Source organism: Drosophila obscura, unplaced genomic scaffold (assembly GCF_018151105.1).
Source record: "Drosophila obscura isolate BZ-5 IFL unplaced genomic scaffold, ASM1815110v1 contig_189, whole genome shotgun sequence".
Lineage (NCBI taxonomy): Eukaryota > Metazoa > Arthropoda > Insecta > Diptera > Drosophilidae > Drosophila > Drosophila obscura.
In genome coordinates, this window is record NW_024542777.1 from 681,515 (window position 1) to 752,801 (window position 71,287).

Sequence of the window (71,287 nt, forward strand, 5' to 3'; positions counted from 1 at the left end):
TAACCGCGTGCGTGGCGCATCATAAATCGTTTTAACCATGCACAAGGCCATTAAAATTCATATCAAACCAGATACCCAGCGAGGGTATGTTCTGGTAGTAGTTTTTCCGCTGAAACTGAAATCTCCAGAAGCATACTTTTGGGAGTTGGCCTAATAAGAGCAAATTTATCAAGAAAGAGGAATATAACATTGAAATGTACATTGTTTTATTTGGCGAATTTTTATTAAATATTTATGAAACTTTTGACGGATTGAAATTATAGTTTACATTTTTTGTAATATTCACTTTATATAAGCCGAAAATGTCTCCTGGAACTCCTTTGTTATACAAGTTTCTCTAAATTTTATGGTCATATTTAAATATCATATAACTTACACTTGGTCATAAACAACCTTGGACGTATATTAATTATTGAACTCAATAGAAAACGAGAAGCAACGTGTGAGTCGCTTCTGGGGACGCGACTCTACTTATACCCGTACTCAGTCAGTATATAAATTTTTGAGCTTATGATTTTTTAGAATTTTAGAATTAAAAAAAAAAAAAAATTTTACATCTTAAATTTGTTTGCTACATCTGTTACCGACATATACTATGTATATTCTACATCTAACATGTAGATTATACATGTACTATTTAGATTTTACATCTCCTTCGATAGAGTGCGCGCGGGAAGCAACTGAAAATATTATTTCTTCATTCTGGCTATCATTATGATCCGGTCTGATTCAGATTCAGCAATCTGGTAAATATGCGCATTCTCTACGACACTGCGTTTTTAGTTTTATCGTATCTTTAAAATTGTGCCTGCCACAGATTTTCGTCTTTTGTGGTGGCGGAAGTGGGGTGGGCCGAAATTTTGAAATACACTTGTAGGAGTGTGATAGCAAATGAGTCTGGAAACCAAATTTGGTTTCTCTAGCTCTTATAGTCTCTGAGATCCAGCCGACAAACAAGACGGATAGACGGACGGACAAACATGGCTCTATCAACTCAGCTATTGATGCTGATTAAGAATATATATACTTTATGGGGTCGGAAACGTTTCCTTCTCTGCGTTACACACTTCCACTTTTACCAAACATAAAATATACCCCTTAACTCTTTTTTGAGTACGGGTATAACTATTCACTTCTTGTTTCATTTTTTCCAGAGATGTGGAAACTTTAATCATATACATACGTATTGTAGACTATAACCGACAAATAAAACTAGATCCAACTCGACTTGATTCGGGACTTAACCACATGTGAGCACTTGTAATTATAATTTCCACTTATGGTTTCTGCATTTATTTTTATGTTTTTGTTCTGCTAATGTAAATCGCTCTAGCTGTTTTCGACATTTTTTGCGACAATTAAATTACTTTCTCTACCAGACACATTGCGTATATGTGGGACTGGCTTTGGGTGCGTATGTGTGTACATGTATCGTGAAAAGTTGACTATGCTGGGCATGTTTATAATTTCATAATTTACCAGAAGTTTTGTGCGATGCTGTTGCTGCCACAGCCACCACATGTCCTGCTGTGAGTGCGTGTGGGTGGAGTTCTGTTGGATTCTGTAGGAATGGCTTATGCACTACAAATTTGTGAGAGGTTTAGTTTAAAAACGAAAATCAGAAATGTAATGTGGTAATGTGTCAGAATTCTCTCGGAAGGAATTTAATGCAAAATATGTAAATATGTATACAACTTTTATCTATTATACTGTTATATTATAACAGTATTTACATATATATGTATATATAAGCTATATACGTCCATCTTCAGCACCTCTCATAAACTTATCTTCGACGCTATCATAGTGCATCCAGAAGCTTGGTCTACTCTAAACTTCCACGCCACGTCATTGTGCATCAACATAATTAGAAGCTGTCGCTAGTAGCTGAAAGTAATTTTTCTACTGTTTTTGCCACCCCAGTACCTCTCTCTATCCCACCTATATCTACATACTTGTTTACGGACCGCCCATAGTTTGTAGATCGCCCGCTGTGCGGCCCGAGAACTCTTGAAATATGTTGATCGGATTGAACGCCCAGAAATTGGGAAATAGGGTGTTTAAATATAATTTTTGGCAAGAACCCACACCATTGTTAATATTCCATTAAGGAGGCCTCAACAGAGCGACAACTCCCCGCACTCTCTTCGATTTTGGATGCCACGGCTATTCCGTTCTTTGTTTCCGTACCCTCTTTTGCTGAAAACTAAATGGCAGACTGTCAATTACAGTCGCCGCCTCAAAGTGGGACAAGAACTTAATTGCTCAGCTACGCACTCGACTCCCAACGAAAAATCCAGCGAAAGAGAAAGAAATTATTAATCAATGCTAAGATGTGCGAGAAGGAATGGAGCGGGCTCTGAGATAATCCTAAGGCTGATGCCTAATGCACAAATCTCTTTAATTTGGCGGAAGCTATGACAAGTCAAGTCATTATCATCCAGTGGGTGCGGGTGAGGATTTTGGTACCGCCTCTCCATTTGTCTGAGTTTTTATCTATGCATGTACATACATATATATATGGAGAGTACTGTATGTACTGTATGTATATATGTGTGCTCGTGGCGTGTTGACGCAGTAATTACCAGATGATGGATTGTTGCGCTGCGTTTAAATTTAATTTGCCTGACATTTGGCGCCTTGCTACGTTTTCCTTTGCGCAGTTTCTCTACCCAAAATGGATGGATGCGAGAAGTGCGTGTTCTTGGCCCTGTCCAAAGAACTGTGAAATTATCTACAGTATCTCCCTTTCTTTCTGTTCTTGTGTATGGGAACGTCTGGAAGCGGAAGTTAAGTAATGTGTCAGTCAAGTCATCCAGTTGGCATTGATCAAATAGGCGGGAGCATACATTGTATATGTATGTATGTATACAGGGCCTAATACTGGGACAGATAATTTTGGTTACGTTCGGAGTATTCTAACGATGGCTTGTCTAGTTAATGATAATGTGCCCGGTGGATCTGGGGTTGGCTAAGATTATGTTAATGACGACCGTTTTATGGTTTACCTTTTATGATTATGTATATTTACACACATAGAGACACGTAATTTTCAATCATTACCAAAAAATAAACCTCACATTTTTCCTTACCCAGTCAAGGATTCTTTGAAATCCATTGTATGTATATGAGAGACTGCAATACCAAAAAAATTTCCATAAACCCAATGTCTTAATTACCATGACATTCTTTCTACTGCGACATCAGCTTTGGCACAAACTGATAAGACGTAAGGAGGAGGGGTTTATAAGCCATAGGGCGGTGATTGAGGGGCGCCGGACTGATATGCGTGTGCCAAGTTTCTGGGCGCCTTATTACACACTTTAATTTAATAAAATCTTGTAAATGCTTGCACACATACGCCCCCTCCTTAGAGCGGACCGAAACTGAAAATGCTACGCGTTTACATTACATAATGAGGAGTAGACTTGGCTACACTTGCCACCCATCCACACTTCTCATTAGATATTCGACTAGCGCAGCTTTGCTTCCTGGCTTGAGTGCGGGGAAAGTGCGCGAGTTCGGCTTGGGATTGCTTGTGTACACCTACACCTGCCCTCAGCTGGCTTGAGTCTCACTCTCCCTGCCTCAGACTCAGGCGGCTTTGACGTGTCAGAAATTACAAATTATGCCCAGGTGCCCCTTCTGCGGTAAGAGTACGGCAGTTGAAGGGGACAGCGAGTGTAGAAAGGACCACCATCAATGTCCAGCGGAGTCGGTCAGAGACAATGACGAGCGTCGACGTCCCTGACGTTTGAGGAGGGTCTGTTCTTCATTTCATTTCATTTCATGTTCCCTTCTGCTCAGTTCAGTCAATCGAAAGCAAAACCACAACATTTAACGTATGTATGTATGTTTGTATCTCCAAGGGATATTTATTCCTTCTGTGTATCTACACGAAGGTTATTTAATTTGTTCCGCTTTAGAAGTTATAGATCCGCTGAAAGATCCTTGCGTGCACAATATTTTATGTTCAGTTTTAATGTTTCCCCTCTATGGTTAACTTCAGTGGCGTCCCTTAGTTATAGATGAGATGGCTTCAAAAAGGTGTTAGATCGATTCCCTTGTTGTGTGAAATTTTAAATTGCATTCTTGGGTTAATTGAATTTATTGTTGCGTGAGCTATTTTCCTAATAAGTTATCGGGAGTCTTTGCTTAACAACATTTATAGAGGAATGCGGGCGGTCCCGACTATTAAATGTGCGTACAGAGAATTTAGACGGTTCGGAAAAGCCTTAAGTAGGGTATAGCTGTTAATATTTAAAGAATATTTATATATATTTATACATATTTATTCTTGTTGGGAAATTTTGAAGTATAATTGGCTGCTCCCTCAATGTTATTGCTGATGAACCTTTATAAATTTGATTTCCACCAAAAGTTCATCCAGATTCAGTCCCCTTAAACATTTTAAACGTACATACATACATACACACATATCTCTTAGCCCACTGTTATCGGATAGCATTTCGACGAGTTTAGCTTTCCGCCAGATTGAGTATTGAGTCGTTCAAAAATTAAACGAAAATCTCCTACACCCCCAAAATATTGTATTGTTAACAGCTTAAAAGAACATTTCTTAACCACTTGCCCTTTATTGTGAATAGGGGGGGACAAAAGGAACAGACATAATAAGGATTATACAAGGGCAATAATTACTAGAACATTTTTGGACAGAAATCCTCTGGCATAACAGATGTCGCTTGTTCTATGTTGTTACGGCAGGAGCGCGTATGAAGTTCAATTCAAATGGGGCTTAGGGGAAGCTTAAATTATATTAAGCTTTAAAAAGCCTTAAATTTTGTCTACGATCTTAGGAGCTACTTCCTTGTCTGGACTTACTTCTCCTGCAAACCATCTAGCTGGCCCTTTATTCTCCTTACTTACTTACTTACTTTATCTCCCTTAGCTGGGGGTTTTGTGGTTCGTTTGCTTCCTCTACTTCAACGTAGTGTGCAACTAATCCTTTTTACAAAATCATAATCGCATAGTACGTAATCAGAGCACAGCCCCAGCCACAGCTAAGGCCACTATTGTTCGCGAAGGTCTGCCAACCGGAGTCACAGGAACATTCATTCAGCCTTAATGCCAGTTTCATAACTCGTGCGTTCACCGGGCCATGAGCGAACCGCACACCCAGAAGCCCTGCAATTAACGCGACGTCTTCGACTTACTGCCACAGTTTGCCGCAGCCTCGTTATCCTTTTGGTCTTTCGCCGTCGAGACTAAGCTACGGATACACACACAGATTTACATATATCGGTCCCCTGAGCTGAAGACAACAATTAATCGCAAACATCTCAAATTTTATCTCGTTTGGTTCGGTATAGGGGAATTCCTAAGCCCAACCTCCTCCTAATCAAGAACACAATGAAGAAGGAAAAAAATTATAAATTGATATAAATTTAAAAAAAATTAATTGAAGGCACTCTGTGAGCCTTCAAAACCACATAGTCCTCCCCTCCAGTGTTTGTGACGTTTGACACTTTTTCCGCCTTGTTTAAATTATAAACTTGAATAATGGAAACAGAAAGGGGGAGGGCTTTACAATGATGATGGATGATCCAGAGTTCAGTTTTTCAATTCACAAAGCAACAAAAATATAAGGGCTGAAAAACGTTTTGATTTTCATGGGCTTTGCATACGTGTTGGAAAACTAAATTAAAAAGCAAAATTAAATAAATTCGAGCCAAAAATTAATTAAATGAAATTGCTGCGGCACCCCTACTTTGCTTGCTCGTCTGTGGGGGATGGGATGGGGTCTGAATGAATCATAAAATATGACAGATTATTCAATATTTTTCTGCCCGTATTAATGAGGGTGATGGTTCAGATTGCTAATGACTTAAATTTTTTGGAAATGGGAGCGGAGGGCATTGTATTAGAAAGAGTTTGCCTTGAATGATTTAGAAGTAATTGGTTGACATCAGCGGTGATTGATCTAGGGATGATATATGGGCAAATTTATAAAGGCTTTCCTGGGTCTGAGGAAGATGTATGATATGGGGACCAGTATTTGGTGATGGGGAGGCGTCTTAAAAACTTAAAGAATGGATATATTGAAATTACAAAGACGATACAGTATGCATATCAATGGAAAACTATTAATGTATGGTTGTCTAATCATTAAAGACACAAATTGGTTGATTCTTTGCAACCTTGTTTTAACTCATTTCTGGCTCATATAACCAATCTAGGCGATGTATGCATGCATGTACATGTAAATTATAGGATCGCAATATGATTTTAAAGATAATTTCTCATGACTGATCAATTCCCTTTCCTAAGTCTGACTATAACATGTGTCTCCATTATGGCTTACAGCAAGTTCTCAAGCTTTTCAAATACGTCAAATGCGCTGCTTTTCCTTCAGTCCTAATCAGATTAGTTTCTTTGACCTACCCTAATCAAATTTCATACAAATAACCTTTTTTAATCTATTTGCCAACCAACACAGATGCACAAACACATACAGAAAGAGGAGCTTAATTTCAATGGCTGCCAATCCTTCAATCAATCACAATCCTTGTATAGAGTTCCTCAACTGTCACACATTTCCATTTTCATCTGCTTCTGTTCTTGGTCCTGCTCTGTCACAGCTTCTGCACCTTCTCCTGCCCCTATTTTTTGGTGTAAGTCCTAGTCTATCTTGGGGAAGAATGTCGCAGAAAACTACCCTTGAATACTTAAAATTCCACCCAGTTCGATGTTGCCCCACCTTTGGAAATTAGACAAAACTGCAAAAGATGCTGGGAATCAGTAATCCTTGAAGAAATTTTCCCTTTTCCTCTAAGGCGACTAGTCCTTTATAGTCTGGATTGAGAATGTGGGGCGATGGACTTACAAAGGTAGAAAGGTAGTCGGAATCTTAGTAAGTTCTACGTTCCCCTTCTAAGTGAGTGATTATTATTTTTACTCAATTTTATGTAAAACACTATCTTCGTTCATCAATATTCGGATGTTCAGATAAATTGCTTACACAGTTTCTCCACGATCTCAAGGCCCCTCGAAAACCATTCTTACTGTCCCTCTCTCTCTCCTTGAATACAGAAGGACACTCTCATAGAGAGCGCTAGTGAACAAACGAATTTGTAAAATTCCAATTAAGAATCTTTGGTTTACTTTGTAAGTTGACTCTCAACTTATTTAGACACTACACAACGCCACATGAAGCACACACGCAGAAAGTAATTCCATGAGAGAGGAAAAGAGAGAGCGGGAGATGAGGATGGGCAAGAAACGGAGACAGATAGTAAGAGGAGCTGGGAAATCCTAACACACACTTGAGCGAAACAAAGAGGACACAAGACAACGGACAAGCAAAAACAGGGAATAAATAAAAGCAAAACAAACTCACTATAAAACACACTCAGATACTCGTACACTCTAATACACACACGCATAGTGAAATCCTAGAAGGGGCCAAGCCTGGGTCTCTCCTGGCCTGTGCTGCTGCTCGTCCTTGCTCTAATGGACGAATAAATTGCTCGTGAATGAAATGAGAGTACGAAGCCAGTTCCCGTGTCTGTCCCGTCCCGACTATACGCCCCAGCGACTCGCTCAGATATGGGCGTGGCAGAGGACAACGATAACGCACTCATACGCAAAGCAAAGAACAGACAAGCATACAGCAAACAAAACCAACAAATAAACAAATAAACAAACAAACAAACAGACGAACGGCAAACTGAAGCGAAACGGATGCCCGAGACACAACTAAAAACTAAAAGTGACATGGAAGACGAACCACCCCAAGAAGAGCTAGCTTTCCAGTTCTTTTCCATGTGAGTTTTGGAATGGGTTTTCCGGATTGGGGGCCAAGCGGAAAACATGAAACGCGAGCCAAGACTTTTACAGGCCCAACACAGGAATGAAGATACTCTGTTGTGTGTGCTCTTACTGCTTCCCCAAAAACTATTTATATTTAAGTTAATATGAGAACGAATACGATTAGGCACAAAGTCATATCTTCCACTGAATCAATGAATGATTCATCGGAATAAAATATAAAATCTGCACGGATTTAATATTTCTGCAATATATTTATGCAGTTTAAACTAGAACACCTCCCATTTTTTTCCATCTCAAAATCAATCTTTCCATGGAGCATAGTTGCTACTGGTCCTCTTGATTTTCAACCATATTGCTTTTTCTGACCTGATCGGACCCTAGATCCTCCTCAATCTCCCCTCAAATCACATCTTACATCCTGCATCCTAACCGCAACCAGACATTTGGCTATCGTGTTGAGCCTCGGAGTCTAGAGTCAAGCAGGGAGCATATGTATGTAGGTCAGGCGAGAACGCTCGGCTCGCCCTTATGTTATGAACTCCCAGCAGCTGATTTGACTTGATGGTATCAGATTTTGGTTTTCATTTTACAGCCAAAAAGACAAGACGACTACAAAATCAATAACTGTCAGCAAGGACATCGAAATGGGAGCAATCGAAAATGGAAGGCCCTGCTTGGTACGGCTGCTGATAAAGTTGCGACAAAATGATTTCAAATTAAGCGACAGGACTCAACGAGAAGGAAAACAAAGCTGATATCAAGAGCAGTGAAAGAGAAGAACAAAGGAGGATGGCCATTCGTGACGGACCGAACAAAGACAAGTCGAGCAATAAAGCAATTAGCAACCAACAAGGGAGATAATACAACTAATTAAAAGTAAAAGTTATGCGTCAGCGAATGAGATTTTTATTGAGAACACAAAAGGACCTTGAGCGGTAGCCGGGCGTGGCAGCTTGCTTGATGTATGGCCACCCCGGTTAGCAGAGTATTAAAATGCTGTTAACACACCCAACCACACCCAACCTACCTCAATCCACTCTACTTGCTTTCGCTCGGCCTAAATTATGAGGTTATAATTCACAATTAAGCAAACGCAAGCATAAAACATAAGCACATGACATAATTATTCCCAGCTCCTTCGGATTAATATACGTTCTTATGCGTATAGTGTATATTCAAACTAAAGGAGAATTGTTAAACAAGCACGAGGAGGTATGAGATGTATGGGAGGTTGAGGTCACTCACTGACCTCATGAGACTGCCTGCTCTGAACAGAATTCAAATCAAATTAATGAATGGTTTCTGCACCTTCAACTGAATGAAAGCCGACTGTACAAAGTTATTTCATAGGGATTTGAAATATACTAGATGGACCAGTTACGTTTAAAAAAAATAGGACAGATGTTAGCATGTAAGGTTTGGTCTGGGTACTTTTGTGTAATATTCTGAAGTTTAACATTAAAATGATTTCACAATGTTTTCACATGCATATGCATATTAGTATTACAATTTACATACATACTAAACAATAGCTGAAAATTGATGTAAACATTATTTTTAAAAAATGTTTATATTTATAGTATTTAAAGAAGATATTTAAAATTATAGAACGAATTTTGATACCCGTACTCAAAATAGAGTTAAGGGGTATATTGTATGTTTGGTAAAAGTGGAAGTGTGTAACGCAGAGAAGGAAACGTTTCCGACCCCATAAAGTATATATATTCTTGATCAGAATCAATAGCCGAGTCGATATAGCCATGTCCGTCTGTCCGTCCGTCCGTCTTGATGAGCGCCTGGATCTCAGAGACTATAAAAGCTAGAGTAACCAAATTTTGTTTCCAGACTCATGTGATATCACACTGTTACAAGTGTATTTCAGAATTTCGCCCCGCCCCCTTCCGCCCCCACAAAGGACGAAAATCTGTGGCAGGCACAATTTTAACGATACGATTAAACTAAAAACGCAGTATCGTAGAGAATGACCATATCTATCAGATTCCCGAATCTGAATCAGATCAGATCATAATTATAGCCAGAATGAATAAATTAATTTTTAGTTGTTTCCCCCCGCCCCCTCCGGCAAATGACAACGCAACTCATTTTCCTTCTCGCTCGCACACTCTGCCGCGTTCAGTGCGCGAGCAACCCCTAGCGGAGGAGATGTAGAATATACATAATATATGTAGATGTAGATAACAGATGTAGCAAATAATGTAAAATGTAAAATTTTTTTTTTTTAATTCTAAAATTCTAAAAAATTATATGCTCAAAAATGTATATACTGACTGAGTACGGGTATAAGTAGAGTCGCGTCCCCAGAAGCGACTCGCACGTTCCTTCTCGTTTTTATTATTATCTGTACCCAGGCGCACGCTGGGTAAGTAAAAATTTAAAGACATTTTTCAGCTGTTTACATACATACATATATATGTAGTAGTCCAGATGATGTGGTTTCAATGCCTGTCTGGATCCATGTATAATATGTATAATTTACATAGTGCGTTACTTTAGTTCCCATTTTTATACCCGTACTCAAAAAAGAGTTAAGGGGTATATTAGATTTGTGGTAAAAGTGGATGTGTGTAACGCAGAGAAGGAAAATTTTCTGACCCCATTAAGTATATATATTCTTGATCAGCATCAATAGCCGAGTCGATATAGCCATGTCTGTCTGTCCGTCCGTCCGTCCGTCTGTCCGTCTCGATGAGCGCCTGGATCTCAGAGACTATAAGAGCTAGCGAAACCAAATTTGGTTTCCAGACTTATATGATATCACACTGCTACAAGTGTATTTCAGAATTTCGCCCCGCCCCCTTCCGCCCCCACAAAGGACGAAAATCTGTGGCAGGCACAATTTTAAAGATACGATAAAACTAAAAACGCAGTATCGTAGAGAATATCTACCAGACTGCTGAATCTGAATCAGATCGGATCATGATTATAGCCAGAATGAAGAAATTAATTTTCTTTTTCTTCCCCTGCCCCCTCCTGAACACAATAACGCAACTCATTTTCCTTCTCGCTCGCACACTCTGCCGCGTTCAGTGCGCGAGCAACCCCTAGCGGAGGAGATGTAGAATCTAAATGGTAATATAAATGTAGAATATACATGTTAGATGTAGAATATACATGTTAGATGTAGAATATACATAGTATACGTAGATGTAGATAACAGATGTGGCAAAAAAATGTAAAATGTAAAATTTTTTTTTTTTTTAATTCTAAATAATTATATGCTCAAAAATGTATATGCTGACTGAGTACGGGTATAAGTAGAGTCGCGTCCCCAGAGCGACTCACACGTTCCTTCTCGTTTAACTCTATATTCTAAGTCCCCTTGTGGGACTTTTGGAAAAAGTTTAGATCTGTTTAGTTTTTTGTGCGATTAGCTTCTTGCCAAAAGGAAGAACAACGAGTATATATGTATTTATAGTATTTAGTATTTATGTATGTAAGTGTAGACGAACAAATTCTTTTAATTTTGAAAATTTATTAATGAACTTTTCGCTATAGAAAATGCATTAATATGTGCACAATCTGGTGTTTGTTTGTGTGTGCTATTATTTATTGCTAAAATGCATTAAAATTGTGGGCGGCCAGAAAGAGGCGGAGATTATTTATTTGGTTGCTGTTGGATGCCATTAACTGACAAATATGTACTAATTGCATTGCATTAATAAACTGAAGTAATGCCAATATTTACAACAACAGCATTAAAATAAACTGGAAAAAATATGTCCGTGACTATAAATTATTGTCGATGATGGAAAATGCTGTCTAATTGCATCTGCAATGGCAGCAACTGCAACATACACCACATCCAAGGAATGCAACAAAAACCAATCAGAGGAATACGAATTCATTGACAATTGTCTGCGTATTCCATAAATATGCATCAATGGAAAGACCACCCACCCCTCAACCGGCGATCGAAAGCCTGGTCCCCTCTGCAGGCAATATAATTTAAATGGACTTTGGAAAAGCAATTATATGAAATTAAATTTAGTATTTATATGTCTCTATCTCTCCATTTGTTGGCTTAATCCTGCACTGAGCCGCTTGCATACTCCATGTAATCTGGCTGCAATGATGACTCCACCGAAAATGGGTGTGGTAAGCAGTACGCCATTCACTGGAAAAGGGCGTGCCGACACCTCGTCGCTATAGGGCAGAAGGACAGAATGGACAAACAGGAACGGCCTGACGAAAAGGGGTCCGTGGGGTATAATAATTCGTGTGTGTGTTCGAGTACTTTTCATATGAATATGAATGGACTGCGGTTGCATTAAGTGGCATGCGGCATGCACTCAAAGTGCATTCAAAAACACTCGCCAAGCACGTGGAGCGGTCTCTCTTTCTCTCAAAAAGACAACGAGAGAAAGGTCAGTTGTAGCTCAGTTGCATAAATGATTAAGTCCGAGTTTATTACTATACATATGTATTTACTTTTATTACGGATCAGGGTATGGATGGAAAATACATATATAACATACATATGTATGTGTACATACAATCAACCATATACTCGATGTAAGCATTAGCTGGCTTATTCCACAAAAATCCAAAATTATTGGGAAGTTCGAGTAATACCAATCTCTAAAGGCTCAATAATTGAGTTTGTTGTAAATTTGTAAAGTATCAGGACGGTCTGCCGAAATTATATGACCAATAAATTTTTAACGTTCAAGCCAGTTGTTTGCCGGAGACAATGATCCTCAAAAAGCGACACAGAGGAAACTGTTTTTGATACACGAGATCCAAAATTTGTATCTGTATTCCGCATTGATAAATAAAAGCATTGCATTTTCAATTTTTGAAATAAGTTGATTTATTATTTTTTCTTGACTTTTTCCCGTTTTTTTTTTGTTTCTTTCTGTTTTCCTTTTTGACTGCATTAATATTTTTTTCCTCCACACCTCCATACTCGCTTGTTTAGTTAGTTTTGCCATTGTTTAAAATATATTTCCACTTACGCACTAAATAATGAGCCATGTTATTAGAAAACAAAAAAAATTTGAATAATCAAATGAAGGATATATTTCATATTTTTGATACCTCTCTTTAGTCTTTTACATATATTTATATATATATATATTATTATTAATTTGCATAAACGTTATTTAGGAACATAAAAAACATTAAAAATTATTTTATTTTAAATATATTTGCTCCTTTTCATCTGATGTTTGTATGAATTATTAAAATGAGTAAAGTGTGATTTGAAAATGTTTAAACCTTAAATGGTATTATTTATTTTTTATTTTGTTTGTAAAAAATTGTGATTTAAAATTTGGATTGAAGTGAAATGCATTTTATTTATTGTTTAACGATACTTTTGGATAATTTCTGGCTTTTGCTTTTTTAATTTAGCTATAACGTTTGTGTCAATTTGGTTAGCTTTTAATTTATTGCATTTCTTTGTTTTTATAAAACTTAAAAAATCATCGAATACATCGAATACTTCTTGCTGTTTATTGCTCGGCTTCTTAATGCTTAGTAAATATTTATCATTAGTATCTCAAGAATATTTCATTGCCATTTTGTTTTTTGTTTTTTAAATTTTGCGATAAATTCTTCCGGTTTTCGTTTTACTTTAGTTGTTAAAATGTCTCTCTTATATGTATGTATATAGTTTTATTTATGTATGTACATTATGCAGTTAAACAGTAAAAATACAATTTATTCATGTGTATTTCGTTTACTGTATTTAAATAAGAAAAATATATATATATGAAAACAATAGTGCTCCGTCTACCCTGATTTTAACGATAACTTTTTCATGAATAACATGCCGTTGCATGTCTCTATTTATGCTTAGTTTTTTATTTTATGGCACTTACTTTATATGGGCCTTTATATACTTTATGATTACCCAAAAATGATTTAAAAAAACTATATATTTAAAAAATCAAAGAATGAAGCACGACTTTAGTCGGCTTGAAACACCTGACAACAGAAAAAGTTTTGTAAGACATTATAAAAAAGTCGGAGCTATGTAGAAGAGTTATATAATAATTTTTGGGAAGAGGAGTTAAGTTGAAACCTAGGAACAACTATCAAATAGGAATCGAAAAAAAATGCTTTAAACCAGATTTCTTAATCTTTCCTTCTGTTAAAGCGTCAGCGCCTCATAATACCTATCATGCCTAAAACCGGTACTCATCGGCTAACTTAACCCATAACAGACGCCACTATGACCCAGGCTGTATTCAATTAAATTCACTCTCTTTCGTTCGCGGGCGGGATTCGTGGCGTCGGCTCATCATTATCCGCCCTGCAAGGCCATGAATGGAAATGAGTGCGCACGAGAGTATGATGTAGTATAATTTTTTTTATTTTCAATTCGTTGAGTGTCAACTATTAATATTATTATCATAGTATATATGTATTTATATATGGCTGTGTGTACTCTTAAATGTAGATATTTTCGTAGCAGTTATTATGACTTTTTATTGTTTGCAGCGCGGGTTTTTCTGGTTGTGCTTCCCTGCTTTTGTTTTCCAATGGCATTGTTTGATTTTCATCGTACAATTTCCTTACATGCTAATTAATTTTCCTGGATATCTGATGCTACAGGGAGTCGAAATCTGTCTGCGGAACGGTGGAAAATTATCTTAAATGATGGACTGAGTCTGTGGAAATGTGGATAATGCTATGGGGGGTGGTGGAATATTTATTAGTTTTTTCGTTTTGTTTGCTTTGTTTTCATATGATATTATTTTTATTTTTATTCAACATAGGTTTTAAGAATTATATATTTGCTATATTAATTATATTAATGATAAATATATATTTAAAGTTATATATATTCATGTAAGTGTTTTTAAGTAAGTATTTTTCATAAAAAACCATTTTTTTCTGTATTTCTTCGCTATTTTTGCTGTTTATGTACAATTGTTGGATAATTAAAACCCTTTTGTGCATTATCCTCATATTTTATCATTATATCATATTTAAGGGATTTTTATCTTTTTATTTACAGTGGAATAATTCAACGTTAATTTTATTCAAAGAACTAAAAGTATCAGTCTGTTTCAAACCATGCCTAAAAGTATTTTTTTCTAACTTCTTATCAATTTTATTTTATAATTTATCCCAATATCAGTTTTATCAGTTTTAGTTGGTTTTTCGTATGGTTTCGGGTTGCTTCTCATTAATTCTTTATAAATTCACTGGTTTCGCAGTCTGTCTCTGCCTCCTATCTCCTCTTATTTGCCACATCCTCCGACTACCATTCCGCCCTCCCCGTTACGCCCATAGATCATGCAGTGGTTTGCCAGCCTGGACATTGTCCTCCAGCTCGTTTAGGCTCAGATTGGACTCGTAATGCGTTAACTCCGGCTGCCTGCTATTGTTGCTGCTGCTGCTCATCGTCACACTGCTCTGGGTTCCGCTCTCCAAGCCCCCGCAGCCACAGACCAGTTCGTCGTCCGCATTGCAGTTGCAGGGCTTCTTGCAGTTGTAGGCACCCCCAGTGGGACCGAGTGGCGGCACAAAGTTGGAGCTGAAGCTGGAGGGCAGCACGGCGGTCGTGGAGCTCTTGGCCAGGACGCGCTTACCGGTTCCCAAGCTGATGCACTCGCAGTTGCTGCGCTGCTGCTGAAGCTGCTGCTTGGCGTAGTCCACGCTGTCGTAGGCTGGAGCAGCACTGGGAACATATGCCGGAACCGCGTACTCATGCTGGCTCCGTCGATTCGGATGCTGCTGCTGATGCTGCTGGGGATGATGATGATGGTGCTGATGCTGGTGCTCCAGGGTCTTGGCCATACCGACGCCCACACTGAGCTCGCGCTGCTTCTTGGACAGCTGATTCATCGTGTTGAACTTGCAGGCGGCGGCGGCTGCTGAGGCAGAAGTGGGAATGGGCTTGTAGCCCACGCCCCTGGTACTGCCCACGGCGCCGCACTCGTTGATCGTGGCGTAGTTGTTGCTGCTGCAGTCCGCATAGAGTTTGTCGGCCAGACGAGCCGCAGGAGGAGGCACTGGCACACCAGCAGTAGTCACGCCGGATTGGTATTCATGCGAGGAGGAGTACATGTTGGCGGAAGGAGCGCGGGCTGCCAGGCAGCCCGTAGCCCTCTTGTTATTGTTGGCTCGACCATGGGGCAAGGGGAGGGCCAGGCGCAATTTTTGCCAGAACTTCTTGTCGTCCCACTCGATGCACGTGCTCGTCCTGAGATAGTGCCGCATATCGAGATCGATGTCCCTCTGAGGAAGGTCCCCGTACAGAATGAAGACAACTCGTTTACGTCGCTTGACCAGCTCGTGTAGAGCGCTCTTGTACTCAAACCGGGACCACTCGTTGTACAGGAAGTTTTTGGACAGGACCAGCACAAACTGCTTGGCACTCTCCGCGGCCTCGATCAATGCATCCGCTATGTACGCATTGATGTTGACGTCCCGATAGTGCAGGCACAGGCGATACCCAATGTCGCTTTCCAGGGTATTGGCCAAAATCTGATTTACAAAGTGCTCGTCCTGCAGGCTGTACGCGAAGTAGGCATCATTGGGTCGTTCCTTGTCCAATTGGTCCACGAAACGTGGCGAGCGATAGCAGAAGTTCATTAGGCAGCTGGTGGAATGCGCCCACATCTTGAGCTCGTGTCGGTAGCAGAAAAGGCCAAAAATTATACCGAAGAAGGCCACAAAGGCACAGGTGGCTACCAGGAGCAGGGGCAGCAATCCCTCAATCTCATTTGTGTGCATGTAGTGAGCCACTCCATCGCGCAGGGTGCACTTGGTGCCGTTCTTCTCCCGCAGCACACTCGTGGCGTTGTTGTAGATGCAGCTGACACGAGAAGCATCGATAATCTTTTCGGAGCTCTGGGCCAGATAGTTACGAAAACGGGCCAGGTAGCCGCACTCGCAGCTCCACTGGTTGTCCGCCAGGCTGATCTCCACCAGATACGGATTAGCACTCAACTGCCAGACCTCAAAGTGCATCAGTCGGTTGCCGTCGAGTCGCAGCACCTCCAGCTTCCGCAGCATCTGAAAGCTGCCATTCGCTATGCTGGCTATCCGATTGGTTTGCAGATATAGCTCCCGCAGATTTTCCAGGTTGTGGAACTCGTTGCCTTCCAGCGAGACTATGTAATTATCCTCCAAGTGCAGAATCAGCAGACGCTTCAGTCCACTGAACGTTGTGTTGTGTATGTGGGCCACATTCGAGTTGTTGGCAAACAATACGGCCAGGTTCTTCCTGCCCAGGAATGAGTGCCCCGCCAGTTCCACAAAGTTATTACCGTCGATGTACAGCTCTGTGGTGTCCATGGGCACGCGACGCGGCATCTCCGAGTAGCCAGCGCCCGAGCACTCTACTATATTCGTGGACCAGGTCTGGTCGTGGAAGCAGGTGCAGTTGCTGGGGCAGGTCATCTCACAGTCGCAGGCATCGAACTCGCAGCAGTGGCAGACGGCAAAGCAGTGCGTCTTGTACGTGCACAGGAAATGCTTGGGCTCGGCCTCAATCAGGGGAATGTAGGCCCTCTCGCGGTTGTTCAGCAGCTTGCAGTAGATGGTCTCGAGGTCCATTATGCGGGGGTACTGGCGCGACGTAATGTGATTGATCTTCTGCAGCCAATCGATGTTGCAGTCACAGGTGAAGGGATTTCCCCCAATGTAGAACTCCGGCAAGGCACGGTGCTCCCACACGGGTAGAATCCGCAGCGATTTGATGTCCAGTGTGGTTATCTGATTGGCATACAGGTCCACCCGGGTGAGGTTCGACTTGTGCATGAAAGTGTCCGGATCCACGGTAGTAATGAGGTTGTCATTCAAGAACAACAACTCTATGGAGTTGGGTATAGCACTGGGACCAATACGCTGGATCTGATTGAAGCTTACGTCGAGAGTCTGAAGTCTCAGGTCGGCATCCAAACCAAATCGATTGGACAGGGCGTACAGGCGGTTCTTGTGCAGGTCCAACCATTGAAGTGTAGATGGCACATGACCATAATCGAAGCTCTCAAGACGATTATCGGAGATGTTGAGCCACAGCAGGGAGGGCATATTGCTGAACAGACCATTGATATCACTCAGCTCATTTCCATCCAATCGGATGGCCTGAATGCTGGAGGTCATCTCGAAGGCGCCCGGCTCGACGACAGCAATGCGGTTTCGGGCCAGATTAAGGATCTGCAAGCTGGGCAGATCCCGGAACGTGTGCATGGTAATGTTTTCCAGATAGTTGCCAATCAGACGCAGGCCGTACAGATTTCCCAGGCCCTTGAAAGCACTCTCCTCCATCACGGTAATCATGTTCTCACCCAGGTCCACGGTGCGCAGATGTCGCATGTTGCGCAGGGCCAAGGGCACCGTCTTTAGCTGATTGCCATTCAAATTGAGGTCCTGCAGGGCACTGCAGTTGCGGAAGGCGTCCGGATGCACGCCAATCAGAGCATTATTGTCCAGTGACAACAGCGACAACACATAAAGTCCGTTCAGGGCGTAGGCGTCCAGGTACTTGAGCTTATTGTGGGATAGCAGAAGCGTATGGAGGTTGTTCATCGGTGCGAAGGTGTCCGCGGCAATGTTCTCCAGTTGGTTGTGGCGCAGATTGAGAATCTGCAGCGTATATAGGTCACTGAAGATTTCCGGCTCCAGTTTGGTCAGCTTGTTGTGTGACAGATTGAGAAGCACCAATCGAATCAGACCCACAAATGTGCTCCGGTCAATCCAGGTGGAGGTTATTTGATTCATGGACAGGTCTAGGGCCTGCAGTTGGTCCAGATTCGAGAAGAGCTGCGGATTGAGCACACTAATGGAATTGTTCTGCAGATATACCTCCTGAATTATCTTTGCCTGCTCCGCAAACAGTTCCGTGGGCAGGGCCACAATCTTGTTGGAGCTCAGATTGAGCACCTGGAGGTTCTTCAGGCCACTCAAAGCCTTGTCGGCAATCATTGAGATTCCATTATTGTTTACGGCCAGAACGCGAAGGCGTCGCAGGGTGCCAAAGCCGTTCGCGGGCAGTACGACAAAATCATTGTGACTCACATCGAGGAACTCCAGGTCCAAAGAGCAGCTGCTGGTACTGCTTCCTCCAGCTCCACGCTTCGCTGACTCCGTGGAGGAACTCGACTCCGTTGAGCCTGTGGCTGAGTTCTCTTTGCTGCGGTCCCGGAATCCCAATTCGTTGACATCCTGCAGGCGATTCTCGCTCATATTGAGAGCAGAGAGTGCCGACAGAGCACAGAAGATGTTTTCCGGCAGAGACCAAATGTTGTTCGAGCTGAGATCTAGACGTTCCAGCTGCTTGGTCACGGTGAAGGCATCCGCCTCTATCTCGAAGTTGAGCGCTGGCCATAGGATGTTGTGGGTTCGCAGCGTGAGGTTGCGCAGCTGGTCGAGTCCGTCGAGAACCAGGCGTCCCAGTTTCCCCAACTTGCAGTACTGGATGGACAACTGCTGAAGGCGCGCCAGGTGGGCGAAGGACTGCGCCTCCAGGCGGCTCTTGGCCATTATCTCGTCGTTGCAGAGGATGTGAAGGGCCACAGTATGTTCCGCTGGGATCACACTGAAATTGGTCGTGTCGAATTCGCTGTTGACCGTCCGCAGGTTGCAGGTCAAGGCTATCTCTGGCTGGTCCAAGCCGGCAGCGGGCATAAAGTGACAGTCATCGGGGGCGTCGTATAGGGCGGGATCCCCCAAGCCACCAGCTCCAGGAACCCCTTCCGTCAGGGGACGCAGCGTCCTGGCTGGACTCGAGGGCTGCAGGAGCTGAGTGTTGGACACACCGGCCTCGCCCATGATGGCATTCGAGTGGGCCTGCTGCTGCTGCTGGTGCTTGGTGGACAGGGGTTCCGTGTGCTGTTGCTGCTGAGCCTGTTCTTGGGCCAGGCTGAAGGCCACGACGAGCAGGCACCAGGGATAGTATTGGATCAGCATAGTGATGGATCAATTGCTGCTTCTGTGCTACTTGGGAAGAAGGTTGGTTCCGTTCCCTATATACAACTCATATATATAGAGTGAGTGAGTGAGAGGTGTGGAGGGGAAAACAAAAGGAAATCAATTCCTCTGGATGGCCAGCAAAAAGTCCGCGCACATATTTTCGGCTTCCTCCTCTGCTGCGGCGTCTAATGGAGCCTTCAAATTTATTTATTGCCGCTTTTTGCAATATATGTAGTTATATTTTTGGCGTGGCCAAACTTCGTTTCGTTTCTTCTTCGTATATACCCGATATACGTACAACTCTCCGGGTTGCTACAACTCGCGGAACATTTTCGAGCACATTTCAAGGGGATTTTTCGCTTTGGTAATTATTGCACGACGCGGCGTTGATGTAGGAACCTTTGATGAATATTAATTTTCTGCGGGCGCGTGTGCTACTATCACTTTACGAGTATCTCTCTCCAAAAACACAACATTCACCGAACGGAACGGATATGAACCTATTTATGTGGGTGCGAGTGTGCGGTTGTGTGTGTGCGTGCTTTCTATGCAGTTGAGTTAAGCGTCGTTGCCCCGTACCGTACCGTGTGTGTTGCGCGCTGTCTGAGTTCTGAGAGTCGAGTGACTGCCGCAACGTGCGCAGCTCTCACTTAAATAGAACGTTGGCCGAAGGATGGATGGCGATGGCGGTCTCGGCCTCGGTCTGCACAAAAGGAAAATTTCGAGAGCAACATTTTTCCCAAAGGGAAATTCGCTCTGCTTCAGTGAGAAGGAAAGGCATGGCGGCAGCGATGCTGCTTGAGGGAGAGGATGTCGCTAGGATTCCGATTCCGTTTGCTGAGAACTACTCGTACTTCTCCTTATTCTTTTTCTTTTCTGCATTTTCCCTCTAATCGCATCAAACAGCTGGCGTTCGTTGGCATTTTTTTTTGTTTTGCTGTCTGTTGTTGTTGTTTCTCCGTTCGTATCCCTTTTTTTTTGCCGCCGAATCGGTAGTCGGCTCCTTCTCTGGTCCCGTCCCCCGTCGTGGACTCTCTGTCTCTGTCTTTGCTTTGATAATGAAAATATATGATGTGCATGGGCCAGGGCAACGACAATCTTCATACAAATGTAATTTATTTTTATTCCACTACCTAACGTGTGTGTGTGTGTGTGTGTGTGGTATATGCGTGTGTGGGGCGGGCCTTTCGTGGGTCCTGGGCCTCATATAAAAATAATAATTCCTCACATTCCATTAAATTACAATAATAATTTTAATTAAACTGTTTTGTTTGCGCCTCATGTAGCAATTTTTGCGGTTTGATGACTTCTTTTTTTTCTCCAACGAAACAACGAGAAAACACTCTCTCTCTTTCTCTCTCCGTCATCAGGCTGACGATGATGATTGAGATAACGATTATGGGGGCTCTGTGGTTGTACGGACTTAGGTGTAGTGTTGCTGGTTTTATTTTAAAATAAAATACATTTTGTTAAACCTTAGAAAATATGGTTTCCTAGATAGGAACGAGTGTGGGTTGAGTTGATTGACAAGAAGGTAGAATGAAGGCTGGGAATACTCGTATAGATTATTATTAGGGTTAAGTTTAATTGTGTGGGTTGGGTAGTCCGAATTTAAGAGTCAGATTAAGAGTATATGACTCATTAGTTTCTAATTAACTTGATAACATTTAGGTATACATGTTCTCCCTTCTTCAAAGAATCATAACGATGGACTACACCAACTCTTGTCATTTACCATAGCTTCCAGAAGGAAGTTATGCATTTGAAATGTAAAGTATTTGTCCAGAATCGCTGAATTGTTGGTCGATGACTGCCACCTTGCATTTGAAACTGATTTCAATGGGTAACCCTGATTGGCTGATAGCAGATGACTAATTTTAAGCCAAAAACTCTGCCGAGACACACGCCTTATCTAAGAGTTACTTTCCTAGTGTGCCAGAAAGTTTTCCCGATATACTGGTATGTATAGTATATTCTCGTTCTATGGGCATTTGTCCCCCATCCAGCAAACACAAACAGAAAAACATTTTTAGCAAATTGCGTCAGCGAAGGCTCCCCGCTTCTCGTTGGGCTAATGATTTGCCTAATGTTTCTAACAATTATGGGCCCGGGCCCACACAAAAGAATATATTATGTAAGTTATTAAAATTATATCACCAGCAGCAGCAGCAGCAGAGCCAACAGCAGCCAAGTCTAATAAGCCTCCGCCAGCTCCAGCTCCTCCACCATCTCCATCGCCTTCTGGGCTCTGCGGCTCTTTCAAATGTAAATGGCGACGACGTTTTTGTTGCTCTTGTGGATCCTTTGTGTGGTGGCGGCACATGCAACCAAGGAAGAATATTTTTTCTGGTCTTTTTCGGTGGTTATCAATTTGGCGAACGCTTCTGGCTTTTGTCCTGGTCGTGCTCGGTGGTACTGGGCCTGGTCTCGCTTCCTTTATTTATGTGCTCCATAACGCAGGTTTCTCTCTGTTTTTTTCTGTATACTTCTTTTACGTGGTTTCTTCTCTGGTGGTAACACGAATGACAAGATTTTCATCAACGTCATTAATATTAACTTTTGCAATAATTCTTGAGCTGTGGAAAATTATGAGAAATGACCCACCAGATAAAGAGCGAGGCTCTGGTCCACTTTTCGACAAAGCCATAACTCTCAGAGAGATTGGATTGGTTTCATAGCCGACTCCGGGTGCTGGGTGCCCTTACAATGGTATTATCCTGACGGCTGGACGTCTTTCAAGTCAATCTTAATTGTGGCTGCCTGGACTCGGCCTAATGACAGCATTTCGGATTACTTTCACTCAGAGTGGGTACGGGATCTGCTCAGAACGCTTTTGTGGGTGGTAAAGCAGCACAAAAAAGGTTGCATATTTGATGGCGCCCAAGCAGCTTTACCTCGAAGTCTCAGACAGGGACAGGGACAAGGATGGAGACCGATGGTACGATGGTGTCTCTTTTCTATTCAGGACAAAAATCACAATTAAATGTTACAATTGAGTCTCTGGGGGCATTGAACGACAAACGCACCACACGAAGTCTCAGTAACAGAAGCTGAAGGATGGAGCTGGAGCTGGAGTTGGAGCGGGAGCGGGAGCATCCTGTCAGTTGCTTGTCCACTGCCAGCTTAAATTGCCCATACACGTCAGCATCCCCCTCCACACCCACTCACAATGGTTATCCCCATCCCAAGGTCCGCTCTGCATCCCTTTTTGGGGCAGGCAGCTTTTGCTCGTCTCGTGGCCTTCCTCGTTTGTCTCTTTTCTGTTCACTCTGTTTGCGTTTATTAATTGTTGCCTTTATTTGGCCTCATTTTATTTGATTTGGTTTTCCTTCGGCTTTTCTTTTGCGCTTCTTGCTACACTGTTTTTCTGGTCTTTTGTTTCCCAAGCAGAGCAGAAGCAGCAGCAGCAGCTATAAAGCCGAACCTAATTGACTTATCTTGCCTTGGGTTTGCTAATTTCTTGGCCATTGTGTCTCGTGCTTGGTCGCTTGCAGCCCTGAGCTTCAGCCATAAAAATAGCCAGATAAGTCAGTCAGTCAGTCACTGAGGCAGACAGCCAGATAGAAATCTTCGACGCACTAATTAGCAATTGACATGAATTGCTCATTAGCAGGAAACTAAAGCTAAAATTTGGCTAGGCTCTCTCTGACTAGTCAGCGGGATCCGAATCAGCCAGGAACGATAGGGGCAAGCAGTAACAGACAGGATAAAAATTGTCTGTCATGGTGGGTTAGACGGGGCTGTGACGCATCACTAGATACACTTGTAGAAATATCATCTCGAATATGTATGTATCTTGGTCACTGACTTTGTGCTGGTGGGTATAAGTTTGGGCATTTAAATAAGTAGGCTAAAAACGAAAAGAATATGGAAATAGTGCCCCAAAACAAAGATGCCAACATTTGACCATATTTATAACAGCAACAAAGTTCTGTTAAGATATACATATATATTGTTAATTTTCTAGAAATCCCCCTGAATGATCGACGAGGAGAAAAAGTATGGTCATCTGCTCATCGGAAATTTCGCAACTACCCTCTTATGATACACTCCTTATACTGCCATAAGCTGAATTAAAATAATATTTACAGATGAGATAGTAAACGAATTTGGAAATAAGAGAATATAAAAACTTACTCAATATATTGTATCTCTTGCAGAGCATAAGGTCGGTTTCGCAGTGGACTGACAATCATTGCAAATCCTGAATGTGGTCTGACCGAAATCCATAATGACAATTCTGGCCAAAGAAAATTGCACAAGCCAAGGACAGGCCAAGGAAGGATATGGTGGAAAGGAAAAAACGCTAGTTTGAATTGCAGCAGTTGGGCCTGGGCATTAGCCCAGGCAAGTAATTGCCCAGTCGACCTTCAAGACAGTCCACAGTTCAGCTCAGTTCGGTTCGGTTCGGTCCACACACACACAAAAGTCTGGCCGCAGATCTGTGGGTTATGAAAGGTGGCTACCGGAAATCGGACATGTGGCCAGCTCATACGGAAACGGGCGAAGCTGGCGAAGGACAGAAGGGCAATCTTTCTTGTATGGCATTTCATTTATGAAGAGCAGGTCAGCCTCGGTGGGTGCTCGACTTGGGTGGGATGAGGGTCTACCCATTGCCCATCCACCAATTTAGTTGTCAAAATACGCCAATATGTAAACAATCAATGACCATTTGATTGAGAGAAATATCGGTCATGACAAAGCGAAAGGAAAAGATGCATCCAACTGGGCTGACTTGACATTTACCTCCATGCTAGTGCTTCCTGCTTCCGCTCCAATGACAGCCAAAAAGGACAATGCACAGGGCTCATAAAGACATTTGGGAATCAGCAAACTGACAAACAAATTTTTTATTCCTCAATTTTGAAAAAACCAAGAAGGACAGACCCAAAGACACACACAGGGAAGATGAATTGCCATTGGCAATGCTGTAAAATGTCCTTTTAAAGCAAATAGAGGAGGACAAACTGGACCACCACTAATCTTGAACATCCGCAAGTGTTTGCTTTCTACTCCGCTCCTTAAGTCCCTCAATCTTCTTTCACAATTGTGAATTGTGTGCATGACTGTTGGATTTTGCATTGAAAGATGCAGAAGTGGAGGGAAGAAAAGGAATATATGTACATATGTATAGAAGTAGATAATATCTCTATCGAGATGACAGGCCCAGGGCAGGCAGTGCAGCGATTTCTGCAGATAAGTTTACTTTTCTTTTTGCTGGCAATGTTGTTGTGTCCCCCCTTCAATCTCAGATAAAAGTGTTGAAAATGCACTACTGTTTACCCAACAAGAAGTGGCTGGCTTGGACCGGGCCTGAAATGAACACTAAAAAGATGAGATGAGATGGTTAACTTCGACTTAGCAAATGTGGGCAAATTTGATCAGATTTCAGATCTGTGGGAACATAAATTTATAAATAAAGGAAGTTGGAAGCACCAGCCTGAACGGATTGATCAGATGGAATAGGTGGGAACAAACATATGCAGACAGAAATGAGATGTAGTACTCGCAAAGTAGTGAAAAATAAACAGAAATACTTACACAAATAAAATAATAATAAATATTTGAAAAATATCATGTCATGAAATGGAAATATGCAATAGAAATATGTATTTAATATGTATACGTTGAGCCGTTTATCAATTTAACAAAATTTGATATGTTCTTTTTCCAAATAATTATTAATGTTTCTGCAACTTCTGACTTTTGGTCTGTGCCCTGCTGTCAATGCATCTTCTCAAATTTCAAAAATTTAGTGCACCCCTGAAATCGGGCAGCCGGAGGAGCGAAAGTGTCAATTTCCAAACGATTCAATCTAGCTTTACTTGTGTGTGTGTGGCAGTTACGAACAGTTATGAACATCTAACTGCGAAATCCGTATAGTTGCGATATATGCACATATGTATGTATAGTATGTACCTTGGATGGTTGATTTTTTTCTCCAGCAAAATTGAACTCGAAACAAAAGACTACAACAAGCTGTGGGCTAGGGGAGGGCGAACACAATACGAAGGCATTTGGCACTGCGCCTAGCAATCAGTGCTGCCTTTGTCCTCAATCCTGGAGATTTCACACTGTTTAGCTTGACATTTAACTGTCAATCAAGACGGGGCACTCTGTTCATTGTTGTTCTGCCGTCAGCCGTCCTGAGGAATCCGTGTGTGTGCGTGTGTGCATTTTGTGCCCTGTCCAGCAGCCGTGAAGTGTGACTCGAGTCGATTCGATTGGATTGACTAAGATTCGAATGGAATGAGCGGTGTGACAGCTACCATAAGGCCATTATGCACAGCAGGAAGGTGACTGAGGTGTCACAGGAGCTCCGCAGGACAGGGCTTCACACCAAAAGGAAAACTCATTAAATCATCAGCTGAGACAATGATGGAACAGTTTTAGGTAAAGAAATGCGAAAAATGATGAAGAAAACTCTCCAACGCGAAGTCAGAGTCTGCCGAACACAATGCACTGCATGGTGCATACTGTGCACAACGAATTTTCCTATGGAAAAACTGTGACGACCCAAAGGATCCCTATCGCTAGAACGTTTTTTCGTCAATATATGTATGTGTGTGTGTACGTACATTCATATACATATATACGAGTATATATGTACGTACATATGTGGCCATATATTTCTGACGTTTTGTGAGAACGACAGCTGTTGTCCATGGTGAGTTCTCTCGGGCCCACAATTCACCACACCACACTGAGAGCCTGTCTGCGCTGTTCTCTCTCTGTGCCTCACTGGGTCACGGGAAATTTTCTCACTTTTATTGTCGCTCTCTCTCACTCTCTCTCCCTCTCTCAGACGCTAACGTTTGGTTTCCTCTCTTTTAAAGATGGGTGACACATTTTTTGAGCTCGAATTTTTTCGGAATAATTTTCATTTCTTCAAAATTTTGAGAAAAATAAATGCATTTCTGCATAACCATTATTGGAAGCCGGCATATCATCAATTTCCATTTGCTAATTCTTCTAGTCCAACGAAAAAAATAGTTCATTGACTTTTGACACTGACTGTTGGGTGCCACTGCACCTTTTGCAGCTCCCCTAAAAATGGTGCTCGCTTCTGTTTTGATTTCCGTTGCCGCTTTCTGATTTTTCTTCTTATTGCCTAAGATAGTTTTTGCATTCCTCGTGACTTACTTTTCGTTCAGCAATTTTTCGATGTGAATGAGTGTTTTTGTTGTTGCTGCAGCTATCATTTGTTGTTTCTTGTTATCGAAATTGTTTCAAAATTTATTGGCGATTTCATCTGTGGCAAGTTTTTATTTTCATATCATAACTTGTATGTGCCCATCTAAGCGTTCGTCTAGAATGGTTCGGAAATTATTTTTATCGATGGTTAAACGGCAAGCAAACACTTCCAAATGATGTTGGTGATGAGTTAAGATGATCATTAAAGGGTAATATTAAGAGTGCATACCGAATGATTTATTTTTGCTCGGAACGAAACCAATAGGTAGGGCAAATTATATTAAACCTGAATTAGGATTTCAATGGGCTAAGTAATTTATAGGTATTTCGAGCTTGGGTACGTTTATATACATATTTACATATGTACATACATATGTATATATATAAGCCAGACTTTTGATAATCAAATCAATCTATAACTCCTCTTGCTCATATGTATAACATCATATTATAATGTTTTGAAGACCATGAGCTTGAAGAGAACATCCTTAAAGCGTAGAAATTGGCGATATTTTCATTGTCCGTTAAAAATGTTTCTCAAAATTATATACCATCTACCTTTCCTATTATAACAATTACTGCACATCAAAATATTGGAAACAATATTATCTTCTTTACATGTACCATCCATACGAAGCATCCTATTGAGATATGGCTCTTAAATAAATTCATTTGAGTGTGTACTCACTACACAATGTTACATACAATATTTTTCTTGCCGCACCCTCAATTGTACGACTTTGGGGGTTCGGTTCATCATCAAATTCTGTCACACTATAGTCAAATTTTAGCACTGTCCCTCGCTAAACCGAAAAACTTTTCAAAACAGAAACTGAAAGCATTGTATGCCTACACTACTCTGCCTATACTACTCTGCAACCGCAAGTATGCAGGATATTGGATTCGATAAGAAGAGGAATAAATAGAGTGATGTGTAGTGGAACTGAGCAGAGGCTTCCATTAAAGTATTCACGTCAGGGTTCAGTAGAGCGTCGAGCTTTGAGCTCGAAGTATTTGACTTTGATTTTTGCCCCAAGGTGCGGTTGCTGTGGCTCCCACATCATACCTCAGACATGTCCCCTCAATTGTCGGGAAATTGGCTGATTTTTTTTTATCTGGGTTGGGTTGGGGTTGGTGTTGGTAGAGTTCGGGAAGAGTTTTCCAAGCTCTACCTCTGTCATGGAAACAATTAAATTGGCAGCCCACCGATGATGGTATGCCTGCCGTCAACATTTTTCAGCCATAATCAAAGTGAATAAATAACATGAAAGAACTTTTTCACTCGATCTCTAGTCTATACCCCCTTTGAAAAGGGCGGCAGAGCAATTAGAAGTCAAATTTGTTGTGCTTTGGTGGAGGCGCGGTTGGGGTTCGAGGGAAATTAATTAAAATATTTCGAAACACCAGAAAATAGTAGGGGTGCCATGAGGCCGGGCAATTAAATTTCATTTATTTCTTCATCCTTTCTGTTTTATTTTTTGGGTTTTATTTGGCATTACCAGCGACAACGAATGGTGGCCTAGAATAGGTTAAGATGGGTCGTCTTGGAGGAACACGCGAAAAAAGGAAAATGGAAATGCGAAATAAATTTAAAAAAAGGATTTAATAAGTGTTTTTGCTCTCTAGACAATAAATGCTAAATCTTTTGATATATTCCAAAGGATAACCTTTCGGCTTAAATAGCGCTAGTCAACACGACATTTAGATTATGGCCCAAAACGACTTTTTCTTATAGATTTCGGGGTTTAAAAATGTTTAACAAACTAGCTTTTTTTATGGTTTTTTTTTTTAAGAATTTTTTAAAATCTGGTATTATTTTAATTTTTATTTTTTCAGAGGTAGTGCTTTTATTTTTTACATAACTTAAGTATCTTATATCTGCTTGAATAGAACTTTGCAGTTCTAAAAAGCTGACAAATGCAGCTATAAATCCGACCCAAACACTTTGTATCTGCGGCTTAGCGCCAAAAATTTTTAAAGTCGTTTTGGTCGACAGCCGAAAGAAAAAGTTAAATTTTGTTGAGTAGTGTAGTTTGTCTCGGGGACATTGTAATCTACTTATTATAAAATAAGGATTATTCCTCTCAGAACTGGTAAAAAAACAAAACAATTTAATGTGCAACGGTTCTCGCATTCGTATCTATCGCATCGATGTTGAATTGCACACAATTTTAACATATGTATGTAATGGTGGATCGTTGATTACTATTAAATACATACAAATGTGTATAATTGTACATATCTCAATCACAGGCTGTGTAAAAATTACCAGTATCAACAGTAATCCGAAACCTATTGCTATTTCTTAATACTTTTTCTATGTAAATTCTTAGGCCTCCTAGTATCTTACATGTGCCCTACCCCTCTGTCTGTATCTACATATATTAGTCAATGTTTTCAGGCAGCTTTTAGTTGTGTTGTGCAAAGCGTTAAATTTTTCATAAGACACCAGTAGAAATAAATTTGAATGTCGCAAACATACATATTAGCCCTTGTGTAGCATAAAAATTGGTTGGAAAGTTTCATGTACAGTGCAACGGGAACCAACCGCCTCGTCTCTCTCCTCATTCTAAAAAAATACCATAAATTAAATTTTATAAAAAACAATTACAGCGCAGGAGGGAGGCTCCCTCCTCTTTCACCTGCAACCCTTGACAAGTCTACATGTTCCCGGGCTGTGGTTTATACTTGTAAGCATTTCTGCCCAAGCATATTTCATGCAGAAGCAACCAGAAAACCCAGGTAACGTGGACTCCGGAGTCCGGACTGAGAGTGGGACTGGGGAGCATTTGCAAGTCTGTAAATTTTGTTATATTTGTGGTGGTTGGGGCAGAAGCCTGCGGGGCGGGGCAACTTAGTTGCATTGCTTAAATTACCAGAGCCAAAAATATGTGGGGCAACAGGTCGCACAAGGCAGGCATAGACGGGATCCCCTTCGGGTCAGCCATTCACTTTCCCTTTTTTCGCTAAATTGCCGAAAAGGGTGGGATGTGTTAGGACACGCCTCTTTCCCATGCATCATTTCCGCCTTTATGCTTTTTATGTCCTTTTAATAGATGTCTCTGCACTGAAAGCAATTTATGCGTTTTTTCCCCCAAGAAAGCTAGAAAAACAGGAGATGGGGAGTCCGGGTCCCAGTCCTGGGTCCTTTCCTGTACCGCTATTTGCATTTTATGTATTCAAATTGTGACATTTACACACATGCAAGCACTCACACAGATACAGACACCAATAGCCATCCATATCCACACTCATGTACGACGAGTACACGTCCCCAGCAACACTCATAGATATTCATTTGTATGTCACACGACTTCTTTACCCACAGTCCTGCCCCTCATCCTGCACGAATGAATCTAATTGCGCAAATGTGTGTTAAATTATATTTTTGCATACGCAGACAATCTAGAGAACGGGTTGCGGGGGGCCAGGAACAGGCCCAGTGCCAGCTGTGGCTGTGCACTGTTCAGTGTACAGCCAGCCTCTGGCTGTTTTATCCTTTGTTGTTGATGTTATTCGTACTTAGGGTTTGCCTCTCTTCTAAGTCTAACATCCAGGTGTGTGTGTGTATCTCGCTCTGACATCACTTCTTCTCCTTCCCCCCTGTAGGTGCACTGAGTTCTTCTGCTGGCGAGGGTTGTTCTTTCAGTTGCCTTGCGAAGCTTAGGAAACGCTAAATTCAATAATAAAAAGAAATATATTACAAAAGTTGTATGACCCGAAACACGTTTTTTGGAGGAATTATCTGTATAGATGCTTACAGCTATTGACTTTAAAGCTAAGATCACCACACATTAAAATTCGTATACTTATTCTACAAGGCCCCAATCCATCTGGTACATCCTTACAGGCCACCCCTCTCAACATAATTTGAGCAATGCTTTAGGTGTGGCTTGTGGTGCTTCTCTGGAAGGATATGGCATTCTCTGGCGGTATGTATGACTGGTGTGCCATAATTGTCAGTAGCTTTTGTTGAATAATTGCTGCCATGCCAGATGCTAAAGCAACATCGCAGGAACAGAGGTTCGCAATCCCAACCGAGCCAGAGGCTGATACAAACGCACATACCATACCCACATGCACCGTCAATGCCACTTTGCCCATACATACGTACATACATTGGTGCTCCCGTTCGTTTATTTTGTTCTCGATCATCCTCACCTTCGTCATCAGCCTCGGCAGCAGCAGTAAGAAGCAGCAGCAGGAGCAGGCAATGTAAAGCGACCTGGCCATGACTCTTCTCTCTACTGGGGAAATTTAATACATTTGGATTTAAAAGTCAAGACATGCGGCGTTGTCAAGGATTTCGTACAGTTGCTGGAGGTGCGTGGGATGTATAGATGGAGCAGGGGAAGTGTGACCCAGGCACACAACAAATTGCGACCTACACGTTGTTTGCTATTTTACATAAATTACAAAAAACAAAACCAACAAAAAACGAACCCTCCAAATCCCCATCACATACCCTCTCCTCCACACGTACGTTTTGGCGACGTGCACCATTTTTATCAATTAGTTTAATCTTCTCCTCCATGGGGGAGTTCCCGTATTTCCCCCATATCAAGGCCACCAACAGTTGACAGAAGTTCTTGTTTCGCTGCTGGGGAGACGACACCAGAAATCGTTTAAATTGATTTTGATTTTCGAAGGAAAAGAAATCTTATCTTTTGGCAGACGCTGAGAACTTCCGACAGTGGCAAATCAGGCAAATTGTATTAATTTCCCACATTGTCAGATCCAATACGAATGGCACACAATCTTCATTGAAATGATTCCTAATAAAAATCAGACACGCAAAAACATTTGTGCAGAAAATCGATTATTTTAAAGCTCACAGTTGAAGCAGGGGTGATGGTAGGGGAATTATTCCCCCGCAAGATTCTGATATTATTAGGTAGATTTGTGTCCAAAAGTACTGAGACAAAAAAAAAATGAACGTTCATACAACATATGAACTTGAGCAATGACACAAACAGAAACTGCAATTATATGGCCTTAAATAACAAATATAATTGTGTTCAGAAGTTTCTGACTTACGTACAAGGTACAATGTACAAGTAATGTTTTGTTTAATTTACATAGATTCAGATTATATTTTACAATAATAATTTGTTTTTATCTAAAACTAAGATAGATGTGTTTTTTTTCTGAGAAAGATGGTCTAATATTTGACAGTCATTTTGGAACTCCTAATATTTTGGAGAACTAGAGTCAAGCACAATCATTTTAGTTTTCTAGTCTTTTAAATGGATAGTTGAAGTTGAAACTTTAATAAGAAACAGGTTGTATCATAAAAAGTATAGGATCTCTCATACACATCTAAAACTAAAATTTAAAGCTACAAACCTCTCTAAAAAATGATCAAGCCTATTGTTAAAGGGAATCCGCAAAAGCTGAAAAAAGAAAACAGCAAAAAGGCTGATGGCCTGCCAACACAAGGGTGTCCTATATAGTATAGGCACATACACACACGGAGAAACAGCCCTCAGGACTGAGTAGGAGACAAACGAGTACATACAAATGCACATATGTATGTATGTAAATATATATAGTTGAAAAAACACTAAAATGCTCTTATTCAAATGCAGATTATCCTACGCCGCACCCACAGACGCAGACACGCACATACAGGCGAATGGAGGACTCTTGCCCAGGCTTTGGCCAAGGATTTACTTTCATTTGTGCAAGAAGTGCGTGCGGTGTCCTCTCGATTCTCTCTCTACGCTCCCCTTGAGAATGGGAATTAGACATTTGAAGTAGAATTTTTTATGTGGCACAGACACATTGAGACAAAATTTAAAGTACGCACACACACACATATTCACTGAAACAAGCCGTAAAATGACACTAAAGTACCTCCTTCATTGTGTGTTCACTTAATTCGATTTATGTAGTAGCTCGGACCTTGCCAAACCCTTCCAAAAATAAACGTTTGTGGTCTGAAATGAATTGCAGTCAGATGAGGTATGGCGAGGAAAATCCGAAAGTGTTGTCAACTGTTGCCTCAATGTCCTTGAGATTCTTTTGATATTCGAGCTTACTGGACTGTGCTGTACTGGGCCAGGCCGAACCGAGAATGATATTTTGCCAATTATCGATTTGACACATTTGTGAGTTGTGTTTGGCCCACCAATATCGTTTTGACAGACAAACATTTCGGTTATTGTGATTGGAGCTCTCTCGAATGGGCAGCAGAGAAACAAAAACAAAATTCAATTGGGTTGGATTATCAAGTTTTGGTGTTCACAAAACGAGATGGGATTGCAAAACCAGAGCCAAACCGAAACAAAACAAAACGCAAAATTCTATTATTTTGCCAATGACAATTGACAATTTGTGAAACGAAAATCTGTGAAATGTTTGATTTGCTATGTGCTTAACTGATGTTTAAATAATGAGATGGATGGGGTGGGAGATGGATTCTACTAATTTTCTGAAAAAAACGAAACAAGAAGCCAAAGAAAATTCTTTATGACATATTTTTTAATCCTGTAGTGATTCACTTTATTTTGTACCATTCTAAAATATATTCTTATTCTTCTATACGTCTTTTGGCTCTCAAATTTCTTGTTGTGTCAACAACAGCCGGCCTGCAAGGCGAGCCCATGTATTCAAGTGCCGCCCTTCTTCGAAAAGGTCATAGATCCTATTATATCCTCTCATGTTCGAGATTGCCTGCTGCACGATGTGAAGGCTTCTCAAGAGATTGAATAGAACGGAACTTAGGCTGCTACATAATCGGCTTAGGATCAATTGCCAGCAATCGATGCTGTCAACGAGTCTTAAGAGCGGCCAGCCAAAAATCAGTTGAAACACGAAATTGTACAAAGCATCTCATATCATCAAAAAAAATGGAATCTAAACTTTACGATAAAATCTGAGGATATCTGCACTTATCTTCACACCTTTTCTTTCAAAGGTCAAAATCCAATGGAAATGTAAAACTTAAATCGAAAAAAAAAAACTCGTAAGCCGAAATTCTCTTAACTAGATTTTAACCCTCCAATGTGTTTTTTAGAGAATGACTTAGCAGTCGTTCGTGTATCGATCTAACAAGTTCGGTCCATTTAATGTGATGCGTAGCCCATAAAAATAAAGCCAGAAATCTATTTATCAATCTGGATGATGTTGGGCCAGCACAAACAAGATCATGATAGGTCCCAGAGTCAGTCAGCTGACGGAGTGACGACTCCAGGAAGTGACTTTTAAGAAAACCCAACCGAAGCGAATAGGAAGAGTTTCTTGCCTGCTGTTACTCTGAGTATCGGCTGAGAGACGGGACCACTACTAGGCCATATGGCTGTTCTTGTCTGGGTCTCGGCCCCGCCTCTCCCGCCTCTCCCTGCTCGAACTCTGACTTGCCTCTCCCTGCCATATGTTGCACTCTTTTTCCAGTAATTATCCTTTGCCTGAGTTCCCTGCCCGTGTTGTTGTCTCCCTCCCTCTTGTTTAGAAATTAGTTATAGTTTTTCGGGTTTGTGTAGACCAAAGGGGCTGCCGCAACACTGCGTTGTCGGCCTTGGGTGTATCTGTATCTCATGGATGCGACCGCAGCTAATGTGTTTATGTACGCTCAATAAGATGCTGACAGCCGTGTGGGGCCTTCCAAGGTGAAGCGCGTTCAAAAGTCTGTGCTTCTGTGGTTACTGCTGACGAAAAAGGTTTTCCTTGTACTCGAAACCTGCAGCAGCTCCACTACCTTCCTCTTCAACTGTTTTATCTTTGGAATAATCTGCATGTGTATCATAGTTCAGGCACTAAATCTAACGCCCCCAAACGTTGGGCACTTAGCGGCAGCTGCTGTCACATGCGAGTATGTTTCCTCTTCGTTGGAGTAGTTTCCATTGTATTTTGATACTTTTGGTGTCATTTATCATGACCTTCACTAAAAATAGTCCCGCTTGTAATGGTATAGAGAACCGAGGCTGAAGAGAATTGAGTGAGTCGAGAAGAGATGAAAGGAGAGACCCCTAGAGATAATGCGATCGGTGATGACGTACATGAAGTACGTCATGTACGGGAAGAAATGTTTCACAGTAATAAGTTAGCTGACAATCGTACAATCCAAATCGGTTAGCGTTGTCATTTAGCTCTTAGTACGTTGCAGAAATATTTGTGCGTAAATTACGAGTAGTAACCATTGAAGAGTCAAAAGCTAGTATGTAGTCTTGACAGTCTTTGTTGTTCATATATGTACATATGTATGTATGTATGTCTGGAGTCGCCTATCCATATCCACATGTGTAGCTAATTTGAAGACCATTGATTGCCTCTTTTAGTGTGGAAAGTACAGAGATTGTGTCTGTGCACAATTGGATTATTTTATTGAAACTTTAGCTTGTGTATATCATTAGCATAGTTTCCTCCGCTATACCACCTCTCTTCTTCTTTGAATAGCTATTTCAAATTCAACGAATTCATTTTGTTGTTCCACTCCCCAAAAAAGATAAAAGATAGGAACAGCGAAATATTTGCACAGTTTTCCAATCACCCCGCTGACTTACTAACTTAACCAACAGAATTCCAGCTCCTCTCCCTTCCCAAAGCCACAGAGCGCACTCCGTTCCCTTTTTCCATACCCCTCTGGCCGAGCTCCTTCCCTACCCCAATTGGCCCAGACTTTTTACGTGCAAGTGAATTTTAATTTAATTTCCCTACAACTAGACGTTGAGCTAGACGTTAGCAAAGAACCCCTGTGGCGCCTTTCCCTGACCCCACCCATCCACCCTCGACCCCGACAACCTGCTACCCTCCCGACCTATATAGGATAGACATAGCTCCACTCTACTGTGGAGGCTTCCTAGATCCTGGGCGCTTTAATTGTGTATGGCATGACAGCGCACAAAATGGCGTCGAGAGTTGCACGTCACCAGGCGGGGGCTGCCACTTTCCACTTCGCACTGCAGACACTACCACTCCCGACCCGAAACACCTCCATACCGCACTCTCTGTTGTACTGTGTTCTGTGTTCTGTATGCGATTTTCGTATTTAGTTAAACAAAATTAAAACGTGATTTGTTTTCTTGTTTTCGCCCGGCACTTGCCTCGCCTCCATCGACCGTCTCTCACCCGCTTCTCCTCCCACCTTTGGACATTTTTGGCGTTTTTGGAGGGAACAACAAATGTGTTTGGGAAGCTTACTTCATTAGATTTCAGGCTCTGTGCTTAAAGCGTTTTGAGTTCAGTTCCTTGTCTTCCCTTCTGCCAGAAGGGGCGGCTCAATAGGAAATTTATTGCATTTACAAGTCAATTTATTATGCAGCGTGTCGGAGTAGCAGAGACGAGGGAACGGAGAGCCAACTGCTTCTCATCAAAACTGCCTTGTGGCTTTGGTCTCGTTTTAGTTCTGGTTCTAGTGGAGCTGCTGTTGCTGCCATTTTCCAATCTCCACTTTCATTTCAATGCTGCTGACAATTTCCATTTGGCGACTCATCCAGCTACTTCTTCCTCTCTCTCTCTCTCTCTCTCTCGCACACCCTTCAACCGCCTTTCTTTTTCCCGTTGGCTCCCCCCGGCAATGAACCGCAGCTGCTAACCAGCTGACGTTTAGATCTGATTTGGAATGTTTAAATTACCAACATTATAATATACATACATAGATACATATGAACAGCTTCGGGAGAGTCTACACACTAGCTAGACCCTCTCTCTGTTCCATTCGCTGCACACGAATATGTCTGTCTCTCGGTCTCTAAGCCAGCCACGCCATACATACATACATATGTACATAGGTTGTCTACTGTATTTATTGAGCGGAGGGATTAATAAGTTTGTGGAATATTTTCGAAAGCTAGAAGTTAGAAGTTTGGGCCCAAAGCATTTTTATAATTAGAATCTGATATAACGAACAGGTGCTAGGTCCATAGCTACTTAATATCATATAATGTATCAGATTCGTCGTGTTCTTCATTCAAAACTTTAAGTCACCCCCCCGACAGACGCAATTACTCATCTCCGCCCCTCTCTATCTATCCATATATAGGACTACCATCAGCCATCCGTCTGAATGTCTATCCCTGTGTATGAACATTGGAGTGTACAATGTGTGTCTGCCTCAATTGTGCGGGTGTGTGTTTTAAACGCATCAAATGCTTGCGTGTGATTAGTTTGCATACAACTTGACAGAGACAAGTACGCGAAGACAAGACAGGATGCTGATGGCGAATGATGATGTTGCTGCGGTGCTGATGGTGCCGATGGTGCCGATGGTGCTGCTCCTGCTGAGTGGGTGGTCGGGATTTGGTGGTTAACGACGAATCTCTTTGTTGACTAGTGCCATGGCAGCAGAAGCAGAAATTCCTATTTTGTCATTTGGCACGTTGCAGCATTTTGCGTTTCCTACGCTCACCACCCCCCCACCATTGCACTCGAAACTTCTTGTGCGTTTCGGGATACTAAAAATGAATTGAGAATGGCGATTGTCCTAAGCACAGATTTGGGTTCTGAACAGAATTGTGATGGGTGTGAGCGCATGGATAAGTTTGTCATATGTCAGAGCTTCAGAGCAAACATGGAATGGCAGTAGATCAATGTCTCTAACTGCTAACTAACCATGGCCTTTCCCTTTCCCATTCCCATTCCCATTCCGGTTCCCATTTATACTGCCAATAGCAAACCACACGTTGAGTGCCGAAAAATTGCGGCTAATGAGCATTTGTAATTCGCACATTTGTTACTGTAATCAGGAATTTCAGGCTTCACTCCTTCCGTTCCTCCCGTTCCTCCCGTTCCTACTCCCAAACTAGCAACCATTAACAGCTCCTGGCAACTTGTTAACAAGCTGGCACCCGTAACAAGGAGGGGGAGTTACCTCTGCGGCTGCTCCTGCTTCTGGCTATGTGTTGACAATTAAGCCAGTTAATATGATTGCCACTTGATGTGCTGAATGCTGACTGCTGGCTGATGATGACTCCTGATGAGGATGACGATGATGAAGCTCCTCCTGCCGCTGGCAAATGAGCGAGCGCCATGCGGACCTAAAATGAAAGCCCAATACTTCCACAAGGGTACATTAGAGTCGGTGGATTGTTTTGTAACAGTAGCAGAAGGAATAAAAGGAACAGTTTTAATTGAAAATGAGATCCAAAGTAGGATGATATGAGGAGGGAATGAACCAGAGTACGGAATTTAAATATACTCGTTGTTTGTAAACGATCCAGAATATAATAATAATAAAATGGACTTAAAAGATTAGCTTACTTTGATGTAATAAACAGTATAAAAGAAGACTTTACTCCATGAATACACGGAATATATTTGTACCCCACGATTCTTCCTTATTCGATTGCATTGTTTAGACATTTCCTCTGTATAGCCCTTCAATAATTAAAAAGTGCATTCAACTGTCGCATTTTGCAGTTTGGCTCCCATAAGGATAGGCCGATTCCTGCACTTACTTGCAACTTCACCTCCAGTGGGGTATCCCTCAACCCTCGACTCTCGCCCTCTTTTCTAATGCGAACTTTGCGCGCAATTTGTTGCCGCTGACGCTGACAGCTGTGAGAAGGGAGAATTTGTTCCTGTTTCTGTTCCTGTTGCTGTTGGGTTGTCTACATTCGGGCCAGGCCAGGATGTCAACGGCAAATGCAACTGCAACTGCAAATGCTGACATTCCCATTGTTCTGGAGAACTGAAAAGATGCGAGAAAAGAGAGAATCAGATAGAGGGAGGCAGAGAGAAAAAGAGAGAGACAGAAAGAAAGAGAAGTGTAGCTGGTGAGAGTGAGTGCGTCAGAAAATGGTAACGACATTTTGTTATTTACTTATTGCATTCATTTAGCTTTACGAGTGGTTCCCTTCCATATCTCCCTCTCTCTCACTCACTCTCTCACTCTTTCACTCTCTCAATGTCTCCTTCTCGGGTGTCTTTTGCACATTTTTAATCTGACTGCCTTTTGTATTGCACTTAACTTGGCTTGCAGTCTTGGCCTGGCTCTCTCTGAATGCCCCGCAATGCCTCTCAGCCCCGAAGAATTTAGCCAGGAACAATGGGCCTCACATAATGGGGCAAATTGAATTTGAATTGCTTGGTTGGCTTGGTTAACATTCTAAGCGCACTCACACTCAAACAGAGGGAGAGGGCAGTTGAGGGAGACTGAGCCTGTGTGTGTGCATTGGCCACATTTCAGATTCTCAATAATGCCTGTTGTCAGGGAATTGAATGCGAAAACAATGCCCCATCCTAGAATCCTGCTCTGTCCCGTCCCATTCTGCCCTGAGCTACTATTGTGCGTGGCTTTGTAAATATTATTATTCTTTAAAAATTTTCGAATGCCCGAGGCACGATGAGAATTGATGAAGAAGGAAAGGACAAATTTGAAAAAATATATTTTCAGATGAAGAAGGCGGAGTAGGAAAGGTTAGGGCAAGCACTCACCATTTGTCCCTAACAAGATGTATGATGAGAGACAGGAGAGACCTCGTAAAAATCAATTGAAGTCGAGTAGAAAATCAACAGCGTACTCGTATTATTTTCTCGCCAGCTATCACATTCCTCTCTCCTCCCCTTGCTTTATTCTTCAGTTTTTTTTTTCTTCTTGTGTTGTGGGAAATGACAAAGGAGCAATTATGTTGAGCACCCAAGGAGTAGACGGAGCCACACGGGTGAATAAAAGATAATTGTTTGTTGAACAATGAGAGTATACAGAGTCTCCTCGAAAAGGGCTTAACCATCAAACGGAATGCTCTACTAATCAAGAAAACAGTTTTGATTAACAACTGGCAAGGTGTCTAATAAATTGAGAGATTATTAATGAAGGAACAATTGCAGTTATCCAACTTCCTAAGAAGGTGTGTACACGCTACAGTCAATGGAATGTCCATATGCTCAATTGGAATTGATCAAAACCTATTAGAGATTACAAGATAAAAAACGAGCACCAATACTTAAGGAAGGTGCATACGGAAAATTCTATGGATCAGTTATAAAATGCAAATACTTTGAATTAACATCATAACTTGGAATCATTAATCAGCAATTATCATTATTTGCGGAATTAATCAGTTCATTAAGCATGTGAGCTATTTTATAGATACATTTCCAACTTAAATTTATTTGAACTTCAAATAATCCGTGTTTTCGCTGGGGGTACTGAGTGGTGCACACCACCACTACACTACACTACACACCCTGACCAAGGATGTGCGGGGATATTCAATATCCGAAAACTGAAATGAAGGTCACCTTTATTAAACAGAACTTATTAGGTTGATTCCTATCCACTTAATGAAATTTAAAAACGTACATACACTAAAAAAGTTTTAAAGAAAAGCTGCCCACAAGCCCCATGCAAACAATTTATACATTTGATTTGAATCGCGTATCTTTCGGCCAACCGAAAAGCGAGAGTGATCTCTATTTACTTAACGATTTTAGTTAATTTAGCTGGGGCCAAATATTTTAACCAATCCAGATCCACTCAGGAAAAGTATCAATGCGAACTAAATTTCCTGCCTAGCATATGTACGAGTACGCACAGACCACAGGGACTCGATCCACTTTGAACCCAAACCTTGACATAGACGATATCCGTTGTTGGTCCTGTTGTCATGGCGAATAGGGAAAACAGCTACACCAAAATGCTAATCCTTTTTTTTTTGGAGAGACTTCCGCCCTGGTCTGCCTGCATCTGTGCAGCAGTTGGCTATTGTAGTTGTCACTTCTGACTACAGATGGATTTTTTTCGGACAAATCAACTGATCCCCTTTGCGTACAGTAGCAGCCGCCTTCGTTGTTTTCACAAAATGTTTTTGTAGAGTGCCATTGACTTTGGTTAGAGGCAGACGAAGAGTCGGGAGCAGGAGCTGCAACTGCAGCACTCGAAATTACAGTATTCTTCTACCTGCCCTTCCACAAAATCATGGTGACCACTTCCGTTTTTGGCTAAACCCCCACCCTCTGTCACATATTTTAATTTTCGAAACAATTCAGCAGCAAAGCAAAATACGTACGAGAAAATCAGAGAGATTGGACCATAGTCGAACGAATACGCTGAGAATTGTCCTGCAACGCTAAGAGGATTACTTTTTGTTGCAGTATGAATGTTTGTGGACCCTGAATGAGAATTAGACCAGGACCACCGGTTAGAGGAAATGGTAAAACTCGCAATTTTTATGAATATGAAAAAGCTGCTTTAGTCAGCAAAAGGAAACAAAAATAATAGCAAGCTAACCGACTTACTTCAAACATAAATACTATAGGTACTCCGTGCGGGGAAAACATACTGAGAGGAGCTGAATGTTTTAAGAGATGATCACTGAGTACCAAAAGACCAAAACAAAACAAAAAAGGTGGAAAACAGGGGAAGTTCCAACGATTACGCCAACTCATTTGGAGAAGAAAATTTTCAAAGGAATTGTCCCGGAGTTGGTGAGAGAAGGTAACTAAGCTTAACCTCACATCTAAACTGGATGCTAACCTACTCATTTTGTTTTCCAAGTGGCCAAAGCGTGGCCTAGTGCTCCCTAGTCATGGATGGAAAAAGTCTAGAAAAAGAATTCGAAGTCAGTATCGATGCCATAGCATATATGAATGCGTGTACATACATATGTACATGCATATGTAAGTGCTAGATGAATGAATTTTACCTAGAAATGGGTCCTAATATTATCCCGCAATATGCGTTCATTGTTCCTTTACGAAGCGATATTAAGAAAGATTAAGATTATTTGTTTGTCCCCCCTTTTTGCACGAAAACATTCCCATATCTTATCTGTTGTATCCGTATCCATTCCATATAAACTTTTCATATTCGTGCTGGTATTTCTCCCCAAGACTTTGCGTACTCGCAATAGAATGTTATATCATAAGCTGTCTCTTTTCTCCAGATTCTCCCTTTACAATAATTAGCTTCGCTTTTTGCCGATTTATCACAGAGTCCGAATGTCAGTGCTTTCCAGGCTCACCCTTACCCTCACCGTCGCCCACACCCTGGACCCCCAACCACCAACCTGACTGCCGTCAGTCTTAAAGTCTTAGCCAAAGAAACTTTAAGTTTTGGCGCCCATAAATATGCCATAAAACTATTTGAACGGTTGGCTAGATAAAGGGGGCGGACAGCCAGGGAGCAAGTGTAGCAAACAACCAAAACAACCACCGGACGACTTCTGAGGCAGCTTCTTCAACTCCTCTTTGGCCCATAACAAAGTTAATAATAATAAAGCAAAGCATAGGGGAGCAGGGCACGCCGAGGGGAGCTGTACTATGGCACATAGAGCGGGGGAGACTCTGGGGCACGCCCCAGACAAAGTCCCCGCCAAATACGATTACAATTTGTTACACTTACGCAGCACAATCGTCGTCATCCTCCCTGGAACAATACCAAAGCATTCCATACTACACCAGACTGATCCAGCTCTGGTAAGGAGATGGGTCGCCAAACAGTCGCCAGTTGTTTCGGCTTGTGGTTAGACAAATCTCTAGACTGGCATCAACAGCTCGAGCGACCTGACCAAAGAAATGCCCCAACGAACGTCCGCATAAATCAGGACAGTGTAAGTGTAGGGCCAAAGGGGAGAGAAGGCATTATGTACTACAAAATACAACCTCAGCCCAAGGGGATGTTTCAGACTAATCAAAATGAAAGCAAAAGGGAATACCAAATATTTGGGGAAGGGGTTTTTCGAGGGAGGGCAACTCTGAAGAAGGGGAATTCTCAGAGAGACGATCAGGCGAAATAAATTAATTTATCAAAGTCAGCCAGTGCACGAACCTTGGGAGATACGACCAGTTGAGACAAGGCCACTGGGAATTAAACGAGAATGAACGATCCCAATTCATTGGGTTATTAATACTACAACACGCTCTCCGAATGATCATCCGGGGGTCGATTCCGGAAGCGGAATCGGCCGCAGTTGCTCTCAACATATATTTTCTTCCATTTCTCTCCCAATCAGGTAAAACATTTGACTTCCATTAATTACATCTAGTTTAATTTATTTATAACAAACAAATTGTTCACAATTTATCATGTTATCTTAGTGATCCATTCACATATTGTGTGTATGCATGTACTGACATTCATGAAGATCCATAGATCTATAAATATTTTTATTTTTTATTTTTATTTCTGGATTATTTTTCAGAGACGTTCGCTGTATTTGAGCTTCTGCCAGCCAGCCCTTTGTCGTCGCAAGTCTCTGTAGCTGTTGGGCAGGCCATAGAGAAAGTATATGGATAGTCCTACACATATATGTATATATAGAAAACGAATTAGTTCAATTTATAGATTAAATAGTTCAGGCATGCATTTGGCTAATTGCTTTCAACCTTATTATACCACATTTATTTTACTAAATATTTTTTATAGTCTACGACTAGTTTCAGTATGGTAAACGATTGTGTGTAATTAATAATATTATAATACAAACACACATATATTTAATTCCCCAAGTTACATTTTCTACCATCACAATCCCCGGGTGTTTTTTTTAATAGAACCTTGGGACATGCGTGGGGAACTGCATAGTTTGAGATTTAAGAGATTTTGGAAGTTCTTAAGATCCTCCAGTTTCAAATATACAACCATACAAATTCTTTGTTAATATTATCTAAAATTGCTTGCATTCAACTATTTACATACAGCTCTGTACACTCTAGCTACATTTGCATTCCACATGAAAGTTTAACTACTTTTAGCTGGGAAAATTGCACACTCTTTGGTTCCACTCCACACAACAGCCTCATTCAGCTTTCCGCCTCCCCTGTCTCCGCCTCAACATGGGTCGACTGGGGACGCTGACGACGGACAGGGTCCGGATGCTGTTGGGTGCGGTGCGAGGGTCCGCGCTGCAATATGGCCTCCAATTTCACTTTGAATGGGACCAAAAGCGGCTCCGGCCCCTGCCCTGGCTCCGGCTCTAGTTCCGTTGAGGAAGCTACAGTTGCTGCTACCTCTAGGTTCTTGGCATCCACAACATGCTGTTGGCTCAAACTGGGTCGCTGTTTGCGCAAACTAATGCTGTTGATGGTCTTGTACAGAATTGGATCGAATTTCGGTGGCCGAGGAATACGCCCAGCCGTGTTGCCGATGCTGCTGGTCGGATACTGTGCCGATGAGGTGGGTTGGGTGGAATATGAATTGGAGGAGACCTCGTCAACATTACCACCATCATTATGGTTGATTTTTAGCTCGCTGATGGCCTTGAGCATCAACCGACGCACATCGGTTTCACTTTTCGATTGCTTTAACAGCGGCCTTTCTGGCCTTACCGCTGGTTCTGCCTCTGGTTGAGGCTCGTCCTCCTCCTCCTGCTCCTGCTCGGGGTCCTTTTTCCTCTTCATGGCTGTATTCACCTTGTGGGCGCTGACATTCATAATGATGTGGCTCAAGCGGTCTTTAAACTTGTCTGAGTGCATGGGATCCTCGATGGCCGAGGCCTGGGACCTGAGGGACGTCTCGGATTCGAGGCGCCGAAGTTTCGGATTGTCTATAATAATATCCTTTGCATCGTTTTCCTCCGCAGGCTCAGCCTCTTCTCGGGCTGATACGGCTGCTTCAAGCTGCTCAAAGAAGACCACGCTATTGAACATCTCATCGAGCATTTGCTGAGCAGACACTCGGCATTCATCGTACTTTCGCAACCCCAAAGACTGCTGACTGACCACCTCGTCATCCTCACTACTACTATGCACAGTGGCCACGATGACGGTCTCTATCACACTCGGGTACATCTCCGAGTCCAGACTGAAGTGGCGCTCAAAGATGTGATTCTGCTGGTCCAGCTCAAGTTGTTGTTGCTGTATGTCTTCAGCGTCGAGGACATCATCCAGCATTGCTATAACAGACTGTTCGTCCTCGCGAGAGGGTGATTCAGTCCCACCCAAGGTCGCAGTGGAGTTCTCGCTCTTGGTGTCTTCCACATAGAAGATCTTTCCATTGGCATTTTTCACCTCGATGAGGTCTTCTCCCACCTCGCTTAGGTTCTGTATTCGATCCAGGCTGCTGCAGGAACTGCTCTTCAAGTGATTGTCCTGGGCTATTATGCTTTCCTTGGACAGACCATTACATATAGTTGTCGAAGGTCCTCTGAGGGCCGTATAGTAGGCCAGGCGATCTGGATTGCGTTTCTGTGGATTCTTACAGTCGTAAAGATACCAGCATGCAAGGAATATGGGCATACCTAAGTTAGTACAGACAGTGCGTTCAATACAAGGTTAGTTTAAGAAGTGGCATGCATTAGTCTACTACATGCTCAGCAGTTGAATGAGATGAGGCGCATCGCAAGCTTACCCACAATCATCCACACCCCAAAGCGTATCCATGTCCAGCTGTCTAGCTGCAGCATGAGGTAAATATTAATAAAGATGCTGATGGCCGGCACAACTGGGACAAAGGGCACTCTGAACAGCCGACTTCGAGCTTCCCTAGGCTGCAGACAGATCAGCAGGAGGGTAAGGCAGATCAGTCCGACTAACACCACCAGCAAAGTTAGGGCCCACGCTGTTTGGGATCTGATCGCGGAATATGCGTGCATAATCAGCAGGGCCAGACCCAGGGCAAGAAGACCTGAAAAACATCGATTTTTACGTTTCATCTTCCATCCTTAATCTTTATACTCACTGAAAAGTGCAGTAAGTATTCCCACAATTCTGGTTGATATCATATTGGGCTCATGGACGCGATGAACGTTGAAGAGTTGCGTGCAGACCGAGCCGCAAGTGAAACGCTCCGCGCGGGAGGTCAATGAAGTGGTTTCCGAAGCTCGACTGTCAATCCGCGGCTGGTTTTCCTCCGCCTCATAGTACTCCATGTACCTGAGCAGCATTATGGAAATGGCTACCACGCTATAGGCTAATAAAGTGCCAATGGACAGAAGGCTAACCAACTGGGCCAGGTCGAACAGACCCGCAATGACGGCCGTAAAGAGAGCGGCCACAATCGATCCGGTCACAGGTACTTGGAATCGCGGGCTCACCTTGCCCAGGAACCGAAAGAGCAGACCATCCTGTGCCATCGAATACATAACACGGGGCAGGGGAAACAAGGCCCCAAAGAGACTGGCCAAGAGTCCGATCAGGCCACCAACCGTGACGATCCACATGGCCACCGGCCAACCCACGTACTCGAAGGCGTACGGCAGCGGGGCATTGCCATCCTGCAGATAGTAGGGCAGCATCAGGGTCAGTACCGTGGAGACGCCGAAGTAGCACAGGAAGATTATAAGCAGGGAGAGAAGGATCGATTGTGGGATGTTCTTGCGGGGATTGCGAACCTCCTCCCCAGTGGTGGCGATGCAGTCGAAGCCCACAAATCCGAAGAAACAGGTGGCAGCGCCCTGGAGCGTCCCCTCGAAGCCGTAGGGGAAGTAGCCTCCAGCTCCAATAGTGGCATTAGCACTCACAGTCGATGGATCCACTGTCCAGTTGGTAAAGTCAGCTGGGAAGGAAATGCGATCGACTTAGTGATGCGAAATACGCACAGAATAAAATATTTTACCTTTGATAGCGCCAGCGATGACGACGAACGCCAGTATAAAGATGTTCAGACACGTGATGCAATTATTTGCCATTGTCGAGGTCTCCACGCCAAAGGCCAGGGCCACTAACGGAGTCAGAAATTAAGCAATCTATTTGAAGAGAACCTTTTCCGGAACATACCACCAAACACGACCACCAATCCAAATGCAAGAAAGTCAAAGTAGCTGCCAAGAAACGTGACACTCATGGGGGCCACCTCGGCAAAGGTTTCTTTCAGCGTATCATTCAGGAGGGCGTCCAGGTACAAGCTTATCCCTCGACAGACACTGGCAGTGCCGATGACATATTCCAAGATGAGATTCCAGCCAATCACAAAGGCTGCGAATTCTCCAATGCAGACGTAGCTGTACACATATGCCGAGCCCGCCTTGGGGACTCGCGCGCCAAACTCTGCATAGCAAATGCCTTAAAGTCGGAGAACGAATGAAATTACTCAGACGACAGAGATCGACGTGTATCCTTACCTGCCAGCAGGGAGGCCAGAGCAGCTATGGCAAACGAGATCATAACCGAGGGACCCGCCTGATCTTTGGCTATCTGTCCGGCCAGCACATAGACCCCCGCTCCCAAAGTAGAGCCGACACCCAAAGCCGTAAGATCCCATAGTCCCAGCACCCGGTTCAGCTTGGTCTCGCCCTCGCTGCCATCGGCCTGGATATGTTTCCGTCGTGTCAGAACCTTCCAAGGAGACAAATGTTGAACCATCTCGCTCCGTCTCTCTCTCTCTCTATCTCTCTCTCTCAGTGCGCAAAAAGTTCACTAAACCTTGAAGCTGGAAAGCGAAAAAATTCCATCTTAGCTGAGGTATGTACACGAATGTACACCCAATCGATGTACCAAGATCATGATGCACTTCGATCTATGTACATATGTACGTACATATGTGTTGTTCCAATGTCTTATCTTGGCGAAGCTTTCGATTATACGATGCAAATAATTGAGCTCAAATTGTAATCGTAATAATAGCCCCAGCCGGGGTGAGGCGAGGCTATTGTTAGCATCAAATTCGAACTCGGTTGCTCTACTTAGAACTGGGTATACGTTTTGTACCACACAATTTGCAGGGACGAGACTGAAGTCTGGGGAGTTTCTAGTGGACTTTTTTTCAAAATTTATAGATAAACTTCTCCCTATTTCTAGCGGCGGGGAACGTTTGATGGGGACAGACTGTCAGAATGGATATATTTTACCAGGATATTTATTTTCAGCGGCCCTGCGCCTACGGTTCCTCCTCTAACAGTGCCTAAGCAAAGCACTCGCCCACCCACTCACTTAGTGATACGATCAGATGCTCAAGATATCTTCCCCAACTCTGTTTGTATTTCTATTACGTATATTATACTGTTCTCTTTTTGCATATCAAGATAATTAGCAGCAAGTGGATTTTCTCACAGGTGGGGCTTGTCGAATGGAAACTTATGCTAGGTTTATATAATTGCCATCAGAATTTGCCACTAAAACACTTACCAGGCGTTAGAAAATTGTGTCCAGCGCTTATAGTTGTTTATTATCGGAATGGAAAGTCTTTTATTAAATATTTTTTACACAAGACAATACAGAAATGGACAAAAATGGACAATAGCGTGTGACTTGACTGACACACTTGCCGATCTGCTTCTGTTTCTGTCTCTGTCTTGGACTGCCCTGACCAGGCCACCGCGGGTGTCGGACTAGTATTACAGACGCGAATTCATCTTCGTATTACTCTTAAGATAAGACGAAGCCGAACCTCAGCCGGATGAGAGCGGTAGCCGTCGCCTAGCCAAGATCAGGTAGGGGGGACGAAGAGCGGAAAAGCAGCTTGTGTGTGCCCGAAGCAAACTGATAAGAGACGACTCCCTCCCCACGATCACCTAAGTCAGGTGTGGCGAGGGGAGTGAGAGAGGTAGATGATCTGGGTTGTAATTGGAGCGAGTGCAACAACAGCAGCCACAGCAACAAATTAGCAGATATGGTGGGAGAGAGGGAGAACGGGAAGATGCTGCCGCGACCGCTGCTCTGAATCACGCCGTGTGACGTCGTATGCCGTTTTTGCTCTTGTTGTCTCCCTTTTGCGTTTTATGATCTTTGCGATAGCGAAACAACAGATTTTACCGCACTCACTCCCCTCTGCTCGGCCCGGCGCACCCACCCTCCGCGCTCTTCAAACTGTTGTTTTAGATTAGATTATTGTTTTATGTTTTCTTTTACTTTATGTCCGATCTACCGTTACCGGCTGCAGATTTTAACGTACGTACCGTAACTTGCTCACACTCTCGCTCACTCCCCTGTACCTGTTGCACGTTGCTCTCTTCCCTCACTCGCTCTGTGTCCCTCTGTTGTTGACGTTTTCAGCGCATAACGTTAACTGAAAGTGTAAGATAATATTCTGCCTGATATATACGAGAGGAGAGGCCTCGGCATACTCGTATTTGTTGTGTATGTGTTTGCTCGTATTCCACTCGTAGTACCCGTGTATAGTGGAATGGAACAATATCGCACACACGCACTCACATATACACACTCGTACATATGTAGATGCGCTTTAGAATTGTTGTTATTGGTTGTCGAGTGTCAATTTATACACTTTATGAAGTGGTCGAGTCGGTTGATAAGCTTGGATGCGCTTCATAGACATTGAGAGGAAGAGAATGAAACTTCGAATAAAGATTTGGCTGAGTATGTCGTGCAACTGTAAATACATGTTTACTTATACGTTTACTAATACGGCAGATCATCGTTGAACTAACTAATATCGGCTTCGGAAATCATAGTTAATTGTATACAACTTTATTAATCAATTGGATATACATACATACATATGTATATATGTATATTACAAGACTAGAACAATTGAGTTGAGTTGTAGGTACATACATACATACATATGTATGTATTTACAGTGGAAGTTCGGAAATCATAGAACCACTTGGTTCCTGGGTTGTTGCTAATTTCTGAAAAGTTATAATTTGTGTGGGTTCTAATTTCCGAACTTCCACTGTACATACATATGTACATATGAAGAGTGATTTATAATGGTGAATTATATATCAGACACTGAATATAATTTGTCAAACCACGAACATGAGCAGTCTCAATATTGTTACATACTCGTATCTTCGGTATTTGCATGAACTTATTTACATTTTCAATAGACTACTTTTCTACTCCTCCGAAATAAATGAATAAACGCATCAGTTATTAAAACAAAACAAAAATATATGTATAATGGCCAAAAGCTATTTATTCTATAAGCAAAATTTATGTACACATTTATGTACATACATACATGTGTATTTATGTAGAAAGAAGCCTAGCCGAATATAATTGGAATCGTTATAAGACGGCTCTCTTATCTAAACTAATTACACAATTCAAGAAAAATCGTGGAAGAAGTTGAAACGGATTCATTTCAGCATTCGATTGTGCAGAGGAACCGAGGGGCTCAAACAATATCAACTAATCGTATTATATTATCTCTTAACTGATTGGCCAAGAATCAAACTTCGTCAGTGCGTCACGTGCTTTTATTTATTTTCACGTTTTATTTTCGTTTTGGGGATTACTTTACACGTATTGGCTGTGTCAGCAATAACAACAAATGCACGCTTCCAAAGCTAATCAGATGCCCAAAATTTTCTTCACACTTTCCCTTGTGGTGGAGTGGGGAAATTTCACTGCCATTCTACGAAAAATGTTTGCCAGGGTATTAAAATTTTACTGCACCTATTTATGTAATGCTATCAGACAGACCTACCAGTGTACATGTACATGTACATTTACATATATGTACATATGTATATGTATGAAAGGAGGAAGAGTTGGATGGGAAACTTTATCACATGTCTGGAAGTGTGGTGGCTGGCTTGGAAAATTGGGTATGTGTTGTCTACCGCCTTGTGGCAAATATAAATGATCCAATTTAAATAATTACGCCCACAAATGTGACGCGCCTACCGAGATGCCTTCGTTTAATGCTTGAGTAGGAAAATTGCCCCCAAGCAAACTAATTCCAAAGTTGGCTGTGCTTATGGCCTCACAAAGTGCTTGTGTATTGCCACAATCGATTCATTTTAGTCTGTGTCCCAGGAATATTGTATTAAAGTTCTCGAATCGGAACACCGAATATGACTGTTTCGTACACAGCTGAGGTGGCCTCCTGCCGTCACTTTGGCTGCTTTTGGAAACTCTTGGCCAGGTAAGATATCTTTGATTGTTCCAAAAAGAGCGGTGCTTCGAATCGTCTACGTAATCTACGTCTACGTAATCGGCAGATGGCGTGCGAGTATCTACAAGATTATATGGGTGGATCTTCTGGCGTTTCTGGCCAGTTTCTATTGTATGGCCCTGCTGTACCGCTATGTCCTCAGGGATAGTGACAAAGAGTGAGTTTGTGTTTGCCCCACCCCACCCACCATAAGCCGCTCACATATATGATTTTCAGGATCTTCGAGGACATTGTCGTGTACTGCCACAGCTATGGCACCCTGATACCCCTCTCATTTGTGCTGGGCTTCTACGTGTCCATCATTGTTGATCGCTGGTGGAATCAGTACATCACAGTGCCCTGGCCGGATCCCCTGGCGGTGTATGTGAGTGCCCTGGTACGCGGTCAGGACGAGCACGGACGACTCATGCGTCGCACCATCATGAGATATGTGTGCCTTGCCCTGACAATGGTCCTGTCAATGATATCGCCGGTTATTAAGCGGCGGTTCCCCAACTATGACTACCTCATTGAGGCTGGCATGCTCAACGCGAACGAGGCGAACATCATCAAGGCCATGGACGCCAAGTTTCCCAAGCATCCCAAGTACTGGATGCCCATCATGTGGGCCAGCAGCATTGTGACGCGTGCCAGGAAGGAGGGACGCATCTGGGACGACTTCTCCCTGAAGTCCATGATCGATGAGCTCAACAAGTTTCGGGCTGGCTGCAACATGCTTATCCACTATGACACTATTAGCGTTCCCTTGGTCTATACGCAGGTGGTGACCCTGGCGGTTTATACGTACTTCATGGCCGCCATATTTGGTCATCAGTGGATCGACAGGGAGTTGGCCTCCGGGAGCAGATATACGAACGTGATCAACTATTACTTTCCGCTCTTCAGCACCCTAGAGTTCTTCTTCTTCATGGGATGGCTGAAGGTGGCCGAGACGCTGATCTGTCCCTTCGGGGATGACGACGATGACTTTGAGCTCAACTGGCTGATCGATCGCAATCTTCAAGTGAGCTACCTAATCGTGGACGAGATGCACAACGATCATCCGCAGTTGGTTAGGGATCAGTACTGGGACGAGGTCTTCCCGAATGAATTGCCCTATGCAGCGGAGGGACAGCGGGCCGAACATCCGGAGGCTTCTACAGCTAGAATGGACCTGTCCAAGATCAACACGGTGACATCGGTTCCGAACAAGGCTCACAGCTTTGACCTGGAGAAGGATTGGACCGATTTCGATGACGAGGACGAGGGCGAGGAAGAGAACGAGCTCCGCATTCGATTCGCCACACGTGACTTCCGCTCCAGCCGGAGCTCTATCTCAATCTCATTTTCCTCCGATGGCCCCTTTGCGCAGGTCGAAGAGGAGTTGGGCGAGGAGGAGCACCTGAGCCGTGAGACAAGCAAAGATGACTTTGATCGTCTGAAGGAGGAGCGGGAACGCGAACGCATCACACGTCAAATCCATCAGGCTGCCATGACCCTGGAGCTGATGAAGGGCGAAATCGCCCCAGGAACCAGCTCGGAGTTGGGTTCGGACCAGGACCACGGCAGGCCCACTCGGAAGGACTCAGAAATCCAGACAGATAAGAGTCACATAAGCAAGAAAAAGGGCAAGTGAATGTGTATCCAGCGAAACTCACATAAATAAATATAAAAAATACTCATCCAAACGATTATTCCTTATCATTCAGATGGGATTTGCTCACATAGTTCTGCTCAAAAGTATTGGATTATAGGGAATATTTTGACTAAGTGGAGATCGGGGAGAGCGATGACTACTGCATCTATTGCCCAAAGTCATATCTGCAGTAATATCCCATAATATAGGTATTTTATGTTTCGTGAATTCGGGAAAGTGAATTCGGAAAGTACAAAGTATTTAGGATTGGGGAATATGAGGGTATAGCACAGCCCAGCTGATGGCAACATAAGCCAAAGCCACAGAGCTGCATTCTCGATAACAGTCTCTCTCTGAGGTGTTGCCACGATGTTGAAAGTACAGAGAGTCACTGTGGATAGTCGTATGAAGACAGTTAATTTTTGTGTTGGAGCCATTTAATGCGAACCGTTTAATCTCATTCAAAAATACTATGCAACCTATAAATGTACTATATGTATGTGGCATCCACATGTAGAAGTAGTAGTCTGGTCAAAGTGAGTTCCTTTGAGTTTTCTGTTGTATTTACTTTGAATTCACTGTCAGAAGTTCACTCTGGTTGATGCATAGTTTCTGTCAGTTCGGACATATATTCTATACAGAACTATTACAATTTTGACCGTTCCCTAAGAATGACTGTGACCTATACGGCCAACGTAAACACCTCAAAGGTGATAAGCAACTTTCTGAAATTGCTTTTCAGGTTTGTATTTTGTATATAACACATACTATACAAGATAGCATGAATAATGCCCCTAAAATCCCTGTCCTCTCTCTTTTTAGGTGGCGCGGGAGTATTTACAAGCTGGTTTGGATAGATCTGATTATCTTCTTTGGACTGTATTGCCTAGTGGCCCTCTCCTATCGAACGCTGATGACTGAAAATGGCCAAAAGTTGGTGTCTCTATCATCCCAGATCCTTCCCTAACTAAGAACCAACCTCAACTGATAGGGTCTTCGAGGGCATTGTATACTATTGCAGTACGCATGGCAACCTCCTGCCGCTGTCTTTTGTGCTCGGCTTCTATGTCTCCATTGTGATGGGCCGCTGGTGGCAGCAGTATACGACCATTCCCTGGCCGGACTCCATAGCCATCTTGGTCAGCTCCAGCATCCAGGGGTTCGACGATCGGGCTCGGGCCATGCGTCGCACCGTACTGCGATACGTGTGTCTGTGCCAGGTGATTGTCTTCACGATGATATCGCCGAATGTCAAGAAGAGATTTCCCACCTACAGTCAGATCATCGAGTCTGGGCTGTTGTTGGAGAACGAAAAGGCCATCATCGAGAACTTGGATGTCGCCTTTCCCCATTATCCCAAGCACTGGATGCCCATTGTCTGGGCCGCTAGCATAGTGATGAGAGCCAGAAAGGAGAACAAGATACGAGATGATTATGCAGTCAAAACAATCATTGACGAACTGAACAAGTTCCGCGGCTACTGTGGATTCCTTTTGTACTACGATTGGGTCAGTGTTCCGCTGGTGTACACCCAAGTGGTTACCCTGGCCACCTATACCTTCTTCCTGTTTAGCGTGATCGGCCAGCAGTGGACACAGATCAGTGATACTGGCGGCGAGCCCAATCGAGTCGTGCAATGGTTTCCCTTTCTGACCATTCTGCAGTTCTTCTTCTACATGGGCTGGCTGAAGGTGGCTGAGTCGCTGATCAACCCCTTTGGCGAGGACGACGATGACTTTGAGGTTGTCCGGACTGTATATGTTTCATCCAACACTATTGTATTCGCAGTACTTTCTGCTATTCGCAGCTCAATTGGATGATTGATCGTAATTTGACAGTCTCCTATCTGATAGTCGATGAGATGCATCAGGAGCATCCGGAACTGGTCAAGGATCAGTATTGGGACGAAGTCTTCCCCAACGAGCTTCCCTATGCCGAGGATGCGAAGCGGACGGGCCCTCCCGAGGCCTCTACAGCCAAACTGGACTACAACAAAGCAAACAACTCGGATCAAAAGGTATTCATATTGGGCTGGTTTGGTCCACAACTGACTTAAGCACCTCGATCTTTTGGTACAGCGATTCTATATATCCCGAGACTCGACTTCAACCAACAGGAGTGGGCGCGACAACTTTCTCAATCATATGTTGGACAGGCAGTCCACCAGCGCTAGCTTCGCGGACTACCAGCATCAGACCACTAAGGAGAACAACTCGCGACTGACCTTCCATGAGCCCCTGGTCGACTCGGAGGAGGACAAACCGCGGCTGCGTAGACCTTCCAGATCTGAATCCGCTAGTCGTAAGCTTTCTGAATCCATCTCCACATGACCATATCTAAAAAAGCACCCCATTTATTCCCCAGTGAATTTTGATGAGCTCATCGAGCAGCGCCATCAGGAGCGCAGGGAACGTATGCGTCATCGCTTCCTCAATATGCGGAGCACTCACACCCGTTCAGCGCCATCGGGAGGCTATACGGTGACCGTGCTGCGTCCTCCCTCTGAAGAAGCATTGGGCGAAGAAGAGGATGCTTAGGCAGGATACTCCCGATAAAGAAGCCCCTTGAATGGAGAGGCGCTGGCAAGAAATCGACAATTTGGTTTCTTGCTCCATACACAATTCTTTGCACAAAGTTAATCACAGTTTTGGGAAGGCCCATTTCGAATTTACTTTGTATTTTATTATTTTTCTTGTGGCTGTCTACCCTTTGAGGCTCCCGCTCAGTGCTTTCAATTGAATTCATTGACAACGATTGCTTCTGATGCGGTAAGACAATGCACACAGTATTTTCTGAATCATGTTTATACCTCGCTTCCCATGTACTCGTGTCCGCTGTCAGACCATGCCACAGGAGCAGCAGCATCGAAAAATTAATATAATTCCCCCGTATTACATTCATTGTCATAACCAAACATGGAAAATCTGCCGCGATGCGTGTTGTTAAACTGTTGTTAAAAATGTTAAAACTTAAAAGGGCTTTCTGCCCGCCGAAAGCCATGACAAAAATTAAATGAAATTACATTAATTTCAAGGGAAACTATCACAAACTTGTATTATATATGTATTCAATGCCCTGACTTGTGGTGGTGGAAAGGTCCTGAATCATTCCGATCCTGTTCGCCACTTAACGTGTTTGCGGGGTATTATACTCGTTGGCTTCGTTTTTTATCCGCTGCTTTCTGGGCTTTTGAATTTAAAATTTCAGATCGATATGTTCACATTCGTCTGTTTTTTGTTTGGTCGGATAAAACATAAGCAAGTGTTGTAGTATCGAATGGCGAGTTGCTGAATGGGGGTTACTCTACAAGAGATTGGAAGAATATATCAAATACTAGCAGACCCGCGCGCTTCGCTGCTTACTAAATGCATTTAATGTTTAGGAACTCATCGAAATTAAACAATGATAATCAAAAGCAACAAATCATACAAAAGGGTATAAAAACCAAACCTATCATAAAATGGTCTGTTCTACAGAACACGCGTTGCGGAGATAGCCGTTAACACAGATTTTTCTACAAATTTATAGTATAGATCTTGATCATGTTTAAAGAACGACTGTCTACTTTAAGGAACAAATTGGTCTCGGCCTTCATCTAGCAAGCCTTTAACCAATTCGGTTATGCCGTGCATCCGTTCCGCACCAGTTCAGTGAATTGTGGGCATAAATATTTCATATTCGCACATCGCGTAGTTTGTGTTTTGTCGCCTCGTCTGGCCTGCTGTTGCTGCTTCCTTTGCTGTTGCTGGTGCTGATTGATGACGCGGTTGAGGATTGCAGATTTTTGTGTGCTCGGCTTGGGAGGATTCCAGGCAGGGGTCAGCGCAAAAAAGGGGTTAATTTAATTTCGCGCTCGAACGAATTTGTCCATAATTGGCAATTAGCATTGACCATTGCCATATACTCGTTTGTACATACATATACATACATATGTACATACATATGTACATACGTATGCAGAAGCCATGGCAATCATCATCGTCATCATGGTCATCTCTCATGGTCAACTTACAACATGGCCAGAACAAAGTCACAGTCAGAGAACAGAGTTTGGGTTGGCTGCAGCAAATATTTGCTCGATTCTGATTCTCTCCCCTTTTCAATGCTGTTTGTGCTGTATTTTTTTTTTGTAACCATTTTTTTAAAACAAAAAAAAACATTTTCAGAATTATTGAGGCGTTGAAACAATAATCATCGAATTGCATTCCCTCTCGCAAATATGTATGTATTTTTACGTATATGTGCATACATATGCATATACGAGTATATCAGAAATATATATGTTCGTATATTGCGATTGATTGCAGCTGCTCTGCATCGTTAATTGCAACACAGTCATGCAAAATGCGCTTAATGCAAACTGTTTTATGCAGCCCCTGGCTTGAGGCATGTGGGGTGGGGTTTTCGGATTGGTCAGGCGACTCCCTCCAATCGTCTGCCACACCATTTTTCAAAGTCAGTCTCGGGTTCTGTCTAATGCGACCTCTGGGAAGGCGCAGGGCATTTTTACCTCAAATCAGGTAAACATTAGAAGGAGGTGGCTTCTATCTGTTTAATAGAAATGAAATGGGTTGGCAGGGGCGCGAACGGAGTAAAGAAAACAAGAAGAGGCATTCAACAAGCTGAAATTTATGCACGGGTCCGGGTCGGTTGCCCATGGAAGGAATCTTCCTATTCCCTAATCTTTAAATGACGGTCAAGGGATTCCTTATTTTCAATTTGAGTATTGATTTGTAGGTGATTATTTATGGTGATAATTGCACATAGAGAAATAGGGAACATTTAGGTAAATCAGACGGGCTAAATATTAACTCACACTTATTTCCACCCTCTCAGGCCATCCTCGATATTCGTAGGTAAATAGTGGGTAACAATTTGATACTCTTTCATGGACAATTACCCCCTACGATTTATACATATTTTAGGATTTTAGGAATTCTGTTTATGATAATCTATTCTTTACTCCTTTTTATTTTCTTAAAATATGAGCTTGGGTCATTCATATAAATCTCATTTCAATCTCCTCACCCTTGATCTTAATGGGAAGTAAACACTCCTAAAAAATTTCTACATCTCTCCCCCAAGGACTACAAAAAGCCCCCATCCCCAGCCCTATCAGGAAAAGGGCAGAATCCCCGAATCTGACATAAAATTCATTAGGACATCTTTGGACTTTATCGTTTGGTCATCTTTGACTTCAGTCAAAGCCAATGTTGATGTCAGTATCTCCATTTTATTCTAGCTGTTTTCCTTACCCTTTTTTTCGGAGGTTGGTGGTCCGATTTAGGTTGTTTCAGGGCTAATTATGTGACAGCCTATTAGCAACTCGGTAAATATGTGCCTAGCGGAGAAAGCCGAAGACCTAATACCCATACCGGCTATTCATTCTGGAACATTTACTGTATGGAGCCTGGTCCAGCGCCTCCTCTTTAGCTTCCACGTCCCACCCTTCCATTCATTCATTAGATATGCGAACCTTGCTCCCGGGCTGATTATGACAAAGCACTTTTACCCAATTGGGTAAATTAGGTGGAAACTGAAAACTAAATGAAACGGAACCCGGCACACGCCCTCTTTTCCGTTGCTCTAATTTCTGTTAACCCAAACTTTAGCCAGCAACCGGGAGTGGGAACATAATATTACGCTTTGACGTTTTTCTTTTTTGTTCTGCTCTCTTTTTGTGAACATTTTTTTCTGCGGAATACTGGTAAACTCGGACCACGAACCGTAGCAATTATTTTGCATTACCGAAAGGGTTTAACATTTGCGTTTTAACAGCAGCAAGCCGCATATAACGACCAGGCTTTGGACTGGTGCGGTAAGTGGACAGTTGTCCCGAGGGTTGTTCGCCTTGTAACTGCTTTCGTTTGTGTACCCTTTAGAAAACTGTGAACGACCGTAGGGCCACAGTGGAATATTGCTTAAATTTAGCACTAAAGCAAACGGTGGAGATCGTTTTAGTCCGATTTGGGTTGAGTTGTTGGGTTAACACAACACCTGTTTGTGCTGGTAAAAACAAAACTATCTCGTACCAATTTTCACTGTATTATTCATTCTCTATGATCAATCATCTCTTATCATTTCATATGATTCTGCGCTTTCCATTTCTCGTATCTTCTAACCAGTTTGATTCAGTGATACCACAGGAGTCTCCCCATAATGTTCGGATGCTCCAGCTCTTACAATCTCTGAGATCTAGGCGGTAAAATGGCTATATCGACTCGTATATATTTATATTAGTCATATGGAAGGTGAACCTGACTAACGCGGTCTAGGGTAACCTACCTGTCGATTCCTCTCCAAGCAAACATTACCAAACATTTTTTGCGGCTGGTGCGACGACGACGACGACGATAAATTGTTGTAATTAATTTGTATTTAACTGTGAAAATGGAAATTCTTTTTTGTGTTGCCATTTTCAAATTGGCTTAAAATGTAAGTTAGTATTGTGGCCAGAATTGTGCTACATCATGTCAATTTTGGGGCACGGGTAATATACGGGTACCCGTACTCCCCGCTGAGAGGTGTAGCACTTTGCGATGTCTATTAATTAAACTGCATGTGTGTGTGTGTGTGTGTGTGTGTGTGGGGGAGGTTGAGCCTCCGTTTGTAGTTGTCAGTTTGTCAGGTGTTTAACCTGAATGAGAGATGGGTGGTGTGGTTACAGTGAAAAGTAAGGGATGCTCGACTACATGTTGTGAGTGATAATTACAAGTGGGCAAAACTTTCCGCACTCAATTGTCGCAGCATAAAGAAAAAGGGGCAGATGAAGTCGGAGAAGGGGACGAATACCAAAGCCAATAATTAAAATTAGGTCGACGAGCATTTGGCACCCATTTTATAAGTTTGTTCTTCTCCAGCATTCATCTTCCGCTGAAAGGGCATTACTTTGAAATTTATCAAAAAAAAAAAGATGTACAAAAAGCTTCTCTTATACCGATAAAATTAAAAAAGAAATCTCATGCCCAACTCAACCAACTTTACGCATTGAATCCTTTCATATAAGGATCTCGGACTCTCTGTTTTCTCTGTCTTCCCTTTCTACTCTAACTGTCCCTATCTACTATGTGCGTGTAATGTGGACAAACTTTTGTCTAAGTATTACCAATAAAATTGATGGAGAAATAGTCCAAAACTATTTGGCTGTAGATAAAAAACTTTTCCGCAATGGGCAGGGGTGGAAAACTCAACAAGAAACTCTCAAAATTCTGTAGAAGAAGCAGAGACAGCTTAGCTTAATATTAAAATTCCCAACCCAAACAACCCAAGCCCCTGCCCGTACCCCTACCCCACCCCAAACTAAGAACAATTTGGGTGCCATGAAATTGGGGAGGTCCCATTGCTGTGACACAGGGCAGTGCGTAACGGTAAAATACTTTTGTAAGTAAGTGTTTGGGTTGGTTCTCCACCTCTCATTCTACCCTTCCCTCGCTTTCTTTGGTGGATCAGGGAGCTGGGGAGCTCTAAATTTGAGCTAAGAGAATCTACGGACGAGATTTGGAACACAAAGGAGTCATTGATTAATCCACAAGAAGAATGGAAATTATTCAATTTCCGAGTGTGTACTGATTTTGACCAGCCGAGTGCAAATTAGAAATGGAATAATCTTCGGCATCATGAAGTAGTCAAGTAATATGTATTTGATATTTGGGAGAGTCAACAGACTAGTCCATGTACGTCTATCTATTTTTGGGAAAACTTGAACCCCAGCTGTTAAGCTGGCATAGATATTAGCATAGATCATTATTTTTCATGGACTCAGGATATCTGTAAGTCGAAACATTCAACACCTATTCTAGCAACAACTTGTAGAAAAGCAGGAGCGAGTACTCAAGTTCCAATTGGCAATTTACTATGGAAAAGAAGCCAAGTCTTAGAAGTCTTAAACGAGCAGATGCAATAATGTCTTTACGAAAATTATTGACATACTTTGCCGAAAAGACGTCGGGCAGTTCTCTGCCTCTGCAAAATCATATAAAACCCAATCAAAGTTTCTTTGAGCAGGTGTTGTTCTCTTTTCTGTTTCGCTCTGCCCCCCCCCCACACACCTTTCTCCCTTCCTGCTTTCCCGACACCCATCTCCTTTTTGGACCATCGAAGGCGAAACACGCACAACTTTCAGCTACTTGTAATTAGCTTTTCATGTCCGATTGGAAGCCAAAAAACGATAGTCCCTCTCCTCACGCTTACTCCCGCGCAGCTTTACTCTCCCCATCGCCTTCCCCAATCCTCACACCAATCTAGTCCCTCACCCTCTAAGCTGCTGTCTATCCCAAAACTTTGCTTGCAAAAACTCTCCTTCAACCGCTACGAAAGATTTAACTTTTTGATTGAGAAAACATCATTAACGCACGTAAAAGGTGAACTAACTATTTACGGTTATGTTCTCTGTATATGAGTGAGCTTGTGTATTTGGTGTGTGTCTGTGTGTATATTTGTATTTGTATTTCCAGGTTAAAAGTTTCGGATTTTTCCGATGGTAAAAATCAAACAGGGGAACTTGCGAGAAAAGCGGTAAACGAGGCCACGAATGGGGACGAACCAGCAAGAAGTTTCTAATCTCATTTGCCGCAATCACTAACAAGGTTTTTTGTTGACTTCGCCGATATAATCAGGGGGTGGCAGGGTAGACTTCAAAAATATGTGTGTACTCCAAAGTAAATTAAATAATTTAATTAATTATGAAATTAAGGTTAGCAAAACCCCAGCGGAGGAAGAGAGAATAGCAACCGAAGCTAGAGCCCAATCAAGATGGCATTTAACGTAATCTTATTTGGAGATGAACATTTTGTCTGAAATTCGTTAAAGATGCAAGAATCGTTTATGAATTTCAACGAAATTAGGAAAAGATCTTTTACTCTAGGACTATAGTAAAAAAAAACAAAATTCTTCCATTTTAAATGAATGTCAAGGCGTCTCCGCATTCCACAAAAGTTTTGTTGTATGGTGGTGAAATGTACCACAAAAAGAAAAAAGTAACCTAAGTTACTTCTGCTACTTAAACATTTCAACCCATACTTCAAATCCTGTTTTTGAGGGCAACCCATTACCAAAAAGTGGAAAAAAAAACCGAAACCACTTCCCTACATAAATAATGAAATATTTCTGCATAATCAATTAAACGCTATGGACCGGATCCCATACCAGACTACCCCCAAATCAAAACGAAATAATTCGTTACCTAAAAATGGCACCCTATGTATTCGTTACACACTGAAAACCTCCCTTAGGTCCATGCGATCCCTCAAAAGTGATTCATCAAAGTCAGCGACATCTACCTGGTAAATGCCAAATTATTTATATCGCACTTAAATTGGCAATGAATAGAAAATTAGGGTTTCTCTTTTTAAAAAGGGGTGAGATGTTCTCCCCGATGACAGCTGCTCTCAACGAACTAAATAAATCGTCTTAACCTCCACTCAAGCGTTAAGCCATTGATCGGCATTCCTCTTCGTCGCAGAGAAGAAGCGGCTAAAGAGATCCTAAGTAAATAATAATCAAAGAGAGAAAGCGAAAGAGCAAAGAAAAATATCATAATCTTGGAACAATTAACTTTAGACTTAAATGATAGAGGCGTGGTCTCGGGTAGGACCCTCCTTTAATAAAGAAGAATGTGAGTAGTCAATGCACAAATGTACTGGGATACCATCGCTAAAGAGTGCCAAAGGATTAGGGCGGAATCGAAAACTGGAGCAGAATTCTTTGTTGCTACATCCATGTGCGGCGCTCTTCTCCCTCTCTTTCCATTTTTGTATCCTAACATTTTCCTCCGATTTTCAGGGTACGTACTCCTAACAATTTTTCAAATTGAAAACATTTTCTTGTTCCTTCACTTTCATTACGCCCCACAAATAAACGAAAAGCAAACTCAAATGAACAGAGAAAAGACAGAGACGTGTCATCAACATGAGATGGAGATGGAGCCGTTCCAGCAGGGTGTGGATTTGAGAAGTCTGTGGTCTGATTGGGGAAACCACATAGTGTTTGAATATATAACAGATTTATAAAAACTGAATTAAATTAAAAACTCAAGTATGTTTTTTAAGTTATGTAGTTATTATTCTTGTCTAATTAAAAATTCTTTTTATTCGAAAAAGTTCCTTATTTATCCTTCTCAAATTCGTTGAAAGCATAACCAATTTTTACTTAAATATGTATGTACACACATGTATGTATTTTGATCACATTCGATTGCATCGATCACAATTTATCTTCCGTTGGCCACAAAGAATCCAATATTCGTCTTGGTTTTGTTGTCATTTGTCTGGAACCGAAGCCTGGCGAGAAACCTGAATATAAAATTTCCTCTCAATCGACGGGCAGGTAGCGCATACAACACACAAGTTTCTGACAAAAATACACAGAGAATTTCGCATTCAAAAAACCCCAAAAAATAAGCAGAAGATGAAGATGAGGAAAAGCGAGCACCAAAGTACAAAAATTTGTCCGCATCGTTTTCCGCTTGAATTACAAGTTGCAACATCAAAAGTTTGACATTCTCTTTCGTTCGCTGCGCCCTTGCCATCGTTGCGCCCACAGTACACAGAAAAAAAAGCTCTCGAACTTAAGGCTATGAAAATTTCAAAGTTCAAGTTCTAAAATATCGTGTAGGTAGTTATCGCTGGGTAGTTTTAGCATCAAATAGAGACTTTTTTTTCGATCACCAAAAGTATCAATTGTTTTTTTTAGTGTACCACCTTCCCTGGCTTCCACTCTTCATTTTCGTCTTACTTTGCTGCTTCTGCTCTCTCTTTCTTCCTCTCATTCTGTTATTGCTCCGTTGTTGCTATTGTTGGTTAACAATGCTTTTCGGTTCGGCACTGTTCCTCTGCTCCTGGAAGCTGCTGCTGCTGCTGTTGAATGCCGAATGCCGAAAGGAAAGCAATTTTCCAGCAATATGTTGAACGTATTAGAATTTTGTTTACACTCGAAATGGAAAACATGTTGTGCAGTGCAAGTTTGAGGAGGATAAGGGAAGGACGTAAAAAGAGAAAGAGAGACAGACTGAGAGTGAGAGTGAGAGACAGGAAGCTTTCCATATGTACAAATATCTGTCGCTCTTTTGTTTACTTTGAAACGTAGCTGTCAGGATTTTGGTGAGCGTGGAATAAACTTTGATTTGGGTGTTAGGCAGCGAGTTTCCCAAGAACTTTTGACCAACCATAAGCATTAGCTGTAGTTCCACCCACTTATATAGACCGTATGGTAATTACTTTATAGAAGCCCCAGTAGCAGCAGCAGCTGCAGTAATAACTCAGCCATAAACTGCTCAATGTATACTCTAAAAATTATGCATAATTATTTCAAAGCGTTTTCATTAATTAGCTTCCTGCTCCTGCAGCACTAGCTGCAGTCCTTTAATACAGTGCAAGAAACTATAGTTGTATTATCAGGATTTTCTTTCGGAAGGCAACATTTTTACAACTTTTGAATCGGCGCAGACCGCATTCCTCGATTCCATTCAATACGAAAATTAAAAAATTACCAGTCAGAATGCTTTTGCTAATCTAATTAACTGTATATGTCCCGGGTTGTCTCGATGTACAGAGGCTTTGTCAATATTTTGGCTGTTTATTACATACATTACATGATCTATTCGTACGATTTCAACGAGGCTTAGGTTATTTCTATGGCTCTATTTTTAAATATATGTACATTACATTCAGTCCTGACATGCAGTAGATATTTTTCACAATGCGTCGATATTATGCATAACAATAAACAGAATTTCATACCAGCAAAATTCAACACATTTTTGATAGAAGTAAAAAAGACAAAAGTGCATGGAGTTGGTCTAGTTAGGATAGAACTACTTTCCATTTTCAAACTTGAAACTTAATTTTAAATGTTTCTTCTAACCTCAAACTGACTTATAGCGAATTTTCCCACAGTGTGCCACTTTTCGACAATGTAAGTATGTAGGTCCCTAGGTGGCCCCACTCGCACATCGCGGCGCAGATTTCGACAATTTAATACCTCCATTATTAATTGAAGATAGAACAAAGGCAACCCGTTTGGCGAGTTCTAGAGAGAGGTAGAACTAGTAAGGAAAGGACCCTGCCAAAACTACGTTCAACAATTTATGGCTCTGCTAAAAAGTTGATTTTCCGTTTCTGGCTTCATTTTTTTTGTAAGTTCTGTTGAAAGCTTTGCCCCATAACTTTTAGAATATTAATGATGAGAGGAGGAGCTCATGTTGTGCTCTCTCCTTCATAATGTAACTTTTATATATTTTTCATTGTTGTTGAAGGAGTGCAAGAGAGTTCAATTGTACAAACTTGAACCGGTCTTATGCTGGCGATAATAGACTATCCCTCCCTATATGGGGTGCCATATGGCCATATATTATAACGCTTCACAGGAAAAACGATTTCCTAGAGATTTTTGATAAGGCAAGTCTGAGTTCATGGTAATCCTTCCTAATAACCGCTGAAACGGTCAGCGAGCAAGCAAAACGTTTTCCATTGTAAAGGTCATCAGGATGGAATTCTCCGTGTAATTGATTGGCTTCGAGAGCATCGCTGATGATGATGGATGGATGCTTCATTTGCTGCTCAGTTGCTTGTGGGGGAGACGTGAAAGATTTTCTTTTCCATGGCAGAATTAGGAAAATTCATTGAATAGGAGAGTAGGGAATGCCAGTTACGAAATTATATCTGGAATCTCCCAAGTAGAGTGTTTATCTGAAGTGGATTTGGAGGGATCTGGAACGAAATGGTACAGGGAATAGCAATATTTTCCTTTATGGTGGATATGGACAAGCCTTTGTAAGGTGTGAAATATCAATAAACTAGAATAGATTCTAATGAACATTTGTAGGTAAATATAAGCGTATACAATTGTGGCAAGTCAGAGATCCATAATGAACATTCTGAGAGAAACCTAAACTAGCTCTGGTATGGCCTTTTTCATTAATACATTCATTAAACCTCGCCTCAGGAACATCTGCTCCGAATTTCTTTGTTTTGATCAAAATGGCTAAGCTGATGTTTTGAGTATTATATGGCTATAATCCAGCAAGGACTTTAACTAATACTTTCCCTTTTTCTCTCTCTTTCTCTATTGCTTTGTATTCTCTTTCCCCTGAGTCTGCTCATTAGCGTTTCATAAATTTGATTAAGACAATTCCAAGGGGAATCTGTTGTTTGCTTGTTTGTCTACGAGGGGGAGAATATTGGAAGCAGGACAATGACAGCCAAGCCCTTTTCGCCCTTAGCATTCGGAAAATTAAGAGGCCTAGCCACCACCAAAATGATGCACATATTGCATACGGCTTGCCTAATATATATGGGGTGGATATATGTAGTATGTAGTATGTACGCACATATATTCATTTATATGCAGATATATGTAGGAGTATAAAGAAAGTCTTTTAGAATTCGGACGCCGCTTTAATTGGATTAATTGGCATTAATATTTATTAGAGGTTAATGCAGACAGAACAGTAAATGGAGAGCAGAAGCGAAGAAGCAGCTATTTCATATTGAATACAAATTTCTTCCTGCTGCTGTCGCTGCCGCTGCTCTTCTTCCCCCCAGAAACATGGCCACTCCTGAGTCGGCGATAGAGGAACGTGGCTAAAATGTGCACTTGGAACTTGGAACTGTCAAAGCAAATATGTCAAACATGGCAGAGTTTGTCGTTGGTTGTCCTTGGCTGCAGCAGGAGCATTTTTCTTGCCTTATTTGCTTTGCTTTCGAGCGCTGTTTGCCCTCTTGTATGAGTATGTGAGGGTGCGTGTATGTGTATGTCCTGGCTGATGGTGGTGCTCCCGCTGTTGCGTCTTCTACTCCTGCTGCTCTGATACTGCTTCTTCTTCTGCTTTCTTCTCCTGCATTTGTTTGTTAGCAAACATGTAAGTTGCCTTTGGCCAGTGCCCCAGGAGCCACGGCGTAGTTAGAGAGGAGAGATACAGTGCGACGGCAAAGAGCAGACAGCCGAGACATCGCTTACTTCAATCATCTGGCACTTGGCTCTCTCTCTCTCTCTCTCTAAGTTCCTTTTCCTTTATGTCTGGCAACGCTTCTACCCCTCCCTTTACACAAACTAAAATCTATTTTACAATGCATGAACGTCCTTTTTTCTTGGTGAATCATTTTCTTGGGATTCTGGTAGTTCCGCTTGCACGTCTTCTCCCTTTTCGAGCTTGGTGCCCATTTTATATTTTTTGGCAAACACTTCATACTTCAGTCCGCAACCCTATATCTATCCCCATGGCCAACCCCTACAGACCCAACCCCAACCCCAGCCTCAGCCCCTCCGCTCATGATGTATTTGATTTCGCAAAGTGCGCGCTGGAAATTTGATTTGGACTGCTGCAGTCATAGCAGCAGGAGGACGAGCCATGTCTGCCATGTGCCACACACACACATTCTATGTCCTCTCGTGCGGCAGACACAAATCAACCCCTTCACAATCTCTTTCTTGGCCTTTGTCCTGCTGCTGCTGATGCACATTGTCATATGTTCAATATCTGGATACAGAATAGGGGACAAATAGCTGTGATTCGGGCCATCCTCATAAGCTTCAATTATCCACGCGTTTTCTCAAACTGTTCTTAGTGGGTGAGAAAGAACGCCTGAAGCGGGCAAGAGATTTTTTTCGAATCTTCATTACTACTCCAAGATTGCAGTTTCTGTATTTCTGTATATTTAACTACCCTCTTCGATTATTTTAATTGCTCAGTAGCTTTTTTCAACCCTCCAATCTCTCCCTTTCATCTATTAATCCATTCTAATTTTCTGTGCCTTCTGCAGTTCCAAGTTCCCAACTTCCTCAGCTTTTCCCCCTCCCCTCTTCATCCCTTTAAATCAAACATCTCTTGACATCAGCCAAAGCTACGGTACCTCAAACCCCAAAATCAGTGACACCTTTTTATGGAAAACAAAAGCTAAAATCCATTAACATTTTGACGCCAGCTTATTCCCCAGTCACAGTCACAGTCAGAGTCCCAGGTCCCATTGCCGTTCTCATCCAATCGCTCACCCCTCAAATAAGTGAAGCATCATAACTATAACTATAATGCTTATCACGCTCCACACTCCAGCACGCTTAGGACTTTCTTTGATTATCCTCAGAACCCCACATCCATACCCAGCCAATGAGGCGAAAACAAATGAAAAACTTTTCAGCGCTCTGGATTCGAATTTAACTCGTTAACAAACCATAAAGTTAAATTTATGTCTTCTACGTGTGTGGGCTGGATAGCTAGGATAGCTGGAGAGAAGCCCCAAAAATCGCACGTAAAGTCTACCCATAGGTGCGAAATTGCTTTCATCTAACCTAAGCCCTCAGTTCAACTATCTGTATCTCTGTCTATCCTTTTTCAATCTATCTGAACTTTTCTTAAGACTTGTGTGTTGGCTTCTTCGTGCATTTTCACTTTGATGTTAGATTGTTGGGTGTTACGGTAGGCTAGGACTAGAGGGTAGCTGACAGTTCAGAGGCAATCAAATCCAATGGAAAACGAAAGGATGGTCTCAGACAGAAAATATGGAACATGGCGAGTGAGAAAAACTTCCTTTCCATTCTTAGACGTTGTTCAGTGTTGCATTTGAGGCTTTGACTGCGTCACTGCACGTCCATAACATATCCCTGATAAACGACTATATATAAATGTATCTAAGAAGTACATATGTACGCACATGTGTATGTGAGTGTATAACTGATATTTTACGTGCCGCACGAGATATTTTCATACATATGTGTGTGTAATGATTCGGTTTGTTCGGTATATTTTACGTCCTTGGATAAATTGAATTTCACAAAATTGTTGAAGCATAAAACCGGCTTCAAGTGAAATTTTAGCGTGCTCATTCTCGTATAAAATAATGTTTTCTGTCTGTCATTCCACTGAAGAAGAAGACAAAGAAGCGGGAGAAAAATTCCTGCCAGAAAAGAAACGCCGCGTCACAAAACATGCAACAGCAAAAACAACCAAAAGAAGAAGCTGAGGCTAATTTACAAGGATGGACAACATTTAAGTCAGGTCTAAGCGGGAGAGAGAGGGTGGGAGATGTGGATGGGGACACTGGCAAACTTTGGCTCCGCTGTTTTGTCAGGCATATCCATATCCATATCCCCCACATTCACGCACTCGCACACATCCTGCAGCCATCCGCCGCTGTCAACGGGGGCTCAAGCGGCAATCGCCACTTCCGCATCAATGCTCCAATTCGACATGAGGGGCAATGGCAAACGCGGAAGAAAGGAAGACCGTCTCGGTGATTCTGCTGTGGCCAACCATGTAGGAGATGGAACTGTGGGTTAAATGAACCACAACAAAATGTCCGAAGAATACAAATATTTTGTGGCTATTACAAATTTTACTAAACATGCCAACAATGTAATGGATTATTAAACTAATCCCTTAATGTTAAGCAAAGAATCAATCGCCTCTAAGGAAAGTGTTGGGGAAAACATTTTAAAACTCATAATGTACGAGATGTATACGAGTACAATAACCTTTGATCGATGATCAATTAATAACGATTGAATGATATTTTTATCGCTACCAAGTTTATTTTACATAATGCCTATGCTTCAACATAATCGATGCTATTATCGGGATCGAAGTAAACCATAAAATAGAAAAAATATATATTTTTTATCATTAATCCGCACGTGTCCATATCTAAAACTTGGAGTAATGTTCAGTAATTTTCCAACTATTTTTTTTTGCTTAACTAACAAAGGTTTGCTGATAGGGAGGGGGGGCATGTAATGAAGACATTTATCATTTCATTAACTGCTGGTGACTGGGAAGTTTCAGTTCTGGGTTGTGGTCTGTGTTGGCAATCCTCATATAAATTGCTCATTATTAATGTGACTCTATCCCCCCTCTAGCACTTTCATTCTAGAAGGGAAATCAAATGCTTGATTTAATTTGTGCTTCGCTAAGCTGCACACTCAACTTACTCCCACCCAATCCAGCCCAACTCCAACACCACGCCATCCAAAACCCAACGCCAACCTTTATTTTAACCCTGTATCTTTTTACATACATATTATGTACATACATACAAACATACATATGTAAGCTGCCACGACAAAGCATTAGTAGAAGGGCAAGGAGGTTACTGCTTCATGACGTCAGCCAAAACCGTTTGAAGGGGCGCCTGCCTCATAATGTGTCGAAACGGGAAGCGAAACTTAGGGAAGACGTTTAAGGTCGTCGTATGGAGCTCTTCCTTCCATTAAATGTGCACATAACTGACACTTGAGCGCAGTTTCCTGACAACTGGCTAAGTTGAATAAAGGTCTATCTCTTATTGGGCGACCCTCTCTGAGAAAGTGCAATATTTAGGCAACTCTTGTAATAATAATTTATTGGAATATTTTACATTTTCCACACTTAACTTGAGCATTTTATGGTCAACAATATTCCGAAACCACAATGAGCGTAAAACAGCTGCCAGTGCGACCCGAGAAAACTCAAAAGCACAGATCTTAGGCAGGCATATTTCATGAAATTACCGAAGGACAAGGACCAAGAAGGGGGTAGGACGGGGTGAGGGTGTATGTGTGTATGTATGCATGTGTATGACACCCAGGCAAGCAGAAAATAGGGCAACAAATGAGGTAGATAATTCTATAAGAAAATTCGCAGATTACAACCCCACAAATGGCATCCCTGACCAAAGATCCTTTTCGCCATAACCTCTCCCCAGCCCATTGACTATTGTGAACCCCAAACAACAAGGTCGTGCGACACTTCGTGTGTTGTGTTCTTTTCGAACCAATAAATGTAAAATTTTCCTTAAGTATATAACAAAAGGGATCATAAAATAAACCAATAAATACTGTAGTAGAATTTGGGCGTTCCTATGCGCTCTCCTCTCTGTCTCTCTCTGCCCTCTCTCACTATCTTGCTCCGGCATGGATTTTGTGATTTCATGCCGAATTTTCTCTCCATGATACTTACTTTGTGAATTGTTGTTTATTATTGTGTGGTCGCTGTAAAATGCAAAGCACAAGGCCCGTAAAATATAAAAGAAGAGACATCAAATTTATGCAAATACATGTGAGTGACGGGGAAGAGCAATGCTTGAGCTGCAAAATTGCAGCTACCTAACCCAACCATCAAACAAGGTCCTCATTTCCAGTGAACTTTGACCCCAACCAAATTAACAATGAATGCCCTTTGACAGACATCGTAACCTTCATAAAAGCCTTGTTAATTTCTGATGGTATGGGTACCTTATGTCGCATCATGGATCTATGTATTTGAATTCATAATTTACTGTGCCTGATTTTAGACATTAGCTGTAGCTGTTTAAGTGTTATTGAACATGCCACTGGGGCAAAGAGGAATAGGAAAAATAAGTCTAGTCTCAATAACCAATTGACAAACTATGTATTGCCTGTGCAGCGAGTACAAAATCGAAATCGAATCGTTAAAAAGAGTGAGAGAGCAGAACTATCACTCTAAGAAGTTTTCGCACTCCGAGCTACTTACGCTTGCGCAATTAGAAAAGATGAATAAAAACGTCGCAATGCCGCAGAAAGCGCTTTCTTCTTTGCCTTGCGTTTTATATGCCATTATTTACACATTTTAGTGTTACCAAATTGTTTTCCAATTGTGACTGCTGTTGCTGCTCCTTTAAACTCTACACGAGTATGTGCTGTGCGTGTTGGTGCCTGTCAAATGGCAGTTTAACAGCTTTAAGTGCCTTGCTGGCTCTCTCCCATGCACGTGCCTCGTTTGTTGCTGTTTATTTCCCCCTTTGGATAATATAACGAGGAGAGGAAATGAGAAAAATTGTGAATGGCATTTGTATGTGAAGAAGCTCGGAAACTGTTTAACATTCATTTGGTCAACCAACAGGCCCGCCCTCTCTCTCTCCACCCCTCTGCTGCTACTCTATGCTTTTTTTTTGCTTACCCTTACCCCCTACCGCACTCTCCAACACTCTTTTTTTTTCGTTCTTATCGCTTGGCCATGCGACGCTTTTTAAGTAGCCGCCAATGCGTTAAATTGCGTTGTGCGATTATCAGGAGCGGAGCTCACTCTCTCTTGTGGGCCGCTCTTTCCAACTCATCTCTGTTTGGCATCCATATGACACATTCTTGTTAATGGGAGGAGTTCAGGGGATGGCAACAGAGGGAGTGAG

At 42.2% G+C, this 71,287-nt stretch overlaps 4 protein-coding genes and 1 long non-coding RNA gene across 10 annotated transcripts; 3 read left to right on the top strand and 2 right to left on the bottom strand.

The window, feature by feature from the left end:
* Positions 1-14,631: 14,631 nt before the first annotated feature.
* On the bottom strand, positions 14,632-20,290 carry LOC111066785 (toll-like receptor 6). The gene has a single exon (XM_022355635.2). It carries the CDS (start codon positions 19,678-19,680, stop codon positions 15,043-15,045), a length of 4,638 nt encoding a protein of 1,545 aa, XP_022211327.2. The 5' UTR covers positions 19,681-20,290; the 3' UTR covers positions 14,632-15,042.
* A 20,663-nt stretch (positions 20,291-40,953) lies between these two features.
* LOC111066748 lies at positions 40,954-43,288 on the top strand. 2 transcript variants are annotated; one of them, XR_002607093.2, is made up of 3 exons: positions 40,954-40,970; positions 41,076-41,254; positions 41,315-41,650. It is a non-coding gene; the product is annotated as an uncharacterized LOC111066748 (long non-coding RNA). The 2 variants fall into 2 exon arrangements; XR_002607094.2 differs by lacking the exon at positions 40,954-40,970 and adding an exon at positions 42,960-43,288 and having other exon boundaries at positions 41,040-41,254; positions 41,315-41,436.
* On the bottom strand, positions 42,785-48,698 carry LOC111066747 (cationic amino acid transporter 2). 3 transcript variants are annotated; one of them, XM_041593462.1, is made up of 7 exons: positions 48,591-48,696; positions 46,818-47,125; positions 46,474-46,758; positions 46,313-46,417; positions 45,437-46,252; positions 45,107-45,382; positions 42,785-43,056 (listed from the first exon to the last, which is right to left on the bottom strand). In XM_041593462.1, the coding sequence occupies exons 2-7, from the start codon at positions 47,056-47,058 to the stop codon at positions 42,956-42,958; spliced, it is 1,824 nt and encodes a 607-aa protein (XP_041449396.1). In that variant the 5' UTR covers positions 47,059-47,125; positions 48,591-48,696; the 3' UTR covers positions 42,785-42,955. The 3 variants fall into 3 exon arrangements, with proteins under 3 accessions (XP_041449396.1, XP_022211271.2, XP_022211270.2); XM_022355579.2 differs by lacking the exon at positions 42,785-43,056 and adding an exon at positions 43,083-44,996 and having other exon boundaries at positions 48,591-48,698; XM_022355578.2 differs by lacking the exons at positions 42,785-43,056; positions 48,591-48,696 and adding exons at positions 43,083-44,996; positions 47,821-48,023.
* A 1,590-nt stretch (positions 48,699-50,288) lies between these two features.
* Positions 50,289-52,225, top strand: LOC111066735 (bestrophin-4). The gene is made up of 3 exons (XM_022355567.2): positions 50,289-50,530; positions 50,607-50,717; positions 50,777-52,225. The coding sequence occupies exons 1-3, from the start codon at positions 50,460-50,462 to the stop codon at positions 52,173-52,175; spliced, it is 1,581 nt and encodes a 526-aa protein (XP_022211259.1). The 5' UTR covers positions 50,289-50,459; the 3' UTR covers positions 52,176-52,225.
* A 536-nt stretch (positions 52,226-52,761) lies between these two features.
* Positions 52,762-55,206, top strand: LOC111066746 (bestrophin-4). 3 transcript variants are annotated; one of them, XR_002607092.2, is made up of 7 exons: positions 52,762-52,917; positions 52,998-53,108; positions 53,167-53,917; positions 53,983-54,192; positions 54,254-54,476; positions 54,540-54,943; positions 55,017-55,206. XR_002607092.2 is itself a non-coding variant. In XM_022355576.2 (6 exons), exons 1-6 carry the CDS (start codon positions 52,847-52,849, stop codon positions 54,710-54,712), a joined length of 1,539 nt encoding a protein of 512 aa, XP_022211268.1. In that variant the 5' UTR covers positions 52,762-52,846; the 3' UTR covers positions 54,713-55,206. The 3 variants fall into 3 exon arrangements, 2 of the variants coding, with proteins under 2 accessions (XP_022211268.1, XP_022211269.1); XM_022355576.2 differs by having other exon boundaries at positions 54,540-55,206; XM_022355577.2 differs by lacking the exons at positions 54,540-54,943; positions 55,017-55,206 and having other exon boundaries at positions 54,292-54,447.
* Positions 55,207-71,287: the final 16,081 nt, after the last annotated feature.

Coding starts and splice junctions, on each gene's coding strand:
- LOC111066785 (XM_022355635.2), bottom strand. CDS start 19,680: ATGCTGATCCAATACTATCCCTGGTGCCTGCTCGTCGTGGCCTTCAGC.
- LOC111066747 (XM_022355579.2), bottom strand. CDS start 47,058: ATGGTTCAACATTTGTCTCCTTGGAAGGTTCTGACACGACGGAAACAT. Junction 46,759..46,817: donor TCTGGCCTCCCTGCTGGCAG/GTAAGGATACAC, acceptor TCCGACTTTAAG/GCATTTGCTATGCAGAGTTT. Junction 46,418..46,473: donor ATTGGTGGTCGTGTTTGGTG/GTATGTTCCGGA, acceptor TGACTCCGTTAG/TGGCCCTGGCCTTTGGCGTG.
- LOC111066735 (XM_022355567.2), top strand. CDS start 50,460: ATGACTGTTTCGTACACAGCTGAGGTGGCCTCCTGCCGTCACTTTGGC. Junction 50,531..50,606: donor TTTTGGAAACTCTTGGCCAG/GTAAGATATCTT, acceptor CGTAATCGGCAG/ATGGCGTGCGAGTATCTACA. Junction 50,718..50,776: donor CTCAGGGATAGTGACAAAGA/GTGAGTTTGTGT, acceptor TATGATTTTCAG/GATCTTCGAGGACATTGTCG.
- LOC111066746 (XM_022355576.2), top strand. CDS start 52,847: ATGACTGTGACCTATACGGCCAACGTAAACACCTCAAAGGTGATAAGC. Junction 52,918..52,997: donor TTTCTGAAATTGCTTTTCAG/GTTTGTATTTTG, acceptor CTCTCTTTTTAG/GTGGCGCGGGAGTATTTACA. Junction 54,477..54,539: donor CAGATCTGAATCCGCTAGTC/GTAAGCTTTCTG, acceptor TTTATTCCCCAG/TGAATTTTGATGAGCTCATC.